The sequence below is a fragment of the Miscanthus floridulus genome, chromosome 12 (genome assembly GCF_019320115.1).
Source record: "Miscanthus floridulus cultivar M001 chromosome 12, ASM1932011v1, whole genome shotgun sequence".
Classification (NCBI taxonomy): domain Eukaryota; kingdom Viridiplantae; phylum Streptophyta; class Magnoliopsida; order Poales; family Poaceae; genus Miscanthus; species Miscanthus floridulus.
The window spans coordinates 65,426,576-65,490,613 of record NC_089591.1 but is presented as its reverse complement, the minus strand read 5'-3'; the positions used below and the strand labels follow the sequence as shown (position 1 = coordinate 65,490,613).

The window sequence follows — 64,038 nt, the reverse complement described above, 5'->3', positions numbered from 1 at the left end:
TATATATATATATATATATATATATATATATATATATATATATATATATATATATATATATATATGCGTTTGTGTTGATCGAGCACAGCAGTGGCAGTAGCTCGATCGGGTTGAATAATTTGTGGCAAAACCGCACCAAATGTACGTACTGCAATATATTTGAAGGAACGACTACTACTGGAAACTCGAATTGTTCTGTGGGTGATAAATTTTTCTGTGCGTTTGTTTCGGTACGCACAGAAAAATTATGATTTTTCTGTGGGTTTCAAAATATCCCCACAAAAAAATACGAAAACCCACAGAATAATTGTATGATTTTTCTGTGCGTGACAATACACACACGGAAAAAATCAACACACAGAAAAATGAAAATTATTCTGTCGGTTCTTTAAAAACGCACAGAAAAAATGATATGCACACACAGAAAAAATATTATTATTTTGTCGGTATTTTAAAACACACAGAAAAAACATACACACGCACGGAAAAAAAACCAAGATTTCCTAACCCTAACCCGCCGCGGACTCGCCCGCTCGGCTCCTCACGCATGCACGCTCCATTTATATGCCTCATTCGTTTTATGTCAAATTATATGGAGTATGATGTTATTTGCTTGGTAAGGGTAGTTGTAACTCTCATGGTTTCTCATCAATAAGCTCTGATCCATAGCTTTAATCACTAGAGTTACATGAAAAATCTCATTAACCCAACTACCAATTCACTGATACATCTGCATGCGTGTGCGCATTTTTGTTTTCTAAAATCTGTAGGGAAAAGTACCATTTCGTCCTAACTTTGTGCTAGATAACTTTTCATTAATGTTCCCAGCACTGGGAATGGTCTCAAGAAAACTTATACTAATAATTTGTTAAAATTTGTATTAGTCTTGAGTTGGACCAACTCCTCAAGGCAGGATTTCAAAATTAATTTGGACTGTAGCTGAGCCCACTGTTTAGAGACCACAAGTTTAATCTCGTAATTGATTTGATTCCAGCTTCATGTTTCTTGAATATACGTACCGACAGTGAAAATATTGTTTGCTTGTGGACAACAAGGTCCACCTGGTAAGTAAAGTTTGATTTTGTACTCCGACTTTTATGACATTATGTGTTGTCGAAAAGTTCAATTGCTCCTGCTGATGAGATTAACACTGAGCTTTCATTGTAGCTGGAAAAATAACAGGCATGAACTGCTTCACCATGCCAACAATAGCCATGCATAGTTTGTGCACATTCTTGCCTTGGCCCTTTCATTGTAGCTGTTGTTTGCATATGCATTTTAATTGTGCAAGCAATGCACATGCTCTAGAAATTCATAAGGTGAAATATATATTCTACTGCTCGGCTTCAGTCTCAAGCAAGTTGTTACTGCCTTACTGGTGCATCTCACTGCCTTACTGGAAGTATAGTATAAAAACAGATGCTACATTTGTTTATATTTACCTGCATCTCACTGTTCTACATAGATTGAAGCTCATTATTCAGGTTCTTGGACTTTGGAATATTTGATGTTTTTCATGGTCTGAAGCTTATAGTGAACTGTTCTGTCTCTCTCAGGTTTATGCTAGTGAAATTAGAAGAGATATGGAAGTAGGTTCAGTGCCCTATCTGCTTAGGTGAGAATATCCTTTCTCATTCTTCAGTTTTCTCGCATGACTGAAGCATTCATATTAAGGAGCTGTGTTTGTGTATTGGATACTAGCTGTTTGCTAGTACAAACTCATCTTCTAGTCAATTGTAGCACAATAATATGGTTGCTTTGTATCATATATATACATGTCATTTTTTATGGTTCACCCTAGATGTTGAAAGTTCGAGAATTCCATTGCTTGATTTGCATCATTTTCTATCAGATGATGATATTATGGTTGCCTTGTATCATATATATATACATGTTATTTTTTATGGTTCACCCCAAATGTTAGAAGTTCGAGAATTTCATTGCTTGATTTGCATCATTTTCTATTAGATGATGATATGCCATAGCATCTAATCCTTCTATTTTGCAGGCATTATTCGGAAGACAAGGACAATTATGGAATGTTTGCACCGGTTATATAGAGACTACATTGACAAATCTATGCAGAGAGTGATTGGAGATGAATGGTTATGCGTGTAGCTACTGCATATATCGTCATCAAATGGCTTGTTGTAAAGACATACAATACCTTTTGTTGAGCATTGAACTATCTGTGTATGTGCTATATCTATGTAAAGGCATCTGACTTGCTAATACATGAATAAATCAATGTTTGTTAATTTGATTATGTTGTGATGAAATTACAGTATGGACAGTCTATATTTAATATGTTGTTGCTACTGTTCTGTTTCTATATAATTATTGTATCCAATTTGCTGCATGGTTAAGGGTTTTTCTGTCGGTTTTACTGTTATTTTTCTGTGCGTTAACCGAGACCGACACAACATTTAAATTTAATCTGGCTAACGTAATTTTTCTGTGCGTGTAACACCCACAGAAAAATCATTTTCCTGTTGGGCTTTTCTTTTTTTTCTGTGAGAATCAACGCACACAGCATTTAAATTTAATCTGGGCTAACGCAATTTTTCTGTGCGTGTAACACCCACAGAAAAATTGTTTCTGACGGCGAACACACAGAACAATTGAATTTTTCTGTCATTATATTTCTGTGGGTATTTTTCTGAGGGTACACCGTCAGAAAAATATTTTTCTGATGGTATTCGTATTGTTCTGTGTGTTTTCGCACACAAAGAAAAATGTGAGATTCCAGTAGTGGACGGTGCATAGATTTGCTTTAAACCGAACGAAAATTGGTAATGAAACGGGGCCGATCGTGACATGGTGGTTGAGTTGTATGGGCCTGAGTGCTGTTTGACACACGCACCAGATCGTGACATGCTTATCTGTCTACCGAATCCTAATTACACACACGAAACATTTTGTGAGCATCAGCACATATATCGCTTGCACGCACATGAAGTGCTACTATTACTATTAGCATTCACTCTGTTCGTTCCTAGTGAAAAAGCTAGCAGCTGTAAAAGATCCAGATGCGAGAAGAATCACGGACTGGTGGGTGAACACTACCTTCAATTTTTCTGATCTGTGTGGTTACCTCGGACCGGAGGAAAAACATATGATAAGAGAGGTTTCTATCTATACTGCAATGGTTGAGATGGAGAGATCATTTGCAGTACAGTGTGTACATGTAAAGCAAAAGGGATCGAACGGTGTCGAACCAAATCGATCATAGCTACCTGCTACGAGAGCTTTAGCGCTTGTTTTGCTTGGGAGCCATAGGATGCCACGGCTTAAAGGTTAGAACAGCCAAATTAATAGAGAGAACTCCAAATGTGGCAAATTTAGAATGCCGCTGTTGTTTAGATAGATGGCAGATCTGTGCAGCAACCGTATGGTTCTGTGGTCACAACATGAATATATGATTGATGAAAACTTCTTGCATTGGTGCATTTTTTCTTGTCGCAAGCCAAAAACATCCCAAGGCATTTTGTTAGCTAATGCCACAGGTTACACGGTCCAGTGCAACAGCAGTCATCCTTTCGAGATGACATATGTTTATGCTAAACGACATATCGAAAATAACAAATAGATTTATCTAATCTTCTTTTATTCTCTTTCTTTTTTACATTCTAACACCGGCGCGGCGGGCACCACTACTGGACTCGCATGCTTTGCCGAGGGCCTCAGCAAAGGACCAGAAACCCTCGGCAAAGGCTTTGCCGAGGGCTGCCCTCGGCAAATACCCCTCGGGGAATTTTTAGACGGCGAAGGGGTATTTGCCGAGGGCCCTTTATCGGACACTCGGCAAAGCCTTTGCCAAGAGCCAGGACGGCCCTCGGCAAAGAAAAGAAGCCGTCACGCGCCGGCGCCGTTAGCGGTTTCTTTGCCGAGGGCCGACCCTTGGCAAAGAAATGTTTTTTTTTGAATTTTTTTTCTCGAGGGCCGGCCCTCGACAAAGAAATTTTTTTAAATCTTTGCCGAGGGCCTCCTCCCTGGCCCTCGGCAAAAAAATTTCAGGATTTTTTCCAAAAAAAAACCTTTGCCGAGGGCTATTGCAAGGGCCCTCGGCAAAGGTTTTTTTTTAAAAAAAATTGTTTACCGAGGGCCGGCCCTCGGCAAAGAAATAGTTTTTTTAAAAAAAAAATTAAAAAAAAACTTTGCCGCGGGCCTGCTCCCTGGCCCTCGGCAAAGAAATTTTCAGGATTTTTTAAAAAAATCTTTGCCGAGGGCTATTGCTAGGGCCCTCGGCAAAGGACCCTTCTTTGCCGAGGGCCTTGGTCATTGCCCTCAGCAAAGAGACAGAAATTTATTTATTTTTTTTGTTTTTTGCATTCCATCGACACAAGCATTTCATATATATACATATATATATCACACAGAACCCATTTTCTCACAATATATCACAACCATAATTGTGAACCACAAATCACAATATATTACAACGACAAGTCACATGTTCATCATCATTCACATGTTTATTACGACAAGTTAATGAAATCCAAGCACAAGTCATAACCATAAATCACAAATCACGCTAAAGTCCGACCACATCACCTAGCACGAGTTCTCATCAAGCTAGCCTATGAGACGATGGTGAAGGAAAAGCAGGATCACCCGGTGACGCACTAGCGGGTTGATTAGAACCCGCGGACGGAAGCTGCACAAAGGAGCAGAGATTGCATGTGTGAGTAATCCCGGAAAACAGTTTTGAAACTTAGAGATTGCATCTAGTAATCTAGGAATACAAAAAGATTAGACTCAATTGAAAATTTCGGCAGCACCTCCTCTGCACGGGGAGGTTTCCAAAACCTGCAAGAAACGACGGCACGAACGCCGACATCCACAACGGCACGAACGCCGACATCCACAATGGCACGAACGCCGACATCCACAACGGCACGAAGGCCGACATACATGCAAAGCACAAGCGAAAAGTGAACTTTCATACTTATAGGAGTAGCTGCAGGAGTAGGAGGTGGAGTAGCTGAAAACTGCACAGGTACACCCGATGCTTGCCCAAGACTTTGCATGATCACCATCATCTCCACCATCTGCTTCTGCGCGGCCTCGAACGCGACCTTCTGGGCCTGCAGCTGTGCGATCAGCTCCGCGTTCTGCTCTTGACTTTGCCTTCTTGTTTCTTGCAGCTCGGCCTGCAATATTTCACTCCAATGTATCAGTAATGCAAATCTAATTTAGGTGTGTAAATATCTACGTACGACGAGTAAAGCAGGAATTACCTGGAGTGCTTGGACCTGCTGTAGTGCTGGAGAAGGCCGTGGACGTATGGGCTGGCTGGAGCTCGTGCTCCGTGCTCGGATAGCGTCGAGGGAGAGAACAGTGGTGGAGTCAATGGCGCCGTCTGCAATCCACAGCCTCCCGTGCTTCTTGCCTCCTCCGAGCCTTATGATCGCCTCTGCATCAATGGGCTTAGTGCGTATATTGTAATCTTCTCCATAGATCTCCCTTATCGTTGACGTGTACTCTTGGACTTTAGTGTACACGTTTGGGTCAGAGTACGCCTGGGGCGGGGCAGCCGAGTCGAAGGAGACAGAGGACGACGCCCTGCCCATGTGGGACATAGCCCACGCAGAGAACTCCGAGACCTCCTCGCCCGGGTGTGCAGCCTCCTGCGAGAAAGATGGGAAGATAGTGAGAAATCAAGCAGAATTGAGCATCAAAATAAATGAAAGAAATCATTTACGTATGCTTGTTTGTATCCGAGGAGGCTACGGCTGCCTTGATGGTGAGTTGGACCTTGCCTCATCAGACGCTGTTCCCGCTGCCTCTCGTGCGTGTCAACAAAGTCCTGTGATAACCACCTGTCCACGATCATGGCCCAGCACTCGGGATACGATTGGCACCACCAGGGAATCACCTACAAGTCATCGAGTATTTAACATATCAGAAGATGAAATTGAACCTACTTAATATCAAAACAAATCATTATGAATGTTATTCGCCTACCTCAAGGTACTGGTCCCGGGTCAGCGTAATCCGTCTTGCTTGAGGCTTGGGGAGGGACTGCCTAAGTACCGACCTGTAGTAGTCTATGTGGGCCTGGACGCGCCCATGGTGGTGCATCTCAATGACGTACTTCCTACAAGCTGCGGTAGCCGCCCGATCCGCCTGGGCCTCAAGTCCTTCTTCGGCCTTGAAATATTTCTGCATACAAAACCGATGTATCCATTCATTATTTCAATAAAAGATTTAACCAATGAATGCGATGTATTAAGCAATGTTGTGCGAGAGAGACTTACCCAAAACTCCGCCAATACTCGCTCCTGCTTGTTGCGGTAAGTGTCATCCGTGACCAGCACGTACCTGTCCCAGTTGGAGGCCGGCTCCCGCACCACCAGCTCTTCAGATAGTTGCACAATGTCGGGGTACCATTTCCTGCACAAAACACTAAGGATGCTCACGGGGGTGCGTGCTGGAGTACCCGACAAAACCAACCAGGCCCTGCACAAGTGATTAAGAAAATTTATCAGTTTCTCTTAAGATTTCCAACATATCTTATGAAGTAGTTGTGATAACATACATAGTTACTTACCTCTTTGCCATAGACCGAATCATTGGGTGGTTGTGAGGAAGCGGAACCAGAGGGAGGCTCGTGGGACCTCACTCGTAGAGAGTCCGAGTAGTGGTACCCTCTCCCTTGCCCTCGAGCGCCTCGCCTCCCTCGCCCTCGAGCGCCTCACCTCCCTCGCCCTCGAGCGCCTCGTCTCCCTCGCCTATCTGCTGACCCCTCTTGTCCTTCGATGAGGACGAGGCCATGGCTGTCACATGCTCCTCCTCCAGCACCTCGTCACGTGTCGAGGGAGGAGACCACTGCCTCCTACGGCGGCTGCCCCTAGTCCTCCTCTCGTCACCTCCTACGGACGCTACCCTAGACGACGACCCCTCACCTCGAAGGAGAGGGCGGTCTCTCCCATAAACCGAGGGCGTGTCACAGCGTGGATGTCTGCTCGCCATCTTTGTCCAATCACCTACAATCACAAAGAATGAACAAGACTAATTAGTACATATATTAGAAATAGATTCAAAATATATAAACAAAATACATATTAAAAAACCATAGTATTACATGTATTAGGAATAATCTTCATGATTGAGATCATAGGTCTCATCATCACTGTCAAAATTATCCAAATAGGCAACACTATCCGAAGGTTCTATGTTGTCATCGTCATCATTGCCTAGAAGTAATCGCTCAAGCATTGCTATGTCCTTGGCATTTACCACCACATCTCCATCGACCTCGTCATCAACCGTTTCATTGTCTACTTCCATTTCGATTGCTTCGGGTAAGACTATCTCAAACGTGCCTGGTAGCCCATCTTTTTGATAGAACTGTCCATCATATGTGTTTGCGTTGAAGTTGTAATCATCATCGTTTGGGACAGGTAGTTTACCATGTGGAGATACCTGGTGCACAATAGCCCAACCCTTAAGATCCTCTTTGTCTTGGTTGGCATATCGAGTATAATACACCTGCACGGCCTGTTGAGCCACAATGTAGACATCTTTTCCAGGATAGATGGAATCTTCTCGAATCTCCACTAGCCCAAGATGAGGGGTTCGTCTCGTTGATCGAGGATTAAACCAGTGGCATTTGAACATGACAGGTTTAAGAGGTTCGTCTCCATGAAATGAGAGTTCATAGATTTCCTCAACTCTACCATGATAGTCGAGGCCATCAGTGCTGGGCGTACAAACTCCGCTATTTGTGGTTTTTCGTTTGGGCTGAATCTGCTTGTAACTTGTTGTGTGGAAGCGATATCCGTTCACGTCATAGCTGATAAATGACTTCACCCTAATATCACAGTCGTTTGCAACCTATTTCAACTCGTCGCTCATGGATGAATTAGTTTGGGCCTGCAAGGTGAATCATGATAGATCATTATATTAATCAAATGTACGATCACCTTGGACGATCGAACGTACAAGCTAAATTGGACATTACCTTTTGTTTGAACCAAGAAATGAAATCAGGCCTCCCCGCTCCCGCACCCTGCGAAACAAGGGTGTCTTGTTCATGCGAGGTAGGATCCCTTGATTGATGCCAGAATTCACGAACAAATTCCCTGTCCGAACGAGAATCAATAGGGTTGGATGCAGAATAGTGACGGCATATTGAAATAAGTTCGTTGAGAACTTACTTGATGAACGGCTGCACCTCGGTAAGGTTATTCAACACATATAGCATGATACTGCGCCACTCTTCATTTCCCAATAGCTTTGGGGTTGATCCACTTGCGCTGCCGAGTTGGCCTTGGAAAAGGCTTAGGGTCAATTCATTTTTGCCAGTATTGTAACGAGGGGGTGGATTATGATTGCTAGGAAGGTTCGGCTTGTAGTGTAGCGTTGTGAAGTTTGCCACCTCCTCCTGAAGGCATACCTCTATAATGGAAGCCTCAATTCTGGCTTTATTTGTACATTTTTTGCAAAGAGTCTTTAGACATCTCTCGATTGGATAGCACCAACGGGCCTGCACGGGCCCCCCAAACGTGCCTCGGACGGGAGGTGCACAATCAGATGTTGCGTCGGCAAGAAGAAGCTGGGTGGAAAGATCTTCTCTAGCTTACAGAGCAACACAGGTGCCGCTTTTTCCAAGTCCTGAGCAACGGTCCGAGATATCTCCTTGGCACAAAGCTGGCGGAAGAAAAATCTCAACTCTGCCAGCACTTGCCAGACATGCTCAGGGACATAGCCTCGGACCATCGCCGGAAGAAGCCGCTCAATCCATATGTGGTAGTCATGACTCTTCATCCCATTGACTCACAGAGTGCCTAAGTTCACTCCCCTGCTAAGATTCGCTGCATATCCATCTGGAAACATTAACATCTGCATCCATTTTAGTACCTCCCTCCTTTGATCGATTTGCAAGACGAAATTGACCTTAGGCCTTTCCAGTTCTTGTTTTGGCCATTAGGAGGCTGCATCGCTTGATTCGGTCTATCGCACAATGTTGCTAGGTCCACTCTAGCCTTAATGTTGTCCTTAGACTTGTCAGTGTCCATGAGAGTTCCCTAAAGTGCCTCGGCGATATTCTTTTCCGTGTGCATTATATTAATGTTATGTGGCAGAAGAAGGTCATCAAAATAGGGGAGCCTCATCAAGCCGGATTTATGAGTCCACATATGTTCCTCACCATATCCCACAAAACCACCTTCTTCATTGGGCACGAGAGCATCTATCTAAACACGAACCTCGGCACCAGTCCTCAAGTGCGGTTTAGGGTCTATCACTTTGACACTTTTCGTAAAGCTCTTGATGTCTTCTCTAAATTCATGGTTTAGAGGGAGGAACTGACGATGTTGGTCGAATGACGAATACTTGCCACCCTTCTTCAACCAAATGAACCTCATGGCTTCCTTGCATACTGGGCATAGGAACTTCCTGTGAACACACCAGGCGACGAATAACCCATATGCTAGGAAGTCATGCAGGGAGTAGTGGTACCAAACGTACATTTTGAAGCTTGTCTTTGTAGCTCGATCGTATGTCCATACCCCCTTCTCCCAAGCGTGGATCAATTCATCAATCACAGGCTCCATGAGCACACCCATATTACTCCCCGGGTGTCCAGGAATTATCAACGACAAGAATACGTTATGCCGTTGAAAGGAGATGCCGGGAGGGAGATTGAGGGGGATAACAAAAACGGGCCAGCATGTGTATGGGGCAGCCATCATTCCATAAGGATTGAACCCATCTGTTGCCAGCGTGACATGTACATTACGGGCCTCGACTACTTTGTCACGATGTTTGTCATTGAAATACGTCCATGCTTCAGCATTAGACGGATGTACCATCTTCCCAGGATTGTACCGTTTGCCATCTTTGTGCCATGTCATCTATTTCGTGGATTCCTTAGTCATGAATAGCCGTTGGATCCTTGGTAGGAAAGGAAGGTGACATAGCACTCTCGTGGGGATCGGAAGCTGCTTCTTCTGACCATCACCAGAGTCTACCTCCAGGTACCTGGAGGATTTACACTTCGGACAATAATTTGCATCCTTATGTTCTTTCCTAAATAGGACGCACCCCTTCGGACAAACATGTATCTTGTCATACGGCATCTTAAGCATACAAAGGAGTTTCTCTGCCTCGTACAAGTTCGTCGGCAAAGTGTGCTTCTCCGGTAGCATGGTGCCAAACACGGCCAACATCTTATCGAAGCCTTCTCGACTCAGGTTTAACTCGGCCTTCAACCCCATTACGCGTCCAATCGCATCTAGCTGAGAAATCATTGTACGCTCGTGAAGGGGTTTCTGTGCTGAGTCCAACATTTTGTAGAAGTCCTTTGCGGATTCCTCCATCTCCTCCTTCTCACGTCGTTCAGTGAAGTGAGCTTGGTGGGCGTCATCTAGCATGTCTGCTACCCCGGCATCATCATCAAAAGCCTCGAGGCGTGGTCTCACCACCTCCGCTCTTATATGATCTGCTTCACCATGGTAGATCCACTGCTGATAGCCAGGCGTATAACCATTGAACATAAGATGTCTACCCATGGTCTTCTCGTCTACTTTTCTCCTGTTGTCACATTTGCTGCAGGGACACCAAACTAGAGAATGTCCTCCTGCTCCTGGGCCAAATGCGTGTTTCAAGAAATCATCTGTCCCCTTCACCCATTCATAGTCGTAGTCACTCCTGCTTCTCCAGCCCGTGTACATCCACTGACGGTCCTCTATCCTTTAACATTTACAGCATAGAGTATTGTGACCATCAATTGCATCTACGCGGTGTTCCTACTATCTAATAGGTGAGGATAGGTCCTAATCCCACCCGTGGATGCATAGATGAGGTCAAATTCCATGCTTCGCTCCTCTCTGAGATAGAATTTCGACAGCACCTCCCCACTGTTCTCCCGATACACGTCCTACAAGGGAGAGTATGTATCCGGAGAACAACAGGGAGGTGTTGTCGAAACTCCTTCTCAGACCAGAGCAGACCATGGAAACTAACCTATCTACGCATCCATGGGCTGTCCAAAAAACATGGACAATCCGAAACAGATACGGTCGCAGATACGCAAAGATCCACATACCTACGACCGTATCTCTTTCAGACGGGAGACGCCTAACTGGGTTACGCGTGGGCTACGATAGACATGCGTAAAAAGAGGTTATTTATACCTAGGGTGTCGGTGAAGTAAGGCTAGCGGGGCAGTGGTGAATCGACGCAGTGGCGAGGCGACGCAGTGTAGGCAGAACCGCGACGTCGACGAAGACGATCGGGGTCCTCTGGGTCCCCTCCGATGTACTCTTCTCCTGCATAAAAAGACAATAGGTTATTTTTTGTTCAAAATTTCGGCAGCACCTTCCCTGCACGGGGAGGTTTCCAAAACCTATAAAAAATGACACGATGGCTGACATTCACAACGACACGAAGGCCGACAACCACAACGGCATGAAGGCCCTCATATCAACTTACGGCACGAAGGCCCACACAACCACATACGGCACGAAGGCCGACAACAAGAGTTTTACCTAGGGTTGCGGTGGAGTCGGGCGTCGCGGTGCGGGGGTCACTTTCTTTTCCGGCGAGGTCGAGCGACGTTGGAGTACTCCTCTCCCCCTCTTCCCTTTCTTCTCTCCTTTTCCCCTTCTTCTCCTTCTCTTCCCCTTCCTCCTTCTCCTCTTCTTCTCCTTTTCTTCCCCTTCCGCCTTCTCCTCTTCTCCTTCTCTTCTTCCTCCAACTTCACCCTCTGCCTCCTCCCCTCCAACAGCAGCCGGCGATGGGGGCGGCCTAGGGGCTGGGGTCGGCGCGGGAAGGCCAGCGAGGGGGAGCCGCCGGAGGGCCGGCCGGGGTGGTCGACCTCCCCTTGCTCGACGGAGACGGGGAACGGAGCAGGGCGCGACCTCGGCCGCCACTGGGCGTGGTGGGGCGCCGGGGCGCGCTGGTGGGGCACCGGGGCGCGCTGGGCGGCCAAGCGCGGGGCGGTGGGGCGCGCGGGGTGGTCGGGCGCGCAACGGCGGGGCGCACGGCAGCAAGCGCGCGGCGGCGGTGGTGGAGGCACGGGGCGGCGGGGCTAGCGGCGGCGGTGGTGGAGGCGCGGGGCGGCCGGGGTGAGCACGGGGCTGCCGGGCTCGGGGCGGCCGGGCGCGCAGCGGCAGGGCTAGCGGCGGCGGTGGTGGAGGCGCGGGGCGGCCGGGGTGCGCGCGCGAAGGTGGGGCGTGCGGGGTGGCTGGGCTCGGGGCAGCCGGCGCGCGCAGCAGCGGGCGCGCGGCGACGGGGTGCGCGACGGCGGTGGTGGACGCGCGGGGGCCGGCCGCGAGCGGGCGCGTGGGGAGGGAGATGGTCGAGCGGGATTTTTTTTCACAAGATTCCAATCGGGAATTTGTGCTGCGGCCCGATTTAGGTTTCGGTCCTTTGCCGGGATTTTTTTCACAAGATCCAGGGCCCTCGGCAAAGATTTTTTATTTTTTATTTTTTAATTCTTTGCCGAGGGCCACGGCCAGGCCCTCGGCAATTTTTTTTTGTTTTTTAGCCCAGTTTTTTTGTGGTGCTACAATACATTGTTTTGAAGTCAATTTTAAAATTTAGGCCAATTTTGATTTTGTTTTGTATATTTCCTTAATTTATTTCGATTCTTTGATTTTTTCGAATATGTCAAATTTGTGTAGGTGCATGGAATATTGCAATGTAGTGTTTTGAAAAATGTTATTCATGTTAATTGGTGCATGTTGAGTCCCTATCCACGAACTCGCATCAAATTTTGCGCATCTTGTTCGCGTAACATGACGACCGACTTGCTGGAAAAGTGTTTTAAAATTATATAAAATCCATACGAAGTCCGAAAATCATGAAACTTGGCGAGATGTCATGTTATCGCATGTGTAGGCTGTGATAAAAAATTGAGAAGGTTTCGAGCGTGTTTCGACGTCGGATGCCTGAAACCCAGACATCTCCATGTGGGTTTCACACATCCGACATCGTAACTCGCTCGAAACCTTCTCATTTTTTTACCACAGCCTACACATGCGATAGCATGACATCTCGTCAAGTTTCGTGATTTTTGGACTTCGTATGAATTTTATATAATTTTAAAACACTTTTTCGGCAAGTCGGTCGTCATGTTACGCGAACAAGATGCGCGAAATTTGATGCGAGTTCGTGGATAGGGAACATGCACCAATTAACATGAATAACATTTTTCGAAACACTACATTGCAATATTCCATGCACCTACAATTCAAATTTGACATATTCGAAAAAATCAAAGAATCGAAATAAATTAAGGAAATATACAAAACAAAATCAAAATTGGCCTAAATTTTAAAATTAGGTTCAAAACAATGTATTGTAGCACCACAAAAAAACTGGGCTAAAAACCCCCAAAAAAATTGCCGAGGGCTCTTTGCCGAGGGCCTGGCCCGTGGCCCTCGGCAAAGAATTTTAAAAAAAATAAAAAATCTTTGCCAAGGGTCTATCCTGCCCCTCGGCAAAGGGCTTCTTTGCCGAGGGCCTAGCCTCGGGCCCTCGGCAAAGGCGATTTATAAAAAAAAAAATTGGCCAAAAAACGGGTTTTAAAAAATCTTTGCCGAGGGCCTGGTCTAGGGCCCTCGACAAAGACTTAAAAAAATGCCGAAAAAGCTGGTTTCACAGAAAAAAAAACCTTTACTGAGGGCCTAACGGGTGGCCCTCGGCAAAGCTTGACGGGAAATGGCCGCCGTAACCCAACGGGCCTAATTTGCCGAGGGCATCTTTGCCGAGGGCCGTGGCCCTCGGCAAAGATTTGATTTGCCGTGGGCCTGTCTTCGCCGAGGGCCGTTCTTTGCCGAGGGCTCCTATGGCTGGCCCTCGGCAAAGAGTGTCTTTGCCGAGTGCCCGAGATTTGGCCCTCGGCAAAGCCTCTGGCTCTCGGCAAAGCACGCGTTTCCAGTAGTGCACCGTGGCAGAGTTAGAGGTAGCATCCGATCATGGAACGACGATTATTCTGCCCAAGCCACCTTGCTTGGGCAGTGAGCACATCCTAGCAACAGTTGGATGGTTCTGTTCTTGATGGCATTGGGCTCCTACGCGTTCCTAAACATCGGCATGTTCGCTGGTTGGTTTCTGGACTAGTTTGAGCTGGCTGGTGCTGGTTTATTGTGAGAGGAAAACACTATTGGCTGGCTGGTTTGGGCTGGCTGAAACCAACAAGCGAACAGGCTGCATGTCCTATACAGAAATGTGGGCACATCACATCTTAGGAAGATCTGAAGGTTGTGCAACAACAATTCTCTTTTGCACACGCTTGCTGGGATCAAGCTGTATCTCAAGAAGAGGCAATGTCAACAGTCCTGAACATGTGGAGGCAAGTCTAGATGCACGGGATGGGCCGAGGACTGAAGAGGAGGCCCAACAAATGTTGGGTTCCCAGTGGAAGAATGGCTTAACAGTGTGATGTATATACATGGACAGGGCAAGGCCGCCAATGTAACTGAGGCGCCTTAGCTGTTTAGGAGGTGTGGTAGCTGTTAGAGCAAGTATAATAGCAGGTTGTAAGCTGGCTAAATGCTGAGATGGAGAAGATAAGAGAGGAGAAGTGGGCTGTAAGCTTACAGCTGGCTTAGGCACAAGAACCAAGAAACTCTGTGAGAGAGACAAATATGTCATGTATTAATAGTGAACACCTGGCTAGTATATGATTGAGTAGGCTAAGAGAAGGTTGTAAAGAAACCTTATAGCCAGCAACCGACTGTATTATTAGCCTTCCTCTTAAATAGCAGAGCGAGTTTAGAGAGAAGGGATCGAAAAGATGAACAAGTATACAATAATTCCAAAAATCCTTCCACCGCTCTCCAAATTATTGGTTCTGTTCGCTGGTCTGAAACTTAGCTGAAACTGCCTGAAAAACACTGTTCTGGCTGAAATATTGTAAGAAAAAAATATTGTTCCGGCTAAAAAAAAATAAGTCGAACAAGTCAAATTTCACACCAGCCGAACGAGGCCAATCCTGTCCCGCTGTTTTTTTTAAGGTGCCGCTAGTATTAACATGTGCCAAGTAACAAACTGAGCAAACTCAGCAAGGCTAAGAGCGTGTTGAACAGATATTTCGGCTCAATCTTTGTCGGCAACTCCGTATTGTTTTGTGTTCTGAAAAAGAAAAACTGCAACCTGCGAAGCACACTGCTGTAGACATGGTCTTGGACATGCACAAGGTACAGAGGCACAGAGCCTGCAAAACTACTGGGCTGTAGTTATGGTTAGATGAGCCCATTTGTTAGACACGTGTCTGATCCTGGACTGCAGCCCATTAGGAAGTTCAGTTCGTCGTCGTGGGCTTTTGAGGCCTTGTATCTATCTTTTTTTTTTGTGTGTGTGTCCATTTCTACTATTTCGTATTTTATCAAACTTTTATTGTGGCGACAATGAAACCTAAACTCCCCAGGATATTGTCATTTTTTACTAAAAAAACAAAGTTTTCACAACAATGGGGTATATTCCCTCGGATATCGTATTCGGACAAATGAGCTAAAAGCCTGGAAATATTGTGATTCACAAAAAAAAGGCAACAAACACTTTTTAATAAAAACTATATATGTTCCTGAAACTGCTAAGGAGGTGATGCACACAACCTTGTCTTTTAAGGAGGTGCCAAGTTAGCTGTCTTTCATAAAAAAAAAACTACCAGGTGGTATATACAATGTTCTTCATTGGAATGGCAATACCGAGCAATCGATGGCGTGGCGACAAAGCGGATGAGCTTCCAGACCATATGAAACCATACTAGACCCTTTCCAACAGGTCATCAGCTGCAGCTGCAACTCTTCGTGCGGCACAATTTTATTTTAGGTGAACGATCGACACATCACTTCAGATAACTACTGCTGCGCGTCGGATTACTCAAATGTCTGACTAGATCTCAACTTGGCCAACCAATGATCTGATCAGATGACTAGACGGAGATTCTATAAACTTTTGCTAGTGCGGTCTTGTTTAAAGATGGCAACGGGCAAAAAAAAATCCGCGTATCCGTGGGCACCTGACCCGGTGAGCGCGGATACGGGCGCGAATAGGTGCCCGCGGGCACGGGCGCGGGCATAGAGTTGTGCCCAGCGGGCAAAGGTAAACGGGTAAAAAAAGAGCATGCCCGCATCCGCAAACCCGCGAACCCCGCACTGACATGTGGGGCCACTGTGTAAGAGCTATATAACCTTCAGATTCTAGGGTTTGAGTTCACTCATCCGTCATCCCAAATTCCCAATCCCATCCCACTCCCACCTCCACCAGCAATCGTCGTCACCCACTCACCCTCACGGGCTCACCCACACGGCCACGCCACCGGTGACCCCAAGTCGCGCCTCCGGAGTCTGGCCTCCCTATCGGCGACGCGCGTCCCCAGACCCTAGCGGCATCGGCGCATCACACCTCCGGACTTCGGCCTCCCCAGCGCCGTCGCTCCTCCACTCCGGCCTCCCTCAGACGGTTAGACCCCCAGCCCCCAGTTCCCCATTAGCGGCTCCCCGCACCGAGGTCCGAGGCTCCTTCGCCGGCCGCCGTCCTCCCTGAAACGAGGCTCCGATGCCGGCCGCCATCCTCCCTGCTCCGAAGCTCCGACCTAGGCCTCCCCCTTCCGACGCCGGTCGCCGGACACCGGCCTCCCCGCACCGAGGCTCCTTCGCTGGCCGCCGTCCTCCCCGCTCCGAGGCTCCTACGCGGGGCGCCATCCTCCCTGCTCAAAAGCTCCGACCCAGGCCACCATCCCCACCGCGCAGGCTGTCGTCTCTGTCCCGCCGCCGCGGATATGCGGGCATGCCCATGGGCAAAACATGCCTGCGGATAGCGGGCGCGGGCGCATAGTGCTGCCCGTGGCGGGTGGCGGGCGCGGGCGCGGGCGCGGGCACAGATATATTGTCGTGGGTGTGGGTTTGTGATTTCTATATCCGCGTGGATTTTACCCGTTGCCACTTTTAGTCTCGTTTGTTTCGCTAGCTGGGACTACGCTACAAAGTGCAAATCTTGCTAAACAAATATGTATATGTTGGGTCATTTGGACGCACCATAGTTGGTAACTAGGATCACTGGATCACCTTATTTAGCAAAGGTTTCCTCTTGACCAACCATGATGTGTTATTTTTAATGGCGAATATGATCTATAGTGGTAGCCCCATTTCGAGAGAATGGGGCTCCAGGCCTTCCACCTAACGGAAGCTTTCCAGAGAATGGGGGCCCGGGCCCTCCACCTAACGGAAGCTAAAGTTCGCACATCGATCAGCTAATAGGTAATGGCTAATGGGTCAGCTCTGATGGCTGATGGGTGATTGCTCATCCACACCATTACCAAGGAGGGAGCAGTAGCCGCAACTAGCAAAAATGGAAGCCGCATACCACCTGCACGGGCGCAATATTTTTCTCCGGGCGCCAGCGGCAATAATTGGGCATATATCTTGAAGCTTACATCACCGATATCTTTTGCTTACGAGGCCAGGGATGCAGTAGTGCAGACGAGCCCGAGCCCGAGCCCCACCCACCTCGGACCTCCTCCAGTCCTCCTCCCACTAGCAGCGCCAGCCAGCCATCGCTAGCTTCGCCCAGGCACCAATCAGACTCCGGCGCCCGGCATCTCTTCGCTCGTGATTCACCCCCAGCCCCAGGCACCAGCAGCTCTTCCCCTCGATCGGCAGACAGACGAGGGAACAGAAGTGGCCGCGATCCGGCTGCCGGCTCGTGCCCGGCCTCCTGGCGCGGCGTGGACGAGGACGATGTGTGACCTTGACATGGCGATGCGGGTGGAGAACAGCGGGCGCCCCCGTCAAGGTACGCCCGTGTCCGTGCCCCCCTCCCCCTTCCTCGTCTCGCTTCGGCGACCGGGACCCCTGCCCGCTTCCGGTTTTTGCCTTTTCCTCGCTTCTGCTGCTGCGGGCAGCGGCTCTATCTGCTCTGTGTCGTCCCGTCAGATCATCGCACAGTTCGCGTGCATGATTGTGCGCCGCTAGGCGTTAGCAGGGCGGGGTCGGGACGGGCGGGCCTCTTTTGACCGCGGCCTTCCGGGGCTTGCGGCGTGGAATGGAGGAAGCGCGCTCGTGCTGCCGTGCACGTCGGTCCCTTCCTGTTGTCTCGGCGACCTGTCGAGGGCGCTGTTCGCATGCATGGTCGCGCGGCACGCCCATGCCATGCCGGCAGACTGGGCTTCACATTACACTGTTGCCTGCCCACAGACTACAGCAACCGCGCGCGCTCGGGCCTCGGGCCCTCGAGGAACAGTTCGTCGACCGGATCGTTCTGTAGCTCGTGAGTTCTTGACTGGCTGCGACCAGACCTCAAATAGAGGATCAATTCGTTCTAAAACACAAGACTCATTCGTTATTAATAACACTACAGGTAAAGGGTTCAATATCGACTCAAAAGACAACCATGTCTGCAAATAGATCTCCAGTAGAGAGGATACTCAGATTTTGGTTATGTCTCTTCTACCATGGGTCTTCCATATATGTATTCTATTGGAGACTATAATTATTGTGTTTGAGATTTATTTTAGATTTAGTTTCCGTAACAGATCTTCAGTTGGAGACAGCGTTGCTCAGTTTGTTCCTAGCTGCTTTGGGTCGCGTCGTCGTCACCCGTCATCAGTGAACTAAAGCATGCGGTTAGTGATGAGAAGCGATAAACAACGCGTGGGTTGCGGTGAACGCAGTGGCCTATTCAGCCACCTGCCGAGCGTACCTTGACCGAGAGAAACAAGCCAGCAGCAGCCCGCAGACAGCTGTGGAGCCAGTCAAGCAGAACGTGAGAATGGCACCTCGGAGGACCGAATGCCACTGTTAGCACAGCTACAACACATAGCCCGTTCTTCCGTTGATTTTAGTCGGGGCTTATAAACCTGTTAATAATTTTTTTTATAATAAATCAGCATTAGCCGATTTTATCGGCCAATAAACCAAATCGTCTTTTTTCACACTGCTGGGCTGCTGGACGCCCATGCATGCCACAGCTGTTCACGGTCGGTGCTCCCTCCATACATGATGCGCCCCCCCCCCCCCCCCCCCCCCCGCTCCATACTGACTGGTCCGACCGGGTACACACGTGTGCAGAATCTGTCACATCGAATATTTGACATATGTATAGAGTATTTAGTATAGACTAATTATGAAACTAATTGCATAACTTGCGACTAATTTATGAGATGAATCTTTTAAGCCTAATTAGTTTATAATTTGACAACGTGATGCTATAGTAAACACATGCTAATGACATATTAATTAGACTTAAAAATTCGTCTTAGAAATAAGCCTCTATCTATGTAATTTATTTTATAATTAATCTATAATTAATGTTCTTTATTAATATCTAAATATTTGATGTGACATAAATTTTAGGAGCAATTAAAGAACCATACACCCCAAGCATATCTGCAGATCAGCATATGCATACCCATCTCGTCTTAGGAAAGGTTACCATTATTTATATTCTCTTGATTCATTCTACCGCCCGTCTCATCTTCGGCATAGTATACACACTACTCAATGTGGACGTTTACAGAGAAGGCTCTGTTTTTAATCCACTAGTGCTGACAATAAGGGCGTGTTTGGTTTCACTGCCTAAAATTTAGTAGCCTCTAAAGTTGAGTGACTTCTCTAAAGTTTAGTGACTCCTGTTTAGTTACAGTGATTAAAGTAGTTGTCCCATATATACTTTAGTCACTTTTAAGTACCATTTGATGACTAAAAGTTACTAAACTTTAGTGACCCCTAAATTTTAGTGTGGTGTTTGGTATTTTAGTGACTATTAAACTTGAGGAGGGGTAAACCAAACATGCCCTAAGTTAAAAAGTTGCTGACTACTCTTAGCTAGCTTATCAGGGGTTATTTGGATTAAAACCTGTTAATTGATGGTTCAATAGTTGGTCGTCGAAGATCCACATGAACCATTAGCACCTCTCTTCCACCTCCATTTGCTAAGAGTTAATAAATCTATTAACAGGCCTCTTTGATCCTCACCTGCTAATTTTAGCTGTTACTAAACAGGCTTTTTTTTAATGTTAGAACATCATTATCGAGCACAGCGTGATTCATGGAAACGATTATTCCAAATCTTGGTTTCGCAGCCAGTTTCTACAGCAGTTTATTTCTCGAAACGACTACTGTATATGCAGCAACTTAAATTTGTGAAGTTTTAGTAGATTTTGTTTTCGCAAAAGACAACACACGCAACAGCAACATCCAAAACGCACAAGCCTGAACGACACGTCCAAGAAGCTGCCGACAATAGGGAAAAAAAAAAGAGACAGCCATTTGCCCATTTGGCACTTGCGTCGCACGGAATAGTAACGTGCCCATTACCGCTATCCAAGAGGCGTTGGATACCTGGTGGATCTTTGCCTCGGGCCGCCATGCGATGGGGGCCCATCATCCATGGCGGCAAGCGCAGCAGCAAGGCCGTGACTTCGCGGGTGGGGGAATGGCTCGGCTCGAGTCCGTGCGTGGTGCGTCACGCTGTGCCTATGCGACAGTGCGTACAGTAGCAACCAAAACCACGCGCGGATGAGGAGCCCGCGGCGGGCCCACGGCATTATGGGCCGGGGTGCAGTACAGCAGTACGTACACTGTGCACACACAGCGCCAAGTCCACCAGTGGTGCGGCTGCGTGCGCCCGTAAGACGCCGTCGTGCAGGTAGGGTCACCCACCTCCTGTGGGACACGTTTCAACCTCTGAGCGGCCTGACAAGCGATAGAGCGCGGGCCCACGCACCGTGCCGGCTGACACGTCGGCGGCGACTGCCCTGGCCCCGCCCGCAGGTTCACGGGTCATTTGACGCGGTCCGGTCCGCCGTCCGCAGGCCGCAGCACTAAGGTACGGGGCCCATATGTCAGTCCCCAGGGAGGAGGGCCATCGGCTCAAGCGAACTGTCACGTCGCGCGCCCAGGTCCGCTCTGCACCGTCGTGTCAGCAAAGGACATTGGAGTATTTTCTTGACTCGAGCGGTATCTTCTTGCCTCATCTCTAGGTAGTCTAGTGGAGAAACAGTTCAGTTTTTGCAAACGGCTTGTTTATTTTTTGTATTTAAAATAAAATACGGAGGAAGCAAAAGACATTGTAGCATTTGATGGAGATCCTGCTTGCGGATGATTACGCTTTTTTTTTGAAAAAAAAATCAGTCCAACATACTCTGTTTTACCTTGAATACGATACTAGCAGCCCAAGATTAAAAAAAAAACTCTTTTCTTTCTTCGGTCTAGTTCTATCAGACTCCATGGCTCCGTTCGTGTGCCCTTAAATTTGGCTTAATCTGTTTCTTTTTTCATTCGGAACGGTATTTTTTTCTCACAAATTCCTTCAGATTTATCTAGATTTCTCCAAATTCCTCCAAACGAACGGGACCCATGTATTTCTGTTAGAAAAAAAAACAAAAAAATTACGCACTTCAAGTTGGGATTTTGTGATGGACAATTTAACACTGCTAACTTCGTTACGATACCGATGACGGGGAATCCTGCACACCAGTTATAACTCCCACACACAAGTATACCAAACGCACATGCCCGTCTTGCATGAGGGTATGTATAGGCTGTGCCCCTTGTTTGAAGCTTCGACGTGTACCAGCGCGCAACGCGACCACCTAAGAGTCGCTACCAAAATGTAGAGTTCTCCTCGATACGGGACCAAGGGGCCAGCAGGGGCGGAATCCCCCCCCCCCCCCCCCCCCCCCCCCAACCCCGTCCCCCTTAACCAAAATTGCTGATTTCACCTCTGGTTCTCCTAGTGTACTAAGTATTAATAAGAACACTATCATCAGTCTAGCACAGGGTAATCCTCAGATTCTGGTTGTGAGTGCTATGACTATGTCCGACATTATTACGTATAATAGTGTGCTTGGTTAAGAGCGAGATAGAGACTAAGATCTATAGTTAGCTGTTTATATGATCTAGTTTGAACACTATCACCGGACTAGCACATGGTAATCCACAGATTCTAGTTGTGAGTGCTGTGACTATGTCTGGCATTATTACGCATAATAGTGTGTTTGGTTAAGAGCGAGATAGAGACTAAGGATCTATAGTTAGTTGTTTATATGATCTAGTTTGGCTTACATAAGGGGGTGTTTGGTTCCTACAGGAAAATTTTAGTCCCTGTCCCATCGGATGTTTGGACACATGCATGAAGTATTAAATATAGACAAAAAAAAATAACTAATTGCACAGATTGTGGCTAATTTGCGAGATGAATTTTTTAAGCCTAATCAGTCCATGATTTGATAATGTGGTGCTACAGTAAATATGTGCTAATGATGAATTAATTAGGCTTAATAAATTCGTCTCGTAAATTAGTCTCCATCTATGTAATTAGTTTTATAATTAACTCATATTTAGTTCTCCTAAATAGCATCCGAACGTCCGATGTGACATGAACTAAAATTTAGTCCATGGAACCAGACACCCCCTAAGTTGAGTCCGTTTTCATTGGATATGCAATGGTTTAATGTTTGGTTAATTGTATCTTATTTGCTTGGGCGAGAAAATATGTTGTTCGGTTGCATGCGTGAAGATATGATGCATGAGGTAAAAATAATACAAGGTTATGATTATATTTTTGTGTGTAATTATACTCCTAAGTCCTTATTTTACCTTATTATGTCTTAAAATTCTTTAAAATACATTAATTTCACTTGAAATACATTAATTTCGACCTGATATGGCTATGCCTACTAGAGGATCTATGCCTCGGGCTGCCTATGCTACAACCCAGACCACAGACAAACAAAAATCACAACCGAGCTACTTAGAAAGTGCAAATAAAAGTTATAAAATTGCAAAAGATTATGAGATTCCTTTCTTCTTTCTCTGTCTTTCTGAATCAAACTCATGTATCTCCGTTTTCTCTATAAATGGAAATGGAGGATGGTCTTCGCATGGAAAAAAAACATTGACCCACACCCTAGGAGAAACAGTTATTGGAAGTGCTCGGTAATATAAGCTATTATATTAGGGCCATTTCATTTCTTCTTCCTCAAAATCGGTGTCAGTAATTCATCTGTTCTAAACTAAATCAATGTTTAAAGTTGTCTTAAATCAAATTATTTTAAGTTTCACTAAAATTATAGAAAAAACATTAATATTTATTTCATCAAAATTAATATTTATTTCATCAAATTACTATCAACAGATACATCATGAAATATGTTTTCATCATATACTTGTTTGGTGTCTCTTATACTTCCTGACAAAACGATTAAATTAAAAATAGCTTGATTTAAAGATGATTCTAAGAATTAATTTATTTTATGATGGCGGGAGTATATAGAATTTTCACTATACGCTATGCTAACTGCTAATAGGTTCTTCGCATCCAGTTATTGATGATCAAGCTCGTGGTGGTTCATATTTTTGTTATTTTTCGCTTTCTTTGCGATCTAGAATGGTCCTATGTTTGGTGCACACTGTTAAACTCGGGAGTAGCTTGTTAGTTGTCCTTCGCTCCTTTGCCTAAGGTTTGTTTGGCTATACTCTAATATGTTCCAATCTATATGGGGTTAGAGGGATTGAAATAGAAAATATTTATTTATTTTACCTTAATCCCTCTTAACTCATGTGCAGCAAAAAAAATCATAAAGTGTGTTTGTGTCGGTGTTTCGTACAAGCACCGGCAAGTAAATTTATAGTAATGCGCGTTAGGCTCGGATGGTGCGCTAAAGGACACAAGATTTATACTGGTTCGGGCCGAATGTCCCTACGTCCAGTTTGTTGCTGCTCGTGTTATTAGCACCGTGAACGGTTCGTAGTAGGGGGTATAAACGATCGAGAGAGACTGGTCCCAAGTCTCTGATGGAACGGTTAAAAGGAGGCCAAGAGCTTGATCGCAGCTTGACTGTGTGAGTGTTGTGTACTATCTCGTCAAAGATCGGTCTCCTTGATGGAGGAAGCGCATCCCCTTTTATAGATGAAGAGGCTGGCTTTACAAGGGTGAGGGCTTTAGGATGCGTACTCTACCTAGTCTTATGGCTCACGTCTACCCGGCCTGGTTCTTCATTCTGATAAGTGCGAAGGAAGATAAGCGCCTACAATACTGTCGATGTCTCTGTAGAATGTCACGTTGGTTACAGAATGCTGCCCCTGCGCAGGGTATGGGCTGCAGTACAGTTGTTTTGACTTATGAGCCTCCCCTAGCCTTGCTCCGCACGCCTTCTGGTTCTTATGAGTCTTCGTCGGAAGGACACGGGGTCGGGGTCCGGAGTAGCGCCGTGGCCAAGGTCTTCTGACTTGGTGGACCTGAGGGGTCGGGAAGCGAGCGCAGCTCCCTTGGGTCCATGGCGTGGTGACGGAATATTCGTCGTTCGTGGAGATAGCAAATCCTTTTCTGGAGCGTAGCGGTTGTCGTATATCTTCGTCGGGTTTCGTGTCCCAGAGCTGAAGGCGGCGCCTACAACTCTACAGGGCGAGGAGCACGCACCTGAAATACCTTTCGGGCTCTGCGGCGCCTAGAAGGGTCTAAAGCACCTGTTCCGTCGTTCCCTGGTAGTACTTTTCCTGCTAGGGCGCAGGGTATGGTCCTTAGAGCCATGGTTGACCCGAACGTCTTGTCTTGCCCTATACCCATCACCATGAGGGAACGGGGAGAAGTTGTCAGGTAAGATGAAATCAGTCTTTAGATATCGAGCAGGGCGAGGCTCGTTCCTGGCCGTCAGGTGAAGCAGAGGCCAGTCCTTATCTCTTGGTCGAGACCGAGCCCGCCCCTCCAGGGTCGGGCAAGGCGGAGTCTATCCCTCAGCCCTCGGGCGAAACCGAGCCCGCCCCAAAGGCGTCGGGCGAGACAGAGACTAGCCCTGAGCCCTCGGGCGAGGCAGAGCTATCTCAAAGGCGTCGGACGAGGCGGAGTCTATCCCTCAGCCCTCGGATGAGACCGAGCTCGCCCCAAAGGAGTCGGGCGAGGCGGAACCAAACTCCTATCATTTGAGCAAGAGACGTTATGGCGCCAAACTTGTTCAACCGGTTAAAAATTCTGGGTTTAAGGCCTTGAAGGAGCATGCCGTTTGCGCGCTCGACCTGCCCATTCGTCTGGGGGTGTGCGACGGCTGCCCAATCGATCCGGATGTGTTGTTCATCACAGAATCGAACGAATTTCCTGTCGGTGAACTACGTGCCGTTGTCTATGATGATGGAGTTCGGTACTCCAAAGCGATGGATGATGTCGAGGAAGAATAGCACAGCTTGCTTGGATTTGATCGTGGATATTGGTCGAGCTTCAATCCATTTTGTAAACTTGTCTATGTTAACAAGCAGGTGGGTGAAGCCCTCGGGTGCCTTTTTGAGTAGCCCAACCAGGTCGAGCCCCCAGACCACGAAGGGCCACATGATGCGGATCATCTGGAGTGCCTGGGGCAGGAGGTGTGTTTGCCGAGCGTAATACTGACACCCTTCGCAGGTGCGTACAATTTGCTCGGCATCGGCTACTGCGGTGGGCCAGTAAAAGCCTTGTCGGAATGCATTTCCAACCAAGGTTCTTGGTGTGGCATGATGACTGCAGATTCCACCGTGGATGTCGCCCAGCAGGAGCTTCCCCTGTTCGCCAGGGATACAGAGTTGCAGAATACCGATGTGACTCCGTTTGTAGAGTTTGCCCTCTACAAGAACGAAGGACTTGGCGCGTCGCATGAGCCGTCGGGCTTCTATCTTATCTGCCGGTAGTATGTCGTGGAGAAGGTAGTCGAGGTAAAGCATTCTCCAGTCATCGGGAGGGTCGGACTCCGCTGCTGGGTCCTCTTCAAGCTCCATAACCTCGGGATCGGGCGAAGCAGTTGGCGGATCGGCCCCTGGGGTCGGACTAGATGGGCCATCATCGGCTAGTTCTGACCCCGCGTAGCGTACCGAGGGTTTGTGTTGATCATTGGCAAAGATGCCTGTCAGGACTGGCTCTCGGCTGGACGCTGCTTTCGCGAGCGTGTCGGCTGCTTCGTTGAGATGCCTTGGGATGTGATTGAGTTTGAGGCCGTCGAATCTGTCCTCCAGCCGTCGGACTTCTTGACAGTATGCCTCCATCTTGGCGTCGTGGTAGCATGACTCCTTCATGACCTGGTTGACGACCAGCTGAGAGTTGCCCCTGACATCGAGGCGTCGAATGCCCATCTCGATGGCGATTCGTAGGCCGTTGATGAGCGCTTCATATTCTGCAGTATTATTTGATGAGGGGAAATGGAGTCGAACCATGTACCTCATGTGGACCCCGAGGGGGATACAAAAACTAGTCCTGCTTTGGCGCCCTTCTTCATCAGCGATCCGTCGAAGTACATTGTCCAGTACCCTTGATCGACGACTACTGGTGGCATCTGGATCTCGGTCCACTCCGCAATGAAGTCAGCCAGTACCTAAGATTTGATCGTTGTTTGGGGGGCATAAGAAATGCCCTGATCCATCAGCTCGAGCACCCACTTTGCGGTTCTTCCCGTAGCGTCATGGCTACGGATGACCCCACCGAGGGGGAATGATGTCACTACTGTTACAGGGTATGACTCGAAGTAGTGGCGTAGCTTTCTCTTGGTGATGAGGACGGTGTAGAGGAGTTTCTAGATTTGGGAGCAGCGGGCTTTGGAGTCAGATAACACCTCGCTAATGAAATACACAGGGCGCTACACCTTGAAGGCGTGCCCCTCTTCCTCTCGCTCTACCACTAAGGCGGAGCTAACCACTTGGGTGGTGGCCGATATATACAGTAGGAGGGATTCTCCGTTGCATGGAGGAACTAGGACCAGGGGTTTAGTTAAAAATCATTTAACCATGTCAAGCGCCTCCTGAGCCTGGCTGTCCACTCGAAGCGGTCAAATTTCTTTAGGAGTCGATAAAGGGGGAGTCCTCGTTCGCCGAGGCGCGAAATAAATTGGCTGAGGGCGGCAAGGCACCCTGTGATCCACTGAACCCCCTTTATGTTTTGGATCGGGCCCATCCTTGTGATGGCTGATATCTTTTCTGGGTTGGCTTCGATGCCATGCTTAGAGACGATGAAGCCGAGTAGCATGCCCCTTGAGACCCCGAAAACACATTTTTTGGGATTGAGTTTGATGTCGTTTGCCCAGAGTTTCGCAAAGGTTTGTTCAAGGTCGGTGACAAGGTGGTCAGCTCGCCTAGACTTGACCACGATGTCATCGACATAGGGCTCAATGGTTCGCCCGATGAGGTCTCCGAAGCAATTGAGCATACAGCGCTGGTAAGTTGCCCCAGCATTCTTCAGACCGAATGGCATTGAAATATAGCAAAATGATCTGAAGGCGGTGATAAAAGATGTCGCGAGCTGGTCGGACTCTTTCATCGTGATTTGGTGGTAACCAGAGTATGCGTCAAGGAAACAGAGGGTTTCGCACCCCGAGGTAGAATTGACTATTTAGTCTATTCGTGGCAAAGGAAACGGATCCTTTGGACACGTCTTGTTGAGGCCTGTGTAATCGACACATATTCTCCATTTCCCACTCTTTTTTCACACAAGAACAGGATTTGCCAACCACTCTAGGTGGTGTACTTCTCTGATGAACCCAGCAGCTAACAATTTTGCTATTTCTTCACCGATGGCTTGGCGTTTTTCCTTGTCAAAACGGCGTAGGCGTTGCTTCACTGGCTTGGAGCCCGGGAGGATCTGGAGAGTATGCTCGGTGACCTCCCTCGAGATGCCTGGCATATCCGAGGGTTTCCACGCAAAGATGTCTTTATTATCGCGGAGGAAGTCGACGAGCGCGCTTTCCTATTCGGAGGAGAGCACGGTCCCGATACGGACTTTTTTGCCCTCGGAGTTGCTGGGGTCCAAGAGGACCTCCTTGGGTCCTTCCGTCGATTCGAACGACCCGGATGACCTCTTCACGTTGGGTGCCTCTTCAACGACCTTCTCCCTGAGGGTGGTGAGCTCTTTGGAGGCGATGACCACGAATGCATGTCCACAGTGTTCGACTTCGCACTCGTAAGCGCGCTGGAAGGAGGTGCCGATGGTGATGACCCCACAGGGGCCCGACATCTTCAGCTTAAGGTACGTATAATTGGGGACGGCCATGAACTTCACGTAGCATGGTCGTCCCAGGATGGCGGGGAAAGTCCCCGGGAACCCCACTACGTCGAAGGTGAGGGTCTCAGTCCGGTAATTGGAACCCCACTAGTGGCACAGCTTGCCTACCAGGCACGACGCCATGGAAAGGTGCTCGGATGAGATGGAGGTTCGTTCGGTCGACGCCCATCTCATCGAGCATCTTGGCGTACATGATGTTGAGGCCGCTGCCTCCGTCCATCAGTACTTTCGTGAGCCGCTTTAGACCAATGATCAGATTGACGACAAGCGGGTACCTTCCTGGGTGTGGGAAGGCATCCGGATGGTCGGTCTGGTCAAAGGTTATGGCGGATTCCGACCACCGGAGGAAGACAGGTGTGGCCGGTTCGGTTGTATAGACCTCGCGACGCGTGACCTTCTGGCGATGCTTGGAGTCATAGGCTATTGATCCTCTAAAGATCATGAGGGCGCCGGTCGGCGTTGGGAAGGCACCGTCCTTCTCCTCTACGTCATCTATGGCGGGAGCAGGCTCCTTCCCCTACTCCCCTTTGTTAAGGCCCCCGGACAAGTATTTGCGCATGAGGCCGCAATCCTTGTATAGATGCTTGGCCGGGAAGGCGTTGTTTGTGCATGGCCCATCGAGCATTTTCTCGAAGTGGTTCGGAGTGCCCTCCGCAGGCTTTCGGCCACCTTTGTGGTCCGCAGCGGCCACGAGCAAGTTGTCGCGCCATTGCTTCTTATTTTTCCTTTTGGCGAGACGGTTGGAGGCGCCTTCGTCGGCGTCCTCGTCCCGCCTCGTCTTTCCGTCGGAGCGATCAAAGATGGCTCCGATCGCCTCCTCTCTAGAGGCGTGACTGGTGGCGATGTCCAGGAGTTCCTTGGTAGTCCGTGGGCCCCTGCGTCCTAGCTTGTGGACCAGGATTCGCAGGTTGTCCCAGATAGGAAGGCTCCTACCACGTCGGCGTTGGCGACGTTAGGGAGCTCGTTGCACTGCTGAGAGAAGCGCCGGATGTACCCATGGAGGGTTTCATCGGCCTTCTGGCGGCAGTTCTTGAGGTCCCATGGGTTTCCAGGGCGTTTGTATGTGCCCTGGAAGTTGCCCACGAAGATCTCCATCAGATCCGCCCAACTCTGAATGGCATTGGACGGTAGGTGCTCCAGCCATGCTCGTACTGAATTGGCCAAGAACAGCGGGAGATTGCGAATAATAAAATCGTCATCACTCGCACCACCGGCCTAACATGCAAGCCGATAGTCTTCGAGCCAAAGCCTGAGATTTGTTTTGCCAGAATATTTAGGGATGTTGGTAGGCGGTCGATACCTTAGAGGGAACGCAGCGTTGAGGATGTGTCGACCGAAGGTCTGAGGACCTAGCAGGCCGGGGCTCAGGCTTCGGTCCTCGTTGCTGTCGTAGCGTCCACCACGTCGGGGATGGTAGCCGTGGCATGCTGCTTCTCCATTGTCGCCATCAGCGTGTTTCTGAGCGTCGATGATGCTGCGTACGTCACGGCCATGGCCGAGGCGTTGATGCACTAGGACGGCAGAGGGTTGCCTGCCGCCTGGCGGTGTTTGGTGAATGGACGCGTCCTTGGTGGGACGCACTGAGGGCGTGCGCTGGCTGGTGTCGGGTTTGCGTCGTCGAGACAACGAACTTTCCGCCTGCTGCACCGCCGCACGCTCAAGTAACGTGCGAATTTCTCAGCGGGCGCGGCGATCCTCAGACGTCGTGGCCTCCGGAAGGCCATGTAGCAAGGCGGTTGCTGTGGCGATGTTCTAGCTTGCTCGGGCAAAGTGAGGAAGGGTCCCATCGTCGGTGAGGATCCTTTGGTGTACGGTGCGGGCCGTGGCGCACGCGCGCCCCCCGTCTTTGCGGCGTTCAATCTCACGATTGATGTCCGCGTACTCCCGGACGAGCCCTTGCCTGACCTCATCAATTTCTTGCTGACGGGCCCTCAGCTGCTCCATCCTTGGGCGAGATGGGGCTGTCGTCTCTTCCTCGGATCTGTCGTTAGGGTTGTTTGTCGGGGTAACCTCTTCCTCAGAGATACTTTCGACGTGCCTATCGGGGGTCTGCGCCATGAAGCATTCCCGAGAAGGGTGCTGGCTCCCCCTACCGGAGTCTGAGCTAGAGAGTGATCCTAGCTCCTCATTGAGGAGCCCGTAGAGAGTCTCCGTATCATGCTCAATCGCCCCCATGAACTCGATGTCCATGGGTGACTGAACCACACGTAGTGCCAGAAGGTGGCCAGCGGTCGCCGCAGCGTTGCGGAGACCGAACGGAAACGCTATCGGGGCGCTCCGTACGGGGCCTTCTGGAAACAGGGCGACATTGCGTGAGGCCTCCCTTGATGACCGGGGTCCAAGGGAGTTGTCGGGTGGGCCCTCAAGTCTCATATGGCTGAGGTTGATGGAAGGGAGAGACTGGGCGGCCGTGTGAGTCAGCGCCAGCTCTCCTCCTAGTGTGACGATGAAATCTAGGTCGCCAAAACGCACGTGTGCGCCCGGGGCCTAGCTGATTGCGTGGGTGGCCATCCGAGGCCTGATTTGGAACGTGCAAGGCCCCTACCTAGCGCGCCAACTGTCGATGTTTTGTACAAGCACCGGCAAGTAAATTTATAGTAATGCGCATTAGGCTCAGATGATGCGCTAAAGGACACAAGATTTATACTAGTTCGGGCCAAATGTCCCTACGTCCAGTTTGTTGCTGCTCGTGTTATTAGCATCGTGAACGGTTCGTAGTAGAGGGTACAAACGATCGAGAGAGGGACTGATCCCAAGTCTCTGATGAAAGGGTTGAAAGGAGGTTAAGAGCTTGATCGCAGCTTGACTGTGTGAGTGTTGTGTACTATCCCGTCAAAGATCGGTCCCCTTGATGGAGGAAGCGCATCCCCTTTTATAGATGAAGGGGCTGGCTTTACAAGGGTGAGGGCTTTAGGATGCGTACTCTACCTAGTCTTGTGGCTCACGTCTACCCAGCCTAGTTCTTCATTCTAATAAGTGCGAAGGAAGATAAGTGCCTACAATACTATCGATGCCTCTATAGAATGTCAGGTTGGTTACAGAATGCTGCCCTATATAGGGTATGGGCTGTAGTACAGTGGTTTTTGACTTATGAGCCTCCCCCAGCCTTGCTCCGCACACCTTCTGGTTCCTATGAGTCTTCATCGGAGGGACGCGGGGTCGGGGTCCGGAGTAGCGCCGTGGCCAAGGTCTTCTGACTTGGTGGACCTGAGGGGTCGGGAAGCGGGCGCAGCTCCCTTGGGTCCATAGCGTGGTGACGGAATATCCGTCGTTTGTGGAGATAGCAAATCCTTTTCTAGAGCGTAGCGGTTGTCGTATATCTTCGTCGGGTTCCGTGTCCCAGAGCTGAAGGCGGCGCCTATAACTCTACAGGGCGAGGAGCACGCACCTAAAATACCTTTCAGGCTCTGTGGCGCCCGGAAGGGTCTAAAGCACCTGTCCCGTCGTTCTCTAGCAGTACTTTTTCTGCCAGGGCGCAGGGTATGGTCCTTGGAGCCATGGTTGACCCGAACGTCTTGTCTTGCCCTGTACCCATCACCATGAGGGAACGGGGAGAAGTTGTCAGGTAAGATGAAATCAGTCTTTAGATATCGAGCAGGGCGAGGCTCGTTCCTGGCCGTCGGGTGAAGCAGAGGCCAGTCCTTATCTCTTGGTCGAGACCGAGCCCGCCCCTCCGGGGTCGGGTGAGGCGAAGTTTATCCCTCAGCCCTCGGGCGAAATTGAGCCCACCCCAAAGGCGTCGGGCGAGACGGAGACTAGCCCTGAGCCCTCGGGCGAGGTAGAGCTATCTCGAAGGCGTCGGGCGAGGCAGAGTCTATCCCTCAGCCCTCGGGCGAGACCGAGCTTGCCCTAAAGGCATCGGGACGAGGCGGAACCAAACTCCTATCATTCGAGCAAGAGATGTTATGGCGCCCTTATCCGTCCAGAAGTTTTTAATGCTCGGTGGTTATTGGTTCCACCTTCTGGGGTACCCCAGTATTAGGTCCCCGACAGTTTGTATCCTATACATATAGTTAATAGTTAGCTGCTAAAAAGTATTTGAGATCCCATATAAATCTCTATCTAATAAATTAGCTAGTGTCTTTGCTATTATCGAACTAAAAAGTTGTTAACTTGTGTTTTATGACTATCAGAGCTAACAGTTAGCTAGATAGATCCAAACGGAGCAATAATCCTCCTCATTATAATGTCTTTTTGCCCATTACACAATTGACAATTTCATATGATCTTTGAACCATAAGGGACACTTTCCACGTAAAATTCTCTAACTCCATTGAGTCACATTAGCATAGGAGTCTTTGGGCCTGTTTGGTTGGGTGACTAACCCCCCACCATGCTCTAAGAAGTCAACTTTGTTTGGTTGTCCCTAAATAGGATCGAGCTAGGCACAGTTAAACCACTTTAGAGGTCTTAGACTGGCCCTGAAGAAACAAGATAGGAATCCATTTTCTTGAGCCTGGCTTGGCCAGCGCTCTGGCTCTCGTCGCGTCACCTCCCGGTCATCAACGCGGGGGTCTGGGAGCGGACGCTCGACGACGTTGGCTCGATCCAAGGAGGATGGCGACGTCAGCGTGCTCCGGCCACCAACGCGGAGGATCCCACGACGAGCTCGCGAGGTGGCCGTGCTCCGATGGGTGTTGGGAAAGGCCGGTTTCCACCTTTGTCGGCAAGCTCCCCTTCGACGGCGAGCTCCCGCGGTGGCAGGGCGGGGGTCCCACGGGCGGGTGTCGCTACTGTCGTGCTCGCGAGCTCCCCTCCCTCTCCATCGGCGAGCCCCCACTCTTCCCTCCCTGTTGCGCTCCTCCTTGCCGGCCTGGCAGCGTGCGCTATCCCTCCCTTTTGCAGGCTTGCGTAGGCGCTGGCGGCGTGCGGCAGCGGCCGTGGGGGAGGTGGACGGCGGAGATCCAGGACCCGCACAAGGCGGTGCACGATTTCGATCTGGCTGCTCCATAGTGTTCCACGAATTGCTGGAGTCGCAGGCATGGAGTTGAGAGCACCATGAGCACGGAGTTCTCATCTTCAGTTTACATGCTAGTTTAGCCCTCAGCTTCAAACACCCTGTGAATCATGAGAACAAAGACCTCATCTGAGTTCATCATTGCTCTTGATAGCAACAGTGATACAGACATTCAGCCTGTTCGGTTGGCTGGTTCGTATCGTTGCTGGTTCGTAAAGAAGTACCGTTCGCTGGTTTATGTGAGAGAAAAATACTGTTTCAGCTGAAAATTTATGATCGTTTACGACAAGCCACAGCCAAACGAACAAGCTGATTAGCCCCTGCTTCGATTCGCAAAGGGGTGACGCCCATCACATGTTCGACGAATTGCTTCAAAGTGGTGAAGGTATCTATATAAAGAAGAGTGACAGAGCCAGAGCACGCAGGAGCGCTGCCAAAGAGGCCCTGACTCTATTTAGACTAAACCATCCAACCAGATGTTAGCCAGACTTAGATAGTAGACAACCAAACATGGTAGTCTTGGCTTGCAGGTAAGGCTGGACGAAAAATTCGAAGCTCGTTAGCTCGCTTGGCTCGTGGCTGGCTCGACTCGGCTCGGCTCGTTATGATAAAAAGCCGAGCTAAGCTAAAATTTTAGCTCGTTAGCTATAACGAGCCAACTCGAGCCAGCTCGCGAGCCGCTCACGAGTTAAACGAGTTAAGCTTATAGAAAAAAAAAATCAAAACTTATATTAGTTTTGTATTACTTCATGTCTTGTACTTTATAATTGACTAGTAACTGGTCTAGACCCTAAAAATTGACTGGTAACTGATCTAGATGTATTTTTTTATATTATTATTATTCTCAAACTTTAGATAAATACAAATATTATATTTTGTGTATTTTTTATATCTGGCTCGCGAGCTTAACGAGCTAGCTCGAGCTTTTAACGAGCCAAGCAAAACTGGCTTTCTGGCTCGTTAGGATAATGAGCCGAGCTAACTCATTATCTTAACGAGCCAGAACGAGCCGAGCCGAGCCAGCTCGTTATCCGGCCTTACTTGCAGGAGACTATCTCAGGCTAGCATGACGGGTAGCCAAACACGCCCTTTGTGTCCACCGGTGGTGGATTTAGGGCCCGGTGACCTTGGGGGCTTTTGCCTGGGCTCTGGCGTCAAAGCATGCTAAAAGATTTGTCGCTTTATGTCTGGCTGGAAGGTTAAAAACACATAATGTCGTTGGCGTCTTGATCCTTACTCGGGCTCCATTCGAGCATTGAGCCCTTTTAGTTGCCAACTTTGGCACTATGTAAAAAAAAAAAAATTATCACATTAAACTTACGGTACATGCATGAAATATTAAAAGTAGACGAAATTAAAAACTAATTGCACAGTTTGGTTGTACTTTGCGAGACGAATATTTTGAACCTAATTAGTCAACGGTTGGACAATTATTACCAAATACAAACGAAATGCTACAGTAGGGAATCTGGCACTATGCAAACTTTGCACATCCAAATTTCGACCAACTAAACGCGCCCTGAGTTCGCTACTGGCGTCCACTCAATAAACATAATTTCGCCTTATAGATATAAGGGACAATATTATTTGATTTTCGAGTCGTCAAACCCATCGAGACACGTTGGCACATGAGTGTGGGCGTCTAGCCGTGCACTATCATTAGACTGCTCATAGCGTTGGGTTTCACCGGTGCTGAATTAGGAGAGAGAAGGATGAGGCACCGGCTCATGCCATTGTAGAGTGTGATGCCAAGTTGAAAAAATCAAGCACCGTGGCATGTAGGTTCACCAGTGCTTGCTGAATAAAGAAATAATTTCACAGCCAGCCACTAGAGCAGGTAGAGACAGTGACGTTCTGACAAACCAGCCCCACATTCGCATGAGCATCGATGCTGACACTATAGGCTTTTAAGTGTTGCCAGCATCGGTGAATGTGGCATAGGAATATTTTGTTTGAGCATCGATCACGCTGTGAGCAGTCTTAAACACAATTTCACACGATTTTAAGTAAACTTTAGGTTGGCTGTCATCTTGCGGTAGGAGGTCAGCAATGGCTATGTTCATGGAGATTAAGGATACTAGCCACTACTGGTACTTGGCAGAAGGGGGTACCTCTCAAACCTCTAATGGTCGTCCGACTAGGTAGCGAGTAATAGCCTTTGCAAACCAAAACCTCAGTTGGGAGCACCGCTCGCGCATGTAACCAATTGTTGTATGTTACCTTTTTCTTATTTTATTATTGATTAAACCAGGGCAACTGGATCTTTGGAAAAAACTCGATTTTAGTTGCACCGTTCTTTGAAAATATCTTTCTCCTACTAGTGTTGCATATGCACTTCCTCCCCCCCCCGCCCCCCCCCCCCCCCCCCCCCCCCCCCCCCCGAAAAAAAGATGCACTTCCTTTCTTTTTGCAATGGCACAGCCTTTGTTAATTTGTCTCATGGCTCTATTATCTGAGTTTAATCGAACGAGAGTACCATAAAGTGTATGACAATCAAGAAAAACTATAGAAGTTTACGAGGCAAAAGATCAATAAAAATGAAAAATAACTCATTTAAAAATGAATCTAAAGTCGTGAAGAAAATCAGCGAGGCTAGTCTGAAAAGGCCATATGTGACAATGCCAGCAGGAAAGATGCTTGCTTGTTTCTTTTGAATAAGCTTCATTTTCTTTTCTCATCGGGTGGCCTTTTGTTCTCCTATAAAAGGTGAAGAAGCATTGACAACTAGATTTAAAAATCGCGACAAAAAGCTTCATTTTCTTTGTTTTAATTGGGTAGCCTTCCTTTCCGTGAAAGATGAGAGGAATCAGCACTGAGAAACAGTGGCTTCGAGAGACACAAACTGTCTTATTTCATGAATCACCAATATATTTTTTCGTGAATGCTAAAGGCAAGTGCTAATGCAGTGACAGCTAGTGGGTGTTCGTCGGTGCGAGACATATCGGTCCACTTACCTTATAATCCATACTATTTAGCTTATTTTTTTAATCAGAATAATATTTTTCTCTCACAATCATGGTGTTCGGCTGGTCATGTTATGGCTTGTTTTAGCTTGTTTCAGCTTATTCTCTCTCACAGAATACTATTAAATCATCCGAAACCATCCGAAATTCACTATGCAGTCTACCGGCCAAACACGTTGAATAATTTAGTCAGAACAGTGTTTTTTTCCGCAAGTAAACAACAAGCCGAACGGAGCCATCGTCAACACCGAATTCATCGCTTTGCAAGAAACATCGTGGTGACAACTAAACGCAGTCCGTTAACAGTTCGCTCGCGTTTGGTATGGCTCCAGGCTGCTTCGGCTCCGGCTGACAACCTGACATAAAACACTGTAGTAACACTGTAGCTCAGAGCTGTTTTTCTCCCACCCCTTTTTCCCTCTCAATGTAGCGTGGGTACTGTTTATGGAGCCGATGAAGCTCGAATTTCTCGCTTCTCCGGCTCCGGTTCTGACACGCTACAGTGCATGAACAGTGCAAGATCCGAAGCCTCCCGGAGCGCAGGGCCGGTCCTGAGTTTATTTGGACCTAGAACGAAACTAAAAGTTTAGATCTTTTTATATAAACATGATAATATTACTAGTACTACTCATTGCTAGTATATACACATATATAAAATGTTACTAATAAACGGTTAACTGAATGCAAAAACAATATTCATATGAAATAATTTGTATATACATATTAAATTACCTCAAATCTCTAACATTCCTCGTTGCGAAGTCATCGATGATGGTGTCAATATCAATCTCATCCAACAATCGCTTCTCAATGCATAATATTACCAATTCATTTAACCTCTCTTGTGATATCGTAGATCTCAAATAGTTCTTCAACGATTTTAAATTTGAGGAGTTTTTTTAAGTTGATGCCATAGTCACTGGCGTAGTAAACAAGATGCGATAAGCAATAATGGAAGTACTAGGATAACAATCACCTTATGTAACAAACTCAAAAATCTCCAAAGCTGTCATTTGTCTATATGACAAAGCGGATTGCATAACCCTTAGCTCATAAATTAGATCATTTAAATTAATGTCAGATGAGCTATTTAGAGAAACAATTATTAATTGCAGTTTTATAAAATAGGGAATTGGACAGATAAGAGATCACGATCACCTACCTGATTATTGCTAGCTTGCTGCCGCCTGCTGCCTACCTCATGGTGATAGAATTGGACGAGACAAGAGATCACGTCACGTCTTCGGACTGTGGTGCGCAGCTGCACGGAGGAGCCGGCGAGCGGCGACTCGTTGGGCAGGCCCCTATCGTCGCTGGGACGCTCGACGCTGGCTCGCGGTGAAAGGAAGCGCAGAAATCACGGAAGTCCAACTTCAAACTCGAAGAAGAGGAAAGGAAGCCGCAGCGTCGTGACTCACGCGGTGAATGCGTGATCACCGGTGTTTTGCCGTATGTTTGGGCTTGTGCTTAGTACTGCTTGTATACTTGGGGGAGAGGCCCATTGGCTCATTGGACCTGGGACGGTTGTCCCTCCCGCCCCGCCCCAGGGCCGGGCCTGCCGGAGCGGTACAAAACGGGGCCTTAGTATAGCACCGATCTACACTCTCTTTTTGCACCGGACCACGGGTGCCCCCAGCAAATCTTTTCACTGTGCGCCCCGCCCCACCCCTGATGTGAACTCTGAAGCACGGAGACGAGGAAGAACTGTCTGGACCTTCCACCAAAACCAAGACACCGGCGTACGATCGACGTGATACCCGCTGTATCATACGCAGTCCCTAGATAGCAACACTGGCGCCACTACGAGTCTATACGAGCACGATACGGCTCGTCGATTCCTGCAGCTCTGCGTCTGCGAGCGCCACCTACTCCTACTAGAGGCTAGAGCGCCGCTGCTGTGCTGTGTCTCGCCGTCCCGGCCGGTCGTAGCCTCTACAATCAACAGGGGCGCAGGCGTTGGAGAAGGCCAGGCGGGCGGCCGCGACTGGTTGTGTCATTCTGGTTGTGAGGCCCGAGGCAGCCCACTGGGTACTAGCCTAGCCTGGACGCGAAAGCGAAAGGGCCCCCGCCCGGCCACACCCCGTACCCGTACCGCGGGCTCCACACCGTCCCCGTCATCGGGCCGCGGGCCCAGCAGAGCAACGGCTGGTTGCGCGCCCAGTAAAGGGCTGGGGCCCATAGCGTCCTATCCAAGTACTCCTCCAACTCCATCCAGCGGGCAACTTGCGCGACGCGCTGTATTGGCACGCGACTCGCTGCGCGCTGGGCCCGTGCGGCCAGTGAGAACGTCGTGTCATCGCCTGGGTGCCGGACGGTGTCCGGTGGGCCAGTGTTTTGAACAGTTAGCGGTGGCCCACGCACTGGCGCGTGCAGGGTATGCGGAACCGATCTGAGCCATTGATCTGGTAGGGTGGCCGTAGTAGGGCCGTGTGTGCTCGTTGGACGTTGGGTGCGAGAGCAAATGCTACTACAGCAGGCTAATGGTTGTTGCGAGCATCGAGATGCGCCCGCGCCCGTTTGACTCATCCTCTTGCCTCTTACGGGCCTGGACGGCTTAGCCGAAACGGGACTGCATTGACAGCGACCCACCACCGGCGAACCACCGTGCCCACATGGCCAAATTACCACGAGCATAGCAGTCGCCGTTGGCAACTCAGACTACCCACAGTGTGGTGAAATACCGATGCCTGAAACCCATTTTTTATCCGAGCATCGGTGCTTGCACACTGTAGGAGTAAATTCAAGCAGCGAAAACTTTGGCACCGAGGAAAGTAGGTTCACCGGTGCTTGATTTGAAAAGGAATATATGGTTCCACATGTAAGTGATATAAAGATCTGACAAGAGTTACGAGGGAAGAGAATAAACTATTGTTTGTTTAGTTATTTGAGGCACCGGTACACCGTGGCATAAATGAAAGTTGAAGCATCGGCTATCATTTGACATTTGAATCCGCGATCGTTTGTTACTTTGGTTCACCGTACGCTCTGACGCATGTGCATCGGTGGCCAGTAAGTAAGGTGGTGTTTAAATGAAGTTCTAAAGTTTTGGCTGTCACATCGTATATTATATGAGGTATGTTGGATACTAATAAAAAATAAATTATAAAATCCATCATAAATTTATTAAGTCTAATTAAGCCGTCTTTAACACATGTGTTAATGTAGCATTTCATTGTCAAATCATGAACTAATTAGGCTTAAAGATTCGTCTCGCAACGTAGTTGTAATGTGTGCAATTAGTTATTTTTTAGTTTATATTTAATAATTTATACATATGTCTAAATATTTGATATGACATGATGTAAAGTTTTAGGTAAGGAATTGAAAAGGGCTAAGTATTTCACTCTGTGTGATGCTTCGGTATGGTCGCGTAGTGCGGACGGGACACGAGAGCGGGGCGATTCAATCCGCAACCCAAACGTCTCTGGGCCCTAGGCAAAAACAGGGCGAGGGGGGCACGGTAATCCACTTCTGACACCCGTCCCCCTGTCCTTTACGCCTAAAACGCTTGATTAGCCCCACTAATCCCCATCGATGGCGTGGCGCCCGAGGTGTCCTTGGCCGCCTCGGCCCCACGGCGTCAGTGGCATCTCGTCATCAGCACCAGCCATGGCGCCCTCGACCGCGGAGGGCTCTCCAACACCGTTCCTCAATGGTGCGCGGGGTAGCCTTGGTCGCTCTATGCCACAGCTAGAGGACGACGCATCGGCTACTGACCTGCGTAAAGACATGGAGGAGGAAAATAATACATCATAATATATCACAAACCATTCATCAATGGAAGAAGAGGAGGGTTAGGGTTAGGGTTGGGGTTTGGGTTAGTGTTAGGGTTAGGGTTAGGGATGTATCTGCGCAACCGGAGCCTGGTGCTAGAGAAGACGAGGGCCACCCAGAGAAGACGACAGTAAGGTTAGAAGGACGGCGAGCGACGGAGGAGTGGCACACGAGGACACGAACTCACATAATCACCCAGATCTAGAGGGGAGATTGGGATAGAGAGAAGGGAGAGATGGAGAGGGAGCAAGGAGGGAATCATGTAGGACTTAGTAGTAGGGAGCTGCTTGCCGGCGGCAAGCGGGGTTAGGGTTAGGGTTAGGGTTAGGGATATACCTGCGCAACCGGAGCCCGGTGCCAGAGAAGACGAGGGCCATCCAGAGAAGACGACACACCGGTTAGAAGGACGGCGAGCGGCGAAGGAGGGGCAGACGTGACACGAACTCACATAGTCACCGAGATCTAGAGGGGAGATAGGGATAGGGAGAAGGGAGAGGCGGAGAGGGAGCAGGGAGGGGATCAGGTAGGAGGAGTAGGGAGCTACTCGCCGGCGGCAGGCAGATCGTCGAGGTCACCTCACCGGAGTCGGGAAGGACGAAGCCGAGAGCGAGGCGAGGCGACAGGCGAGCGAGTGAAATGAACTAGAGTTTTCAGGTGTGAGCCGCCGCGGCCGCAGCGTGAGTTTATATATGATGAGGTAAGGGGGGAGGCGGGGACCGGAGACGCGGACGGACAGACGCTGCGGCTGGGCCGCAGGGAGTCCAAGACGGAGGGGAGGAGCGGAGTGAGGAGGGGCCGAGGGAGAGAGGGGTGGCCAGGCCAGTGCCGGGCCGGCTGACTCAGACAGGGCCTTGCCGTGCCAGCCCACGAGCCTGAGCAGCAGCCCAGACGTCTCGGGCCGGGCCAGCCTAGGCCCACATGTCGCCGGGCCGTGCCGTGCGCTAAAAATACATGCTTCCTGCCGTGCCGTCGCTGTATGAACAGTTATATCCCCAAGCGGCCGTCGCCTTCCCCCTCCCCTCCTCAAAAGGCGGAGAGGAGGTGGTGGTCGTGGGCATGCAGTGGAGCACCCAGCACAGCAGCAGCGCTGCGGCAGTAGAGAGCGCCATTAGTGGAGTTGGGAGCTTAGCACTCCCACTCCGTTCCCATCCCTCGCGCAGCCAGTCTGCCGAGCCTGCTCAGGTATCGCTCCCTCCCGTAACCCGCTAGATCTGCTGCTTTTCGCCTGCTGCCTCAGTGTGGGGTGTGTAACTTTAGCGTTCGATCGTTTCCGGATGGGTTGCTTTGTTGCGGCGGTGTTGGTGCTCGAAAATGAACGAGCTCGAGAGGGCGCTCGTGGATTTTGTGGGGTCTGTTGGTTGATTTGTCCGGTTCTAGCTGGTTGTGAGCTGATCCAATGAGAGCTTGACGATTAGCGACTGTTTTGTGATCATTTTAGCTTGTCGATCTACGCTAAGCGCTTAATGTGGAACGGGAGGTTTAATTGCTTTGTGAGATAAGGAACATCTGTTCTTTCCGGTGTCCATTGCTCATATTCGGGTGAACTGATTACTTCGTTAAGGCCTCAGCATATATCTAAAAAATACTGATATAGCCGTACCTTCCTCTACTGGCTACATGCTTGCATGGTTATTTGCCTCTACGTTAGGGTAAAAGGTTCACTCCGTTTATGTGTATTTTCCCTGCTGTACCTTGGTATCCATCTCTGGTTATTTTGGGTTTAGGGTGCTATTTTTTGTTGTTGTTGTCTTTGTGCCTGGCTAACAAACGAGGGTTCTTTTTTAGTGCATCACATTGTGATGAGTCTAATCGCAGCCTCGGCTATGATTGCGGATGTGTACTAGGCATAGTTTATGCCTAATGCTTGATGTTCTCACTTAGCGTGAACTCTCGAACTTGATTACAAGCGCAAGCATAGACTATGCAATTTCCTACACTGATGCAGCACGGCATTGTGAAAAAAAATCATGTTCCTTCAATGGTTACCAAAGTGTTTGATGTTATCTTAATACTGACCAATGGTAGCATTTAAGATGTTTGATGTTATCTCTAAGGCATTGGCAGTTCTATTGAACAGTGATGGCTAGAAAAGGTCCCTGCTAAAACAAACTTTAAAGAGGCCACATATGGCAGGCCTTTAGTAGGATACTGATCGTTTTGTGTGTAGATGAAGTGGGTGTCTTCTGGCAACTTCTTTAGTGCTGCTGCATATTTCTCATTCGTACATTTCTTCTGGTACTCTTTTGTTGTTTGTACGCCTCTACTGTTTGTATCATGTACATTATCTTTTGAATGAAAATACTAGTATGATTCTTTTTTTATACTATTATAGAAAGGGTGATTGGTTGATTTTGTTTACTTCTTGTCTGTATATGTATTTTAGGATATTGTTACTACATGAATAAAATATTCGATATCTAGAGGACACCTACGCCTCCCTTCTTTTTTGATATGCTATTCCTTGCATTTTTCTAACATTCTACTTGGTCACTTATCGTTTAAATAGAGGTTTGCAGCTAGCCACAGAAGCGGTGAAATAATCAAAATGTAGGAAGCTTAAATTCAATAAAAACGTAATAAGTCTTGTTTCCTAATACTTGTGAGATCGCATTCCCTTTCTTCGATGCCTACATGGTTTTTCTTGTTTACTGTCTTCTGGTACTTGGCCGTTTTCTCACGGGAATAAGTTTCTATCATGTTGTCAACTTGTAATTCAGAAATTTGCTATTTATTATTTTAGCAATTCCTTGATGCAGCTGATCTTCTATTTGTGTTACATCATTTACATTTTCTTTAATCCCTAAGCTGTTTCAGTTTTCATTATACAACCTTCTGTTTCAATCTTTTAACAAGTACCTAGTTAAACAGTTTTCTTCATGTTAAGTTTTGATAAGTTATATTTTTACAATCTCAGTCTTGATGTATTCCTGTCATGCCAGTGCCCATCATGGTGAGGAAGAAGAGAACTGGCCCTGGCGGCTCTGGAGAAACTTCTGGAGAGTCTTCAGGAGGTTCTGGACAAGGTTCACAGCGACCTGAGCGAACTCAACAACCTGGGGGAGGACGTGGCTGGGTGCCTCAACAGGGTGGCCGTGGTGGTGGGCAACACCAGGGTCGTGGTGGACATTTTCAGGGCCATGGAGGACCAGGGCCACATCACCCTGGTGGTGGGCCACCCGAGTATCACCCGCGTGAATACCAGGGACGTGGTGGTGAATATCAGGGACGAGGTGGTGACTACCAGGGACGTGGTGGCGCCCGCTCCAGAGGTGGAATGCCACAGCCATACTATGGTGGGCATAGGGGAGGTAATGTTGGACAAAATGTTCCTCCAGGTCCATCTAGAACAGTTCCCGAGCTGCACCAAGCCCCCTATATCCAGTATCAAGCCCCGGTGGTTTCACCATCCCCATCGGGACCTGGCTCATCCTCACAGCCTGTGGCAGAGGTGAGCTCTGGACAAGTCCAGCAACAGTTTCAGCAACTTGCCATTCATGGTCAGACTTCCACGAGCCAAGAAATTCAAGTGGCACCAGCATCAAGCAAATCGGTTCGATTCCCGTTGCGCCCTGGCAAGGGCACTTATGGGGACAGGTGCATTGTGAAGGCAAATCATTTTTTTGCTGAGCTTCCTGACAAAGACCTTCACCAATATGATGTAAGCTCCGTAGGGAATAATTTCATGTCAGTTTTTTTTTATGTTGTTATTTCTGGTCACCAATCTTTCGCCATCAGGTATCTATAACACCTGAGGTTACTTCACGTGGCGTTAATCGTGCTGTCATGGGAGAGCTTGTAACACTATATAGAAACTCCCATTTGGGTGGGCGTCTACCTGCGTACGATGGAAGAAAGAGCCTTTATACTGCTGGACCATTGCCATTTACTTCTATGACATTTGAAATTACCTTGCAAGATGAGGAAGATAGACTTGGCGGTGGCCAAGGTGGACAAAGGTATATCATTATGCTGTGTCTGTATTTAGAACATATGCAACATTTCATGCTGACTGCTGCAATCCTTTCTGTTCAAGGCGCGAGAGAGTATTTAGGGTGGTGATCAAATTTGCGGCCCGTGCTGATCTCCACCATCTGGCTATGTTTCTAGCTGGAAGGCAAGCAGATGCTCCTCAAGAAGCTCTTCAAGTGCTTGACATTGTACTACGTGAATTGCCTACTGCGAGGTGATCTTGAGCTAGTTGTATTTATTAGTTACTTTTTCCAAGGCAAATGTCAAAGTCTTCATTGCCTTACATTTTTCTTGTGCAGGTATTGTCCTGTTGGTAGATCATTTTATTCTCCTAACTTAGGGAGACGCCAGCAACTTGGTGAGGGTTTGGAAAGTTGGCGCGGCTTTTACCAAAGCATAAGGCCGACACAGATGGGCCTTTCACTGAATATTGGTTAGATACTGTCACTTCAAACTTTTTGTTTCTTTGTTTATCTTTCAGTTGCCACACATGATCCATGACGTGTTTTAACTAAATTCTAATTCTATAGACTCCCAGTGTAGTTTATGGAATCAGTATTGGTCTTTTCTTAGCCTTTGATTTGTGCTCTTGCAGATATGTCCTCTACTGCATTTATCGAGCCTCTCCCTGTGATCGATTTTGTTGCTCAGCTTCTTAACAGAGATATCTCAGTTAGACCATTGTCTGATTCGGATCGTGTGAAGGTTTGAATCATTACCTTACCTATTTGATAGCAACTTTGGTTTATGCGAGTTCGCGCTGAATTACTGTTTTGTTTGTTCCTCTCTAGATCAAAAAAGCCCTAAGAGGTGTGAAGGTCGAGGTCACTCACAGGGGAAACATGCGCAGAAAATATCGCATTTCTGGCCTCACCTCACAAGCAACAAGAGAGCTATCGTATGTGTGTCTTCCATTGCTGGTATGAGCTAATAGCTTAAAGAATAATGCAGTGACATGATTTTTTGGTTTCTTTGTGATAGATTCCCTGTTGATGATCGTGGTACTGTGAAGACTGTGGTCCAATACTTCATGGAGACTTATGGTTTTAGTATCCAGCACACCACTTTACCGTGCTTGCAAGTGGGCAATCAACAAAGACCAAATTATCTGCCAATGGAGGTTAGTATCTTCAACTGTCTCCATTGAACTTGGATTTGTTATATTGTGCTTATCTATTTGAATGGTTTCTGAATGCTACATCCAGCTTCAGTATTATGCTTATGGGTTTGAAATATGAAATTTCAGGTTTGCAAGATAGTTGAAGGACAGCGTTACTCAAAGCGACTCAATGAGAAGCAAATCACTGCTCTACTTAAAGTGACCTGCCAGCGTCCTCAAGATCGTGAGCTGGACATCTTACAGGTGGCTGTTTATCGTATGTTTTTGTATGAGTTATTTGATCAGTGTATACGTCTTATGAATTCAAATGTTTAACCATGTTTACTTTATAGCCTGTGGTTAGCAGTTTTCAAGCCTTTTAGTTTTGGAAGCCCTGTTTACACATTTGCCTGTGCGTTCTTCAGGGTTTAGGTGCACTACAAACCATTGCCACTTGTCTTTTGTTAACATGATTATACATTTGACTGTGCATCTAAAATGTTCTCTGGCTCTCTGAGATTGGTAACAGGGTATCTGCAACAGTTGTTTGATTATTAAAATGTTTGTGTAAATTGTATTTTTCTGATAAATAGTGCCATCTGTTTTTTCAGAATACTGTGTAATGTTTAAACATAATATGGTACAGAGGTTTTATTGGTCTTGTATTTACCAAAGTCAGTCAGCTGAATTTATGATTCTGACTTAGTTCCTTATGTTGCCTTTTATCAGACTGTGCATCACAATGCATACTATGCAGACCCATATGCACAGGAATTTGGTATAAGAATTGATGAACGTCTTGCGGCAGTTGAAGCTCGTGTTCTGCCACCACCAAGGGTAGGTTAACAAACATGACTTCTAACAACATCTTGGCATTTTGTTTTTCATATTTGTGCATATGCTGTGCATGGCTGCTGATGTGGAATTTGTGCATTTTGTAATTAGCTTAAATACCATGATAGTGGCCGAGAGAAGGATGTTTTACCCAGAGTTGGCCAATGGAACATGATGAATAAGGTATGCCTGTGTCCTGAGAAATCTAGATAAAGTTGCTCTTCCTGTGATTTTTTCGATTGAAATTAATTTTCTGATATGGTAACATTAGGTGAGGACCATCCAAATTAAATAAGCACTATATGTTGTAAAAAAGAATAATAAAGCAGAAAGTTAACCGAGCAACTCGGAGAGTAGCTGCCTCATCAGCAAATAAGTTAGTTTGTCCAAGTTACATAGTCATTAGCTATTACTGAGTTTGTGTTTCATGGTACTTAATTTCCTCTTATTTTTTGTTAGGCATGCCTCTTTCCTATCTCCTTACCTCAAAATTCTAGGATCTACCTAGCTTGACATGGAATTTTTTTGGAGGGATTTGTCAAGGACGTCGGGGCCTAGGGTAGCTGGACCTCGACTCCGGAGTTCGTAGTCTCGATCCGTGGTTGGAGTGTGAGGTTTTGCCCTCTCAGCGCTCACGGTTTGTTGGAGAAGAGGGGAGAGTTTAGGGATGTAATTCTTCTTTTCCTCAAATGATTGATTACAAATATTCTTATAGGCTCATGGCCTGGCTAATCTGAGCTAACTGCTCCTAAATTGGAGGCTCCCTGCATGGCTCTCCTCTAATTTAGGCTGTTTCCAAAACAGCCTCTGCATGCGGCGTGGTGATCGCGCTCCCAGCCCTCGCATGTGCTCCCTCAGCCGCCCGACGGATGTCACGGGCTCGCCGTCTCCTGGAATAGGCGCGCCCCCACATGACATCTCTCCCCCCCTCGACGGCCAGCTCGTCCTCGAGCTGGAAGGTAGGATACTTGGCGCGGAACGTGTCGACGTCCTCCCAAGTGGCCGCTGCCGCAGGTTCCCCCTTTCAATGCACCAAGACCCTGGCGGATGCCGCGCGCCAGACGAGTGCGGACAACCCGTTTAGGCTCGGGTGATGTCGCGCCGTGGTGGATGGCCGGGAGTGGTGGTGGTGCGTTCGGCGGCTGCCCCCACGAACTTCTTGAGAACGTCCACATGAAACACGTCGTGCACGCGAGCACGCGGAGGCAGCTCCAAGCGGACGGCCACGTCGTTGATCAGTTCGATGACGCGGTAGGGGCCGAAATAGCGCGGCTTGAGCTTCCCCGAGTTGGACAGCGACATCGAGGATGCCGCACGCTGGCGGAGGCGAAGTAGGGCCCAATCGCCCACCTGGTAGGAGACGGAACGATGAAGCTTGTCGTCGTGGTGCTTCTGGACTTGCTGGAGCCGATAGCGGACGTCGGCTAAGAACGCGTCCCGCTCCTCCATGTTCTTGGCGACGGCGGCCACCCTTGTCTCACCCGGCTCATACGAGCGGATGGTGGTGGTGGTGGGGGGGTCCCGGCCGTAGACGACACGAAAGGGTGTCCTGCAACGACGTCTGGTACGCCGTATTGTAGATGTACTCGGCCCAGGGTAGCCAACGGAGCCATTGGCGCGGCCTGTCGCCCGTGAAGCAGCGCAAATACATGACGATGACCCGGTTGGCGGCCTCCGACTGTCCGTCGGACTGGGGGTGAAAGGCCGTCGTCATATGCAGCTGGGTGCTCACCAGACGCATCAGCTCGCGCCAAAAGGTGGAGGTGAAAACCGGATCCCGATCGGACACCATGGATTGAGGCACGCCGTGAAGACGAACAATGTCGCGGAAGAACGTCTGGGCGACTGATTCGGCGGAGTAGGGGTGCGCCAGAGGTATGAAGTGGCAGTACTTGTTGAACCTGTCAACCACCGTCAGGATGACTGACTTTCCCCCGACGCGCGACAGTGCCTCGACAAAGTCTAGGGCGATGTTGGTCCAGACACCCGTCGGAATGGGCAGTGGCATGAGGAGGCCCGCTGGGTGGAGGTGTTCCGACTTGGTCCTTTGGCATGTGGAGCACGCGCGCACCATATCCTGCTCGAGTTGCCGCATGTTGGGAAAATGGAAATCGCGGCGAAGCCGGTGTAGTGTGCGCTGGACGCCTTCGTGGCCATCCTCGTGCATGGCCGTCATGATCTCGAGTAGCAGTGGAGAGGCCGGTGCGACGTAGAGGCGGCAGTAGAAGGTCACCATGTCGTCGACGAGTGCCCAAGGCGCCCCGCGGGTGCCCGCGCGGAGCTCATCCCGGATGGCCACCAGAGCTGGATCGGTGGACTAGGCCTGTCGGAGGCGCTCGACGAAGTCGAACCGCGGCACTGAGATGGCCGAGAGGGAACCCGCGTCGGTGAGGGAGCCCGCGTCGGTGTCACAGCGGGACAAGGCGTCCGCCACGGTGTTCGCCGCGCCGGGCTTATACTCAACGGAGAAATCGAACCCCAGAAGCTTCCCGACCCAATGATGTTGCGGGATCATCGCCAACCATTAGTCCAAGAGAAACTTGAAGCTGAAGTGGTCCGTCCGGACAAGGAAACGACGGCCCCAGAGGTACGGACGCCAGTGACGGATGGCGTGAACCAGCCCGATGAGCTCGCGCTCATAAGCGGCGAGGGAGCGGTGACGCGGAGCGATGGGGCGGCTGAAATACGCCACCGGGTGCTTATCTTGGATGAGCACTGCCCGAACCCATGGGAGGACGCGTTGCACTCGACGATGAAGTCCTTGGCGAAGTCCGGCAGTGCCGACGTGACCGCCCTCTTGAGCGCGTCGAAGGCGTTCGCCGCGGCGTCGTTCCAGGAACAGCCCTCCTTTTTGAGGAGCGCCGTCAGTGGTGCTGCTATTGTGCCGTAGTCGTGGACGAATTTACGGTAGTAGCCCGCAAGGCCGAGGAAACCGCGGACCGCGCGTGCGGAGCGAGGCACCGGCCAGTCATGGACAGCCTGCACCTTGGCCGGGTCCATGGCTACGCCTGCCGCGGATATGACGTGGCCGAGGTAGGAGACAGAGGAGACCCCGAAGGCGTGCTTTGATTGCTTGACGAAGAGCCGATGATGGCGCAGTAGCGTGAGCACGGCGCGCAGGTGCCGGAGGTGGTCTACCCATGAATTGCTGTAGATTAAAATGTCGTCAAAGAAAACAAGCACGAAGCGGCGGAGGAAGGACCGCAGAACATCGTTCATGAGCGCTCTTGGAACGTCGTCGGGGTGTTGCACAGCCCGAACGACATGACCAAGAAGCTCATACAGGCCGTCGTGGGTGCGGAACGCGGTCTTGTCGATGTCGCTTGGCCGCATCCGCACTTGGTGGTAGCCGGAGCGCAGGTCCAACCTTGGAGAAGAATTTGGCGCCGTGAAGTTCGTCGAGGAGCTCATCCACCACAGGAATGGGAAACGCGTCCTTGACCTTGAGGGCGTTCAATGTGCGGTAATCCACTGCAAAATCGCCACGTACCATCCGCCTTTGACCAGTAGGACCGGCGATGAGAACGCGGAGGAACCGTGGCGGATGATGCCCTGGTCCATCATGGCCGCGCACGGCTTGAGGACGATGGCGTGGTCGTGGCCCCGTGGCGGAGGTAGCCCTTGTGGTTCGCCGAAGACGCCGTCGAAGGCAGCCAGGAGCTCCTCCAGCAATGACTCGCTGGCCGTTGTGGCGCGGAGGCGCGGCGTGTTGGGCGTCACCACGCCTGTCCAACTATGGCGCGCCCGTGCCTCGTGAACGTCATCGTCCGCGCGCTGAAGTCCCAGAGCACTGGGCCGAGGGTCGCCAGCCACTGCGTCCCTAAGACCAGGTCATACCCGGCCAGAGGCATCACGAAGAGGTCAACGCGGAACGTGTCGGCGGCGATCATGAGCGGAGCCTGTCTGATGACGCCCGGGCAAGTGACCCGCTCACCGTTAGCCACTGTCGCCGTGAGACGCGGCCGATGTTGGAGCGGCAACCCCGTTCGGTGCGCGGCGGTCTCGGCGATGAAATTGTGCATGGAGCCCGAGTCGAGGAGCGCGGTGAGGGTGATGTCGCCCAGCACCACCTTGATCTGCATAGTGTCGGAGAAGGGAACCCCGGCGATCGCGTGGAGGGAGAAGTGCGGGGATTCTTCTGCAGCGGTCCCGTCCTCGTCCGTCGGCTCGTCGTCATTGTCCTTGAGCACGCCGTCTAGGAGGAAGAGGCGCTTGCAAACGCGATTATGGCTGTGACTGAACTTCTCATCACAGTTGTAGCAGAGGCCCAGCCGGCGACGTTCCTCCTGCTCGGCTTGGGTCAGCCGGCGGACCGGTCGGCCTTCCATCGAGATCGTGGCCGGCGCGGTCTTGTCGGGCACCGGGGGTGCCGGGAGGGCGAGACGCGGTGCGGGTGCCAGGAAGGAGGCCCCGATCGCGCTGGGGAACGCGCGCTGGCGGAGCGAAGTAGCTGTTCCGGAGCTCCAGCTTGCGGGCGAGGCTCATGGCCGCCGCCAGTGACTGCGGGTGATGGATCTCGACGTCGTGGCTGAGCGGCGGCTGGAGGCCTGCGGTGAACAGCTGGACGCGCTGCACCTCATCCAGGCGGCCCGCGCGCGGCAGCAACGCCTGGAACCGGTCCTGGTACTCCTCCACGGTCCCCGTGCGATGGCACGCCGCAAGTTCGTCGAGGGGGTTGGAGCGAAGAGGCGGACCGTAACGTAGGTGGAGCAGCTCCTTGAAATGGCGCCAGGAGGGGGTCCCTTCATCTTGCTGGACCTGGAAGTACCACAGCTGGGCACCCTCCTCAAGGTTGTAAGACGCCATCCACACCTTCTCCTCCATAACTCGCTGCTGATGGAAGTACGACTCACACCGATTGAGAAAGATCAGTGGATCGGACTTGCCGTTGTAGCGCGGGAAATCCATCATTTGAAAGCGCGGTGGCCGATCGTGGGGCTGGTCCCCCGGCCCGGGGTGCGATGAGGACGACGAGCCACCCGGCGGCGGCCGCGCGGCATTCCAGGCGCTGGATGGCCTGGGCGTTGGCCTCCACAGAAGTCTGGAGGGTCTTGATGGACGCCACAAGGGAGTCCAAGGTGGCTTGCATGGCTGCGGCGGCAGCGGCGTAGGCGGGACGGTTCGGACATGGCGGCGGCAGGGTATGGCGATGGCGGCGCGGTGGGGTGCAGGGTGTGCGGTGGCTGCAGTGCGGGTGAGGTGGATCGGAAAGGCGAGGAAGGCCTGGAAACGTGATACCAGGTTGTCAAGGACGTCGGGGCCTAGGGTAGCTGGACCTCGACTCCGGAGTTCGTAGTCTCGATCCGTGGTTGGAGTGCGAGGTTTTGCCCCTCAGCGCTCACGGTTTGTTGGAGAAGAGGGGAGAGAGTTTAGGGATGTAATTCTTCTTTTCCTCAAATGATTGATTACAAATATTCTTATAGGCTCATGGCCCGGCTAATCTGAGCTAACTGCTCCTAAATTGGAGGCTCCCTGCATGGCTCTCCTCTAATTTAGGCTGTTTCCAAAACAGCCTCTGCATGCGGCGTGGTGATCGCGCTCCCAGCCCTCGCATGCGCTCCCTCAGCCGCCCGGCGGATGTCACGGGCTCGCCGTCTCCTAGAATAGGCGCGCCCCCACATGACAGGATTGATTTTGCATTATGTACTCAGAAAGATCTATCAATAAGCCCACAAAAAAAAATTCTATCAAGAACCTCTGAACTATCTGGGGTTTCTTTCTTTTCCCCCCTTTTACTCTTGTAGGTTGCAACCATCTTTTATGCAATACATTTGGATTATGATTTGACAGTGCTGTAATCTAGACAGGGGCGAAGCTAAAACAGAATTTATGGTGGTGCACGCAAGTATAACCTTGTAGTAACATCACCATTTCGAGCTCATTAACAAGGTCAAAATAGGTCACCTAATACTACACATTTTTTCAATCAATGGTGCCAGTGCACCACCGTAGATGAACGTGGTGTCGCCCCTGAATCTAAATGCATCTGTTTTCTACGTTTAGCTTGCCTTCTGTCTGCATGCTCCCTTTTTGTTGATTAATTTAATAATCTCATAAGTCAACTTTCTTGTCTATTCTTCTTTGGCTGCCTTCTTTTTCTGGGTAGAAAATGGTTAATGGTGGCAGAGTCAGCAACTGGGCATGTATTAACTTCTCTCGGAATGTGCAAGATAGTGCCGCTAGGGGTTTCTGTCATGAGCTGGCAGTCATGTGCCAAATATCCGGAATGGTAAGTCTTTTTTCCTTCAATTATCATTTGTGCGCAATATACTTTGGCTATTTTTGTTATTTACTCTACGTATTTTCCTCTCCCTTTAGGATTTTGCTCTTGAGCCTGTGCTGCCTCCAGTGACTGCAAGGCCTGAACATGTTGAAAGAGCGTTAAAGGCACGTTATCAAGATGCAATGAACATACTGAGGCCACAGGGCAGGGAACTCGATCTGCTGATTGTAATACTGCCAGACAATAATGGTTCTCTTTATGGTAATGTTCTCTTCCAAAACACACTTAAACATTGTCTGCTGAATACATTTGGTCATCAGCATTCTTTTGACTTCTCAGGGGATCTCAAAAGGATCTGCGAGACTGATCTTGGATTGGTCTCCCAGTGTTGTCTGACTAAACATGTTTTTAAGATGAGCAAGCAGTATCTTGCAAATGTTGCACTCAAAATAAATGTTAAGGTAAAATCTCTCCACGCTTCCATCCTTAAGTCTCCTGAATCGATAGTTTTCTCACAGTTTTCCTACCTTTTCAGGTTGGGGGAAGGAATACTGTACTTGTAGATGCTTTGACAAGGAGAATCCCCCTTGTCAGTGACAGACCGACCATAATATTTGGTGCTGATGTTACCCATCCACATCCTGGAGAAGATTCCAGTCCTTCCATTGCAGCTGTAAGTGCAGTACTTGTTGCAATTATAACAGGCTAGAAGTTCACATAGTCTAACCTGGAAGTTTCACTTTTTAATTCTTACTATATTGTTCCTTCCTAGGTTGTTGCTTCGCAAGACTGGCCTGAGGTCACCAAATATGCTGGACTAGTGAGTGCCCAAGCCCATCGCCAGGAGCTGATACAGGATCTTTTCAAAGTATGGCAAGACCCGCAGAGAAGGACAGTAACTGGTGGCATGATAAAGTATGATCCTATTTGAGATGATGAGATTTATTCACAGTTCTCCATCTTTCGATTCTGCTTTATGCTTAAATTCTTTTTATTGCAGGGAACTTCTCATTTCTTTCAAGAGGGCAACTGGACAGAAGCCCCAAAGGATCATATTCTACAGGTTATTATCCTTGATCGGTCAACTTTACTGATCTGTTTCTCATTATACTAAGCAGTTTTGAATTTCAGGGATGGTGTCAGTGAGGGACAGTTCTATCAAGTATTGTTGTATGAACTTGATGCCATCAGAAAGGTACATGTAATTACATAGCATTGGATTGATGTTGTTCTTCATCTTTTCTTGACTGTCCTCTCGGTACCATGGAAATAGGCCTGTGCATCCCTGGAGCCCAATTACCAGCCTCCAGTTACTTTTGTCGTGGTCCAGAAGCGACATCACACTAGGCTGTTTGCTAATAACCACAATGACCAGCGTACAGTTGATAGAAGTGGAAACATACTGCCTGGTTAGTTGTTGGTGCTCTCCTTTTTGGGCTTAGCATGTCTAATTTGAATCTGACCAGATACTTTCTTTTCATCTGAATTTAGGCACCGTGGTTGATTCAAAGATTTGCCATCCTACTGAATTTGATTTCTACCTGTGTAGCCATGCTGGCATTCAGGTTTTTTTTTTTTTTTTGCATTCTCCTTTTCAATTCATCCCTCGATGAAATGGCGGATTAATGACTTGAAGTTCACATCCATTAGGGAACAAGCCGCCCTGCTCATTACCATGTCCTGTGGGATGAGAACAAGTTTACAGCTGATGAGCTGCAGACTCTGACAAACAACCTGTGCTACACGTAATACATCTACTACTACATCAATCCATTATTTCCCGTTCACTCTTGAACTGCCTGTTAAACATTGTTTCCACTTTTGCAGGTACGCTAGGTGCACCCGCTCTGTGTCAATTGGTAAGCCCAGCTTGAGAACATTACTTCAGTCTCTTGTCTACTCTGGCAACCCATTGTGATGCTAGTCCATGAAACAAATTGTTGACCGTTGCTTGATTGCTTGCAGTGCCCCCGGCATACTATGCTCATCTGGCAGCCTTCCGAGCTCGCTTCTACATGGAGCCAGATACCTCTGACAGTGGGTCAATGGCGAGTGGCGCTCGTGGCCCCCCACCAGGTGGTGCACGCAGCATCAGAGGGGCGGGGAGTGTTGCGGTCAGGCCCCTACCCGCTCTCAAGGAAAACGTGAAGCGTGTCATGTTTTACTGCTGAGACGATGGGGCTGTCTTCACCAAGGAATATCCTGGAGTATTCCATGTATCTGCACTGTTTCGGTGATGCTATCTGACACCGAATTTATGCATTAAGACTTCCAGTGATCTGGGGATTTTAAGTACGCTTGTTTTGTATTCGTGATGTTGTGACACTGCAGTTCGAGGAGCTTTGGTACTGTGATGTGTAAACTATTTTGTTAACGTAACAGAATTGGGGAATAGAAGTAGAAGACAGACTCGGGGAAGGGGCAGCAAAGCACACAGGATAGGAGGAGGAACGATTCGTAGTAGAGAGTTTAATTGTTCAATACATGGTTGCCCTCCGGAGTCCTCTCAGGTACTTATACATCCGGTACTGCCGGTGGCTCACTCCGACGGCGCAGCCGCCTCTACGCCTAGGAGTCAAGCCCATTGCGGCCCATGTACGCGAACGCTCGGTAAACGAGTGCGCGAGCTCTTCTTCGTCGCTGTTACCGGATGGACTACAGTAAATGGGCTGGCGTCAGCTTCAGGCATCTTCAGGCAATCAGCAGATGTGTCATCAGTGGTAACACCCCCTCCCCCTTTGGAGCCTGCTTGTCCCCGAGCAGGGGCACGTGGGAAACGTCGCTGCAAGGCGTCAATGTCCTCCCAGGTGGCCAAAGAATGATGAAGGCCGGACCATTTGATAAGACCCTGCAAAACAACAGTGATGTCTGTAGTAACAACACGGCGCTGCAATACCTTCTCTGGAAACTGGAGGCCGGTGCGAGAATTGGGTAGAGTAGCCACTTGATGCTTGACTGGCAGAGCTTCCTGGGAAACATGGAACACTGGATGGATTTGTGAAGAAGCTGGTAACTTCAACTTATAAGCAACTGGCCCCATCTTTGCTTCGATCTGAAACAGGCCGAAAAACTTGAACGACAATTTCTTATTTGCACGCGGTGCCAGGGATGTCTGAACATAGGGTTGGAGCTTAAGATAGACCCAATCCATCAGATCAAATGTGCGTTCAGAGCGCTTCTTGTCGGCTTGATCCTTCATACGTTTTTGAGCCCGACTGAGATGTTGCTTAATTAGAGCTTGCATGACCTGCTTGTTTTCCAGCCAGTCCGCGAGTTCCATGGATGGACATGCATCCACCGCATCTATCCCAAAATACCGAGGAGTATATCCATAGAGAGCTTCAAATGGTGAACACTCCAAAGCAGAATGCCAACTCGAGTTGTACCAAAATTCAGCAAGATGAATCCAATCATACCATTTTGCAGGAGTGGCATTGACAAAGCAGCGAAGGAAGGTTTCCATGCATTGGTTTAACCGTTCGGTTTGCCCCCGTTTGGGGATGATATGCCGTACTCATCTTGAGCTGAACATCGGCCAATTTGAACAATTCCTGCCATAACTGACTGAGAAATATGTGGCCTCGATCTGAAACAATAGATGAAGGCAAGCCATGCAGCCTATAGATTCGTTGCATAAACACTTTGGCAATGGTCAGTGCTGTGAAAGGATGTTTGAGGGCAATAAAATGACTATACTTTGAGAAGCGGCCAACCACAACCATTATGCAATTATAGCCATGTGAAGTGGGAAGGCCCTCAACGAAATCCATGAAAATAGACTGCCAGGCTGAAGATGGAGCCGGTAGTGGCTGTAAGAGACCCGGATAACGAGCTCGATCTGGCTTAGATTGCTGGCAGGTTGGACAGGTAGTAACAAATTCATGAACATCATGTTTAAGGCCGGGCCAGGCAAAAAGATGACGTACCCTGCGATAAGTAACAGGCACCCCAGAGTGTCCACCCACTGCCGAAGTATGTAATGCTTGCATAATGCAAAGATGCAGTGCCTTACAATTTCCCAACCAAATTCTGTTCTTATAGCGTAGCAGGCCATTGTGAAGAGTGAAATTTGGTACAGCAGTAGGAGATACAGCTAACTGGGCAATGTAAGACTGAGCTTGTGGGTCTGATGAGTAAGCTGCAATGACGTCATCACACCACTGTGGTATCACCGTGGCTATGGCCAAGCAAGCATCAGCATCATGGGGTCGTCGCGACAGAGCGTCAGCAACACGATTTTCAGTCCCCTTTCTGTAAACGATTTTGTAGTGCAAGCCAAGAAGCTTTGTAAATACTTTTTGTTGCCACATAGTATTCAGCCTTTGCTCATTGAGGTGAGTGAGGCTCTTCTGATCTGTAAAGATAAAAAACTCAGCCAACTGCAAGCAAGATCTCCATTGTTCAACAGCAAGCAAGATGGCCATGTACTCTTTTTCATAGGTGGATAGACCTTGAGTGCGTGGGCCCAATGGTTTACTGATGAATGCCAGTGGATGATCCTGCTGTAACAGAATCGCACCAATCCCAGTGTTGGATGCGTCGGTCTCGATTGCAAAAGGTTTTGTGAAATCTGGAATGGACAGCACAGGTGCAGAACTCATGGCTTGCTTGAGAGTATCAAAAGATAGCTGGTCATCCGAAGTCCACACAAAGTATACACCCTTCTTGAGTAAGTTAGTGAGGGGTTTGGCAATTACAGCAAAGTGCCTGACGAACTTTCTATAAAAGCCAGCCAAACCCAAGAAGCTACGAAGTTCCTTAACATTAGCTGGTGTAGGCCAACTGACAATGGCTTCAACCTTGGCAGGGTCAGTAGCAATGCCATCAGCGCTGAAGATGTGCTCCAGATAAGATATCTTTTGCTGAGCAAAGCGACATTTGGATAGCTTAATATGCCAATGCTCGGCCTGCAGAAGAGCAAACACCTTCTTGAGGTCTTCCAAATGCTGTTCATAGGTGGGGCTGAAGACTAAAATGTCATCAAAGAAAACTATGACACATTTCCGGAGCAATGACGACAATGTCAAGTTCATGGCCTGCTGGAAAGTATTTGGTGCTCCTGTAAGGCCAACGGCCATCACCTTGAACTCAAAGTGACCTGAGTGAGTGGAAAAAGCTGTCTTATGCTCTTCGCCTGGCTTTAATCCTCACTTGATGATATCCAGCGAACAGATCAAGGATGGAAAACCACTTGGCATTGGACAATTCATCCATCAATTGATCAACGACTGGAATAGGAAAGGTATCCCTTCACTGTTAAATCATTCAAATAGCGATAATCAACACAAAATCTCCATGAGCCGTCCTTCTTCTTTACTAGCAATACTGGGGAAGATAAAGATGACGAACTTGGTTGTATCAGACCCTGCTGCAGCATCTGTGAGACTTGAGACTCGATCTCATCCTTCAAAGCTGGTGGGTACCTGTATGGACGAATATTCACTGGCCGAGCTCCTTGAATCAGTGGGATATTGTGGTCATAAGGCCTAACTGGTGGTAACTCAGTAGGAGGAGCATATACAGTAGCAAACTGAGTCAATATGTGCTGGATGTCAGCAGGATATGATGAAATGTCATGCTCAGACTGATTAGCAGATTGCACCAACAATAACTGAAACACCACGTCAGATGAGTGATAGTCAGGAGCAGCATTCAACATCACTGAAGTAGAACCCACTGGAATCTGCATCCACTTTTGTTTCCAATCAACTTTAATTGGACTAAATTGCTCAAGCCAGTCAATGCCCACAATTAAATCATATGATTGCAGAGGTAAAATCTTAAGAGAATGAGTAAAAGACTGAGATGCCATTGTCCAACTACAATCCATAGCTACTGCAGAGCACTGCATGATTCCCCCATTTGCAATCTGCACTCTGTGACTTGCTGGCTGCAGGTTTAGGTGCTGCAACTGATCGCTATGCGCTGACTGAGGAAAGATGAAGTACTGCCTGAGTCAACCAAGACCACAATAGGTATATCTGCAATAAAACCAGCGAACTGCAAAGTTCTTGGACCACCAGTGCCCAAAACTGCCTCTTGAGAAATATCTAAGTTTAACTGCTCTTCAACTTGAGTAAGTCAGTTTCATCAGATATGGCAAAGAGTTCCCATACCTCCTGCATTGCATAAGGCGAACAGTGGCAGCACACTTATGGTCACGAGACCATTTTTCCGCACAGTGGTCATAGAGACCACGTGCACGGCGATAGGCACGCAGCGCCCGGAACTTGTCTTCAGCAGTCTTGGCGTTCGCCGGTACTGTGAATCCAGCATCAGCAGGCTTTAGATTGCGATCACCCGCTCCCGGTGGAGGAAGGAGAGGGTACGCATTCCTGAATGCCGGCTGAGGATAGGATGCCAGATCATGCCGACCGTCCTTGCGCTTGGAAGGATCAACCACCTCTTCCTGCAACAGAGCCAAGGTATACGCAGTAAGTTTTGGGGTCGCTGAACCACAATGACAGAACGAATATTTTCACGCAAACCATCAACAAAACGAGTTGTATAGTAGAGCATGTCAATGTTTGGGTTATAGGCTTTGAACTGATCGATCAATTCAGAGAAGCGCTCCACATAATCGGTGACAGTGGACTCTTGGTGAATATGGAACATGCGACGGATCAGAATTTGGTGTTGATCACGGCCAAAGCGCTCATGCAGCATGTGGCAAAAAGTGGGCCAATCAAGTGATTTCAGGAGGGGTTCTATAGATTGGATCCACCGAGCGGCAGCATCTTTGAACTGTTGTTTGGAGATTTTAAGCCAGAGGTTTGACTCAACTTGGTACATGTCAAAGTAATCCTCGGCATTGGAAATCCACAGCCGGACGTTCTCGCCATGGAAAGTCGGAAACGGAAATTTGGGCATGCGACCCGGAGGCCACGAATTGGGATCAGGAGGTCTATTGCGTGCAGAGTACAAATCATAAGCAGTACCATGAAATTTTGGGGAAGAAGTCGTACCATTGGCCGGGGAATGAGTATAGGTGGTGACCACCCCAAACTCACTCTCCCGTGGTGGGTGTTCAACGCCGTGCCCGATTGGCCGAGCAGCCGTGGCGCCAGCAGATGGATGCTGGTCGGCCTGCTCCAGAGCTGGTGACGACGAGATCAAGCCCGGAGTAGCAGTGGATTGCTCGATCACGGACCTGTCCCAATGTTTGTTCAACTTGAAGACCTTCAGGCGCATATCGTCGAGCATCCCTTCGGCGTCGTGACGCCAAGACTCGAGGCCACCAGTTGCCTTCTCGATGGACTTCAGGCACTCGTCCTGACGGCGCTCCGCATCGGCGATGTGCCCATCGATACGTGTCTCCGACTCGGCGATGCGACCGTCGATGCGGGTCCCCGAATCTGAGACTTTGGCAGAAATCAGAAATGGGTTTCGCAGTTTTACCATCTCTTAAAATAGTTTCGCTAGTTTACCATTATGAAACTGGTGTTACCCACTGAAATACATTTTAGGGAGTTTTAATTCGTGGAAAAAAAGAAGACGCCTCCTTCCATTCCTACCCCTACGCTGTTATGTTCATCCAAACAGATCGAACGTCAAACGGACCGGCTCTCTCTCCTGTTACTCCCTCTCCTCCATCCCTAGCGGCAGCTTCGGTGACCGTCGGTCGCCCCCGCCGCAGCCGTCCGCGTCGGCGACAGGAGCTTCCTCGACTTGGGCATCGGGGCCGGGCGAGGCAGACGACGGGAGCGGGCGCTTCTGTGTGGGCATTCCGGCCGCTGGCTCGTCTCGACGCACGGCGTTCCTGCCAGGAGGGAATGAGGAGGAGGAGGAGGACGTCCCCGGGCGCCAGCTCCCATTCGGCCGGGTGACGGCAGAGGCCGCCGGCCGGAGGTGTCCAGTCCACCCGCCAGCCCTGGCGGCGGGAGCCGGAGCCCCGCACTGAGCGCATCAGCACCATGCGTGCTTGCATCGAGCCGTGCTCGCTCCTGGGCTCCTGGCCGTGCGTGGCCTTCTTGGTCCCTGTGCTTGCGTTCGTTCATCAGCAGGTTGGAGAGCAGCCCCTCCGTTGCTCTGCGTGTGATTTTCTTGCCTATCTTTGAGTGATTTGATTTTGTTTGGTCAAAAGCTTGGTTCTTGCATCCGTGAATTAGTATAAATCTTTGGAGTATTAAATTACTTCTTTCACTTGATACGGTATTCACAACCGTCCGAGCCGCCAGCCACGGTTGAATCAGCCCTCTTGTTCATCGTGGTTCAGCTGCCTACTGGAACAGTTGGCTATTTTTCTTGCTCCTGAATCGTGTACGTCTACGTTCTTGTGTTTTCTGTGAACAGCGCCAGGATTCAAAGAGATTTGTGATTTTATATTCGCAGCTCTGCATTCTTGTGTTTTCTGTGTGTTTTTCTCCTCTCCTGTTTGTCCTTCAATTGGCCGATTTAAGGGCGTTTTTGTTCGTTCTTTTTTAGTCGATTCGAGCAAGGACATGTGCTGATCAAATCCCCCAAGTGATTCAACTAATTTGGTACGAGCTCGTAGATCGATCCAATTTTTGGTTTAGGGTGAAAACCCACATTCTTGCCCCAAATCTTGCATTTCCTAGAGTTAAAGCTGAAATTGGGCAATGATTTCTTAGAGTATGCTCACCAACTTTCTTGTGATGGTCTGTGCAATGTTTGGGAGCGATTCGTTTTGATTTCGACCGGTTTCGTCGATTTTTGTGCTCGCCCCTTCTCTGTTCGTGGGCTCGTGTTTGTTCTGTTCTTGCGTTCGAGCTCCAGATGGCCGCATCGGTGTGGGCTTCGTTGGTCACCGATGCAGTCAGGCACGGTGTGGGCGGCGCTGATGCCGCTGGGGATGGGGGAGCCGATCCGTTTCGAGGAAGATAACAGGAGACATGGGTAGAAGTGGAAGGAGGCGTCTTCTTTTTTTTCCCACGAATTAAAACTAGCTAAAATGTATTTCAGCGGGTGACACCAGTTTCATAATGACAAACTAGCGAAACCACTTTGAGGGATGGTAAAACTGCGAAACCCGTTTCTGATGATGGGTGCCCCGAATCAATGATGCAACGCTCCACGGATTGCTCCGAATCGGCGAGGCACCGATGCAGCAGCTGTGCCTGCTCCTTGAAAAGCCGCTGCATCTCCGCCATGAGCTGCTGCCCTTCCGGACTCATGGCTCCGAGCTTCCTTGTGGACCGGGTGTAGTGGGGATGAGGTGGCGGTGGTGGTGGTGGAGTACTCGCCGGATCGGAGAAATCCGCCACAAATCGTGGAACGTGCCGTCGGAATTACAGGAGTTCGCCGGCAAGCGCACTGATCACCGGGAACTCGAACCAACCGACAGCGTTTGTTCAGGCGATCTAGAAGTAGAAGACAGACTTAGGGAAGGGGCAGCAAAGCACACAGGATAGGAGGAGGAACGATTCGTAGTAGAGAGTTTAATTGTTCAATACATTATTGCCCTCCCGAGTCCTCTCAGGTACTTATACATCCGGTCCTGCCGGTGGCTCACTCCGACGGCGCAGCCGCCTCTACGCCTAGGAGTCAAGCCCATTGCGGCCCATGTACGCGAGCGCTTGGTAAACGAGTGCGCGAGCTCTTCTTCGTCGCTGATGTGTCATCAGTGGTAACATATAGTGTATGTTATGACGAACCTAATTGTTTGTGATTATCCGATGATCATGGCAGCTAGTTTCTTGAGTAGTTTTGTTATCATGCTATAGTCAAACCTAACGAAGCCTGGCTGTGTGGTGGACGCGGCACGCGAGAATGTGCGCTGAACCTGGATGCTATTGCTATGGTTTATTGAATGGACGGGGTCCGTTGCGTTGCTTGGAAAGAAACCGTGATCAGTGCCTGCGCTACCACCGGGGCACTCCTTCACGAGCCTAGGCAAGAGCTCGGAGGGTCAGGGCCACAGCCAAGCCACGTTCATCTGAGCAAGTCCCAGGAGAGTTCCGGTTTGGATTCAGAAATCAGAAGCCAAGCTGTGATGTCCGATCCCGCGTCAAAAGAATCAATGCTCGTGAACCTGCTGCCAGTTTGCCAGCTCTTGCTCGCTGCCCGGTTTGCATTGTCAATCTCCGGACCCGGACGTGCTGATCTCTGCACATCAGAAAGGGCGGACCGCGGGCGCATCCACGGCACTTGGCTCAGTTGGGCTGCACTCTGGACTTGATTGTACCCTGCTTTCTTCTTACTCACCCTAAGGCGGCAAGGGACAACCAAATCTAGGAGACACTCGAGTAATCGCAGAGTGGAACCACGTTGAGGTTGTGCCTGCAGTGCAAGTTTGTATCCTCTAACATATCGAAACAAGTACTAGTTAGAGGAAGGCGAACTTGCATAGCCGTAACGCTCGGTGTGAAGGCGAGGTACCGCCAGAGTAAGCTAAAAGGCTAGAGCTGATCTCTACGTTCCAATCTAGTAGAGATTTCCCGTAGGTCTGGCTAGGAATGAAAGGAAGTGGTTGCGTAGAGGAATGACCCCTTTTCGTCAGGTCGAGTACGGTCGACGAAATACGTCTGGCAGCCTACCGAAGGGTATATCCACGGTAGTAGATAAATCGGTGGAGGTGCGTGTGAGAAAACCGAATAGTGACACAGAACGCAAAAGACAACGATTAGATAGGTTCAGGCCGTCAGCTTAACATAATACCATGCGTCATGTATCTTTGTGGATTGTATTATGAGAGATGAGATAAAAATGAGGGGTTCTCTACTCGTCTTATATAGCCCGGGGTAGGGTTACAGGTCGATTGTTTCTATCCTGATCGGTTTACAAGATAGGAATCACAGAAATTGCGGAATCTAGCATATCCGAACAGATCATCCTTAATCGCCACGGATCTTCACACAGTCTTGCGAGGCACGCCGATCTGTGCCATGCTCCACGCGGCGTAGTCTTACGGGTTGGGCCTCCCCTGGTGGCTCGGCCCATGCACAGCCATGTGGCTCTCAGGGGTTATACCCCCACAGCTAGTCCCCGAGCGCCTTGTATCCGTTAAGCAACACCGTTTTTAGCTTGTCCGAGCAGTTGAACGAGCACCCGAGCTGTTAGGGCAGATGTCCAAGCAGTTCAACTAGGAGCCGAGCTCGGACTCACGTGAAGTCGAGGTTTGTTGGCAGGATGTAAGGATTTCAAGTAATTTTTTTTGAAGTCTTCATCTTAGATGAAGTGTGTCCACTTAGGTTCTGGGCAACGAAGTTAGACGCTTAGCGTCCCTAACATAGTCAGCGCGGAGGAACTTAGTCCCTCAAGAACGAAGAGCGATGCTTAGCATCAATGCCTTAGGCAAAATAGACTCTTAGAGCCAAAATAGGGATTTTGAACGATTACAGTCTACGACTTAGCCGCTTCATAGAAAACCAGGTCCAAAAATAAGCACATTCACCGCTATGTGAACTGTACCCACTTAGTCCCCGAGCCTAGCAATAGGTGAAGTAATCACATGGTGACAGGGTCCAAAGTAGTAGTCATCAGGTGCTAACCCAGTCTCCAGCTTAGCAGAAAACTAGTACCTAGCGTAGCTGAGATAAGCAGCGTGGAAATAAATACAGTCATCGCAAGATGACGTGTACACACGTAGTCCTCGAGCCTGCTGGAAGATCGCGAAGATGTCTTGTAGCAGGGTCAGAGGAAGAAAATATCTTGTCGTAAATGTCTAAAAAACTCTGTCGAAGCAACGCTTAGCATTGAATCCCGTTTCATCGGTCCGCGTTTGACCCGGTTTGACGCGGTGGCCCACCATGCCCATTCGGCGGCCTAGCGGCATGCGGAGATTTTGGGATAGAACGCGGTGGGGCAGGCGCAGTTTCCCAAAAACCCTAGGAGGCAAAAGGTTAGGGGTCGAACCGTTATAAGAGCGCCGCAGCCCCGGCGCACATTCCCCACTATCTCTCCTTCACTTCATCTTCTTCCTCGCGCCCACACCTCTGCGCCTGGCAACCGCTCCGCCATTAGAGCAACCCCAAGCGCGTGTTCTCCTCCAGGCCACAGATCTATTAGATGGTGCCGAAAAGAAACCACGGCTTCTCGAGTAGGGCAGCGCGTGAGCTCAATCACGCCGAGGAGTGGGTGGAGTCCGTCAGCAATGAGGCGGTGCTCAATCAGTAGGTGGTGCACGACGTGCTACCTGATAGGGTGACGGTGGGATGGCGTTCGGCTCACGGTGAGAGCTTTCCTACTCCTCGTGGTGATGAATTAGTTGTTTTTGAAGATTACTTATTTCACAGATTTGGTGTTCCAATCCATCCATTCTTCCATGGGTTGATTGACTATTACGAGATTA

At 49.2% G+C, this 64,038-nt stretch overlaps 1 protein-coding gene across 2 annotated transcripts; it reads left to right on the top strand.

Moving 5' to 3' along the window:
- The first annotated feature begins 17,309 nt into the window (after positions 1–17,309).
- LOC136497024 (protein argonaute 1B-like) lies at positions 17,310–54,096 on the top strand. 2 transcript variants are annotated; one of them, XM_066492811.1, is made up of 23 exons: positions 17,310–17,751; positions 42,603–43,321; positions 43,399–43,619; positions 43,697–43,846; positions 43,932–44,065; positions 44,228–44,337; positions 44,424–44,530; positions 44,614–44,752; positions 44,879–44,995; positions 45,461–45,568; positions 45,677–45,748; positions 51,672–51,794; positions 51,884–52,049; positions 52,128–52,249; positions 52,324–52,461; positions 52,561–52,703; positions 52,789–52,851; positions 52,920–52,983; positions 53,062–53,197; positions 53,280–53,353; positions 53,439–53,533; positions 53,616–53,647; positions 53,754–54,096. In XM_066492811.1, the coding sequence occupies exons 1-23, from the start codon at positions 17,697–17,699 to the stop codon at positions 53,957–53,959; spliced, it is 3,294 nt and encodes a 1,097-aa protein (XP_066348908.1). In that variant the 5' UTR covers positions 17,310–17,696; the 3' UTR covers positions 53,960–54,096. The 2 variants fall into 2 exon arrangements, with proteins under 2 accessions (XP_066348908.1, XP_066348909.1); XM_066492812.1 differs by lacking the exon at positions 17,310–17,751 and adding an exon at positions 40,657–40,845.
- The last annotated feature ends 9,942 nt before the right edge of the window (positions 54,097–64,038 follow it).

What these genes read in the sequence shown, in the direction of transcription:
- LOC136497024 (XM_066492811.1), top strand. Translation starts at nt 17,697, where the DNA reads ATGTGTGACCTTGACATGGCGATGCGGGTGGAGAACAGCGGGCGCCCC. An exon ending in CAAAGGATCATATTCTACAG is followed by an intron (nt 52,852 to 52,919) that starts GTTATTATCCTT and finishes TTTGAATTTCAG; the next exon opens with GGATGGTGTCAGTGAGGGAC. An exon ending in AACTTGATGCCATCAGAAAG is followed by an intron (nt 52,984 to 53,061) that starts GTACATGTAATT and finishes CCATGGAAATAG; the next exon opens with GCCTGTGCATCCCTGGAGCC.